This window comes from Peromyscus californicus, unplaced genomic scaffold (genome assembly GCF_007827085.1).
Source record: "Peromyscus californicus insignis strain IS unplaced genomic scaffold, ASM782708v3 Scaffold_11__1_contigs__length_118956290, whole genome shotgun sequence".
Lineage (NCBI taxonomy): Eukaryota > Metazoa > Chordata > Mammalia > Rodentia > Cricetidae > Peromyscus > Peromyscus californicus.
The window spans coordinates 15782601-15854689 of NW_026294402.1; the positions used below are offsets into that span (position 1 = coordinate 15782601).

Here is a 72089-nt window from a genome sequence, read left to right on the forward strand (position 1 = left end):
GAAACCAACCAATCACAGAGCAGGACAGTAGAATCTTGGCCATGGGGCCCAGGACCAGGGAAAGAAACACAGCCTGTGTTTGGGACCTGAGCCAGAGAAATGAACACTTTATCCCCAAACCCAGAACCAAGGAAATATGCCCTGACTTTGAAACTAGTGACAAAATAACACTCTTGGTCCCAAAATCAGAGTCAGTGAAAGAAACGTGCCCTGGCCTTAGAGGTAGTGTCAAAATGCCAAGAAAGGCCAGTGAAAGAAACACAGTTTGGCCCTGAAATCAGGGCCATCTCTGTTCCTAGCCCACAAAACTGGCCAACCCCTAAGCAGAAAAAACTAACCAATCACTGGTTGACTGCCCCCAGGACATCCTATATAAACTGCCCTGACTGGTCAGTTGTGAGCTGTTCTCTCCACCTGGTAGAGGCAGCTATTCTCCTGAACTCTTCCTTCCCAAAAAAATCTCTTTCTCAAAAGAGTTTTGGGTGTGAAGATCTTCATTCACTGGCATAGAGAAGATCCTTGCCGAGACATCCCTCAGTGAACAAAGCAAGGGAGAGCTGAAAGAGCATAGCAAAGAGGAGCTGAACAGATCTTTGCTGAGACACCCCTTGGTAGACAGAACAAGAGAGAGCTGAAAAAGTAACACTTTTCTCCAGAGCTGGAGGAGATTGCTACATTTCTGCAGGGGTTTCACCTTTTGCAAAGTGAAGCAAAAGAAGCAACTTCTTAGTCAGGATACCCTTCCCTGCTGAAGCACTTTCAGGCCTGACTTTCTCAAGAAGTCAGAAAAAAATTCCATTCCAGGGTTGGGCGCTTCTTTGCAGCTCCAGCTGTCAGAGCTGTGCTAAACAGCTCCAGGTGTCTTGTACACCTCCAGGGCAGAACTATTCTGAGCAGTTTGAGGTGTCTGGGATACCTCGCCCTCTGGGGCTGGGCTATCTCTTTGCAGCTCCAGCCACCAGAGCTGTCCTAAGCAGCTCAAGGTGTTGCCTGACTCCCAGGTAGTCAGGACACCTCTTCCCAGAGTTGCAAAACTCACACTTTGGTGCCAAAACCTGGGACCAAAGCCACAGAGTTGCAACAAATTTACTTACATTGATTAACACAGAAAAACATTCATGACACTCTTCAAGATTTCATTCATTATGTAAAAATGAACAAACACCTCCATCCTATTAGTATAAAAATTCACTTTCATCTTTAACAAGGAGTAAAATTATATGCATACCACATAATTCTTTTATAATAAATTTATTTCTGGGCTAGAAAGATGGGTCAATAGTTAGGAGCACTGCCTACTCTTCTAGAGGACTTAAGTTCAATTCCCAGACTCTACATAATAGCTAAAAACTGTCTATAACTCCAGTTGCAGGTCATTCAAAGTCCTCTTCTGGCCTCTGCAGGCACCACACACATGGTGATGAAACATAGACACACAGGCAGGCAAAACACTCATACATATATTATTAGGCTGATCTACTCATAATAGCCAGTAATTGGAAATAGTCTGGATGTCCATTAACAGATTAATGGTTGAAGAAAATTACATTTACACAATGGAATATTATTCTGCTCATAAAAAAACAAAAACATGAAATTTACAAGTAAATAGAGCTAGAAAAAAATCCCAAGTGAAGGAACCCAGACCCAAAATGACAAATATGCTATGTATTCTTTTATATGTGGATGTTAGCTTTAAAGCCTTTGGTAGGCATGCTACAATCCATATAACCAAAGAGGTAATTTATAGAGTAAGATACTGGGGGTGGGTGGAATCTCCCTGGGGAAGGGAAATAGAATGTATAGTTATGGAGAGACAGGTAGCAGACCAAAACAGAAGGTTAAATGGGGAAAGGGAGAAAAGAGGAAGTGAAGGAAGAAAATATGGGGAGGGTTGACTAACAATAAGGACCATTTGAGGGGTCATAAGGAAACACACTACAGCAGAAGCTTCTTAAAATAAACACATATATTAAGGAAATATAAGTGGGGTCACCAAAAAATGGGGGAGATAAAGCCCCAACTAGATATCTTTGGTCACTAAGTGAAACCTCCAGTGCAAGGAATGGATTATATCTAACTGAGTGGTTGGCCAAAGGGGTCCCATAGGAACCCCCAAACAACTCAAGCTATTACCAAGGCTATTGCTTACTCTTCACAAATGGATGGTAAGTCCATACTGCTGAAGATAACACATATCTCATTGAACATCAAGAAGTCAAGCTCCTGCCTAACTATATCCTTCACCTACCCATGACTAGTGTTCATGGTACTGGAAGGTACTCTGCAGGCTACCAGAGGAGAAAGGTAAACACCCACACAGCTACAAAACCTGCAATCTAAAATGGTGACCTGCTTACATGATACACTGGTGCAATAGTGGCACAAATATTGTTGAAGTAATAAACCATCATCTGGCTTTAGATTCAAGACCCAATCCACAAGATGGAATTGCCTATGCCTGACACTGCTGCCATGGGTAAGATCATAAGACTAGACAGGCCATGTACCCAGGAGAAAACCAAACAATGGAATATAGCAATGAAATGACCCATAATGATGTTCTGCTACACAAATAAATCAGTATCTCCCTCAGTCATCATCAGAGACGCTCCCTCCTGAAGTGGATGAGAACAAATACAGAAATGCACACTGGACAACGCACAGAATGATAACCTTGGAACAATCAGTCTTAGATGGGATGTCTTCATCAATCTGCCACCTCAGGGCACTGGGAGCTATGCAGAAGAGAAGGCAGACAGAATGTAAGATCCAAAGAAGATAGATGATACCACCAGACCCTGTAAACGCACAAAAGGGCTGATGCACATATGAATTCACAGAGACTATGGCAGTGTGCACTGGGCCTCAGGAAGTTTAAGTCAGACAGAGTTCCAGGGCTAAGCTGGGGACGAGAACATGACCTCGCATCCTTAAACAACAAGCAAACTCCAATTGACAACCACTTGCAAAAGAAAAATCAGTTTTCTTTAGTGGAGTCTCACTGAGTACACAAACCACACTTAAGGACAGGCCCAGCAGAGAAAACCAACAAAAAATAAACTCAAGTGTTTTGTAGATTTTTTGTCTAATAAATATTTGGGCACTTTTTTATATTACTGGTCTTTTGCTTGTATATTATGGTGTCTGATTTTGTGCTTTTAAGATGTGCATGTGTTTCTTGTGATTTTTGTGTTTGTTTTATTCTAATATGTTTGTTTTTTATTTGCCTGTTTGTTTTCTAATAAGAGAGAAAGAATGCATGTAGTTGGATGAATGGGGAGGTAGGAAGGGCCTGGGAGAAGATGTGGGAGGGGAAACTGTGATAAGAATATATTAGCCCACTAGTGCTAATTGGACTAAGAGGTAAGTCTTTGTTCTCATAGCCAAACACCTCAGCCTCTAGGCTTTGGGTCCAGGAATACAACCCTGTACCCCCACACCACCACACATTGCAGTACCAGTTTCAGGTCAGCAGGCAGGTCTCCTGGAGACAGGTCAGATTACCACCATCTTCCACCAGACCCTGTAACCCTCAAGCCCCACCCCTCCCAAACCCACCTACCCACACTCTGAGACTGCAACTGTTCCCTGAGATAGAGCCCACCAGCACTGCCTATTGGACTAACAGCTTCTCCCTGAGACACTGAGTCCATCAGCACAAACTGGACCAAGAGCTCCAATTAGACCAAGAGCTCCCATTGGAACAAGAGTATCAATTGGACCAAGAGAGGCTCCCTCAGACACAGACACTGCTTGCAACAAGTGGAGGAAGAGTTGGGTAGACGCCAGTGCAAAAATACAGTCAACAACATAAAGACCAATACAGCACCATCAGAACCCAGTAGTTCTACATCAGTAAGACCTGAACATCCCAACACAGAAGAAGCAGAAGAAAAAGACCTTAAAATGACTTTAAGAAGATGATAGAGACCTTTAAAGAGGAAATGAAAATTCCCTTAAAGAAATCGAGGAAAAAACAAACAAAAAATTGGAAGAAATCAATAAATCCCCAAAAGAAAGCCAAGAAAAAGCAATTAAACAGGTGAAGGAAACAGTTTAAGATTTGAAAACTTAAATAGAGAGAATAAAGAAGACACAAACTGAGGAAATGCTGGAAAGGGAAAATCTGAGTAAACAAACAGGAACTACAGAAGAAAGCATAGCCAACAGAATTCAAGAGATGGAAGAGAGAATCTCTGGCATTGAAGATATGATAGAGGAAATAGATTCATCAGTCAAAGAAAACACTAAAGCCAACAAAGACATAACATAAAACGTCCAGGAAATTTGGGATACCATAAAAACACCAAACCTAAGAATAATAGGGATAGAAGAAGAAGAAAAATACAAACTCAAAGGCACAAAAAATATATTAAACAAAATTAGAGAAGAAAACTTTCCCAAGCTAAAGAAGAAAATGCCTATGAAGATACAAGAAGCTTACAGAACACCAAATAGACTGGATCCAAAAGAAAAAAAAGTCCACTCACCACATAATAAACAAACTACTAAACATAGAGAAAAAAGAAAAAATATTAAGAGCTACAAAGAAAAAAGGCCAAGTAACATCTAAAGGCAGACACATCAGAACACCTGACTTATCAATGGAGACTTTGAAAGCCAGAAGGTCAAGAACAGATGTTATGCAGACCCTAAGAGACCATGTATGTGAACCCAGACTATTATACCCAGCAAAACTCTCAATCACCATACACAGAGTTAAAAAATAAAAAAGTATTCCATGATAAAATCAGATTGAAACAATACCTATCCACAAATCCAGCACTAGAGAAACACTAGAAGGAAAAATTTGCCCTAAGGAAGCTAGATACACCCATGAAAACACAAGCAATAGATAATCCCACACCAACAAACACCAGAGAAGGGAAACACACAATACTACCACCAAAAAAATAACAGGAATTAACAATCACTGGTCATTAATATCCATTAATATCAATGGCCTAAATTCACCTATAAAAAGACATAGGCTTACAGAATGGAGATGAAAACAGTATCCATCCTTCTACTGCATACAAGAAACACACCTCAACTTCAAAGACAGACACTATCTCAGAGTAAAAGGCTGGGGAAAGACTTTCCAATAAAATGAACTTAAGAAGTAAGCTGGTGTAGCTATTCTAATAGCTAATTAAATAGACTTCAAACTAAAATCAATCAAAAGAGATCAGGAAAGACATTACATATTTAACACAGGGAAAATCCATCAAGATGAAGTCTCAATTCTGAACATTTATGCCCCAAATAGAAGGGTACCCACATTTGTGAAAGAAGCATTACTAAACCTTAAATCACACATCAAACCCCACACACTAGTAGTAGGAGACTTCAACACCCAGTCTCACCAATGGACAGGTCTGTCAGACAGAAACTTAACAGAGAAATAAGGGAACTAAGAGAAGTTATGACTCAAATGGACTTAATAGATATTTACATAACATTCCACCCTAACAAAAATAATATACCTTCTTTTCAGCACCCCATGGAACCTTCTCCAAAACTGACCACATGCTTGGTCACAAAGCAAATCTCAACAGATACAAAAAAAATCGAAATAATCTCCTGTACCTTATCAGACCACCATGGCTTAAAGTTAGATCTCAACAACAACTAAAGTTACAGAAAACCTACAATCTCATTGAAACTAAATAAAAAATGCCCAACTGAATCACCAAGGAAGAAATAAAGAAAGAAATTAAAGATTTCCTAAAATTCAATGAAAATGAATGCACAACATACCCAAACTCATGGGACACCATGAGAGCAATGCTAAGAGGAAAATTCATAGCTCTAAATGCCCACATAAAGAAGTTGGAGAACTCTCACACTAATGACTTAACAGCACACCTGAAAGCTCAAGAACAAGAAGAAGCAAACTCACCCAGGAAAAACAGATGCCAGGAAATAATCAAATTGAGGGCTGAAATCAATAAAATAGAAACAAAGAGAACAATACAAAGAATCAATGAAACAAACAGTTTGTTCTTTGAGAAAATCAACAAGATAGAAAAGCCCTTATTCAAACTAACCAAAAAGCAGAGAGAGAGCATCCAAATCAACAAAATCAGAAATGAAAAGGGGGACATAACAACAGACATTGAGGAAATCCAGAGAATCATCAAGTCATACTGCAAAAACCTGTACCCCACAAAATTGGAAAATCTAAAAGAAATGGACAATTTTCTGGATAGGTACCACTTACCAAAGTTAAATCAAGACCAGATAAACTATTTAAACAGACCAGTAATGCCTAAGGAAATAGAAACAGTCATTAAAAGTCTCCCAACCAAAAAAAAAAGAAAGCCCAGGACCAGATGGTTTCTGCACAGAATTCTACCAGATTTTCAAAGAAGAGCTAATACAAACACTATTCAAATTGTTCCACACAATAGAAACAGAAGGAACATTACCAAATTCTTTTTATGAGGCTACAGTTACCCTGATACCCAAACCACACAAAGATGCAACAAAGAAAGAAAATTACAGACCAATCTCCCTCATGAATATTGTTGCAAAAATACTCAATAAAATACTGGCTAACTGAATCCAGGAACACATCAAAAAATTTATCCACCATGACCAAGTAGACTTGATCCCAGGGATGCAAGGATGGTTCAATATACAAAAGTCTGTCAAAGTAATACACCATATAAACAAACTGAAAGAAAAAAATCACATGATCATCTCATTGGATGCTGAAAAAGCCTTTGAAAAAATCCAACACCCCGTCATAATAAAGGTTCTAGAGAGATCAGAAATACAAGGAATATACATAAACATAATAAAGGCAATTTACAGCAAGCTGACAGCCAACATCAAATTAAATGGAGAGAAACTCAAAGCGATTCCACTAAAATCAGGAACAAAACAAGGCTGTCCACTCTCCCCATATTTATTCAACATAGTGCATGAAGTTCTAGCTAGAGCAATAAGACAACAAAAGGAGATCAAGGGGATACAAATTGGAAAGGAAGAGGCCAAACTTTCATTCTTTGCGGACGATATGATAGTATACATAAGTGACCCCAAAAATTCTACCAGGGAACTCTTACAGCTGATAAACTCCTTCAGTAAGGTGGCAGGATACAAGATTAACTAAAAAAAAAAGTAGCCCTCCCATATACAAATGATAAATGGGATGAGAAAGAAATCAGAGAAACATCACCCTTTACAATAGCCATAAATAATATAAAATACCTTGGGGTAAATAACTAAGCAAGTGAAAGACCTGTGTGATAAGAACTTTAAGTCTCTGAAGAAAGAAACTGAAGAAGATATCAGAAAATGGAAAGATTTCTCATGCTCATGGATAGGTAGGATTAACATTACAAAAATGGCAATCTTACCAAAAGCAATCTACAGATTCAATGCAATCCCCATCAAAATACCAACACAATTCTCTACATAGCTTCTATTCTGCTCTCACGTCTGGCTCCTTTCTTGACTTTTCCAAGTAGTAGCTTTTGTGATAGTAGCTGAATTCCATTACATTTTCCTGTGGCTTGCAGCACTAAAATATATCTCTGTTTAACCTTGAAAACATAACTAACATGACTACAAGTTTGATTGTTATAGATTACTAACTACTAGCCTGTATTTCTTAATTATCTTAAATAGTTTATAATAACTTTCAAGGACTAGAAGTTTACACTACACTATTGAATGAGCTACATAGGCATAATATCTTAAACAAGAGTAGAGACATATACAGCATAAAAAATCTTAAAATTGTATCAATTACAAAATTCCATATCAATGTAAAAATACTAAAGACTAGTAGTTGCTTTTTAGTTTAAAAGTAGATTCAATAATCTACTTTTTCCTATCATTTCTATACTATATTCCCCCTTTTTCCCCTTCAGAAACAGATTCCTGAATCCAACCTCACTCATTTAGTTTCCTCCCTTATCATGACCAGTAACAATTTGAAACCAAATCCCCTAAATGACAAACATCCATAACCCACTGAATGACCAAAATCACCCACCCTACCTTGTAGAAATGTGAATGTTGTGTCTTCTAGACTGATTCCTGTTGATGGGGAGTGATGACATCATTAGGGGACCCCGAGAAAATTGGGATAATGATCAAATCCTGGGAGAGCTAGCTGAATCATTTGTTGTTCAGTCCATGTGTGATGGGAAAGTGGTGAGTTTATCTGAAGTTTGGCTGGAATAGTCTGTGAGGTTGGACCATCTCAGCTAGCAACTTTAAAGGTGTTCTGGATATAGATTTTTGAGGAAACTGCAACTGAGGCATTCTGAGAGGCTGGATGACTTGAGCCATTTGTCTTATCCTCATTGGTGTCTGGTCCTTTTTTCTGAAAACACACAAACTTTTAAAGGTAACATATGTATCCTCATTAACACAAGTATGGGATGTGTGGTGTGCACAAGTCAACTAAAGATTTTTTGTTCTATGAGAAGGTAAAAAACATGTCAACTTTTTAAGTCTGTTTGGACTGTATAACCAAACTGTCATGAGGACTCTGTAGCCAACAAGATTTATCATGTCTTGTCCAGTCTCAGAGATGTTCCCATGTAGAGGTATCAGCATATACATCACCTGTTTTGTAGTTTTTCTTGTTTTTTTTTCTTCATGTCTGTAGCTAAGATTTTCAGGTCTCCCCTGATCAAATCTGGTCTTTATTAATTTTGAAGAACTCCATAGCTCTTTGTTTCCTGTGGAAACAAAAGCAAATCCTCTCCCCCAATACAACATGTATTTTTACTTCCACTCTGAAGCTAAGACATTCTTAAAATATATAGATTGGTTTAATTTAGCAGCTCCATAATCCAATGTCTTCAGCAGCTATTGTTTTTTGTACATTAGTATTTAAAAAAATTGAAGTCAACAAAATACCATACATGATCCAGACACCCTGTGTATTTCCCATCTTTATATGGCCTTTTTTTCTAATATTACTTTGCTCTTTCTTAAAAGATTATTAAACTTTTTTTGGTTTTTCAAGACAGGGTTTCTCTGTGTAGTTCTGGCTGTCCTGGAATTTACTTTGCAGACCAAGCTGGCCTCAAACTCACAGAGATTCACTTGCCTCTGCCTCCTAAGTGCTGGGATTAAAGGCATGTGCCACCACCACCCAGCAACTATTTATTTTTCTATGATTGTCTATATCCATTTTCTTTTCTTTCTTCAGCATTTAAGCATTTTAAAGCATATTATATCTATTCAGAGATTTTCTTAATTGGGACCTGACTTTCTGCACATCTGCAGCCTCTTCTGACTATGTGAGCCAAATCTTAAACTGCTAAACTACTGTCAAGTTTGGCTCTGCTTAACATATGATGCACTGATGGCTGCCTCTGCCCCCAGTTGGTTCCATAAGTGCCTAGCCTCATGCCTATGGGTATCAGGCCTATAGCCACATTTACCTACTCTAGCTCTGGGAATATGCTATGTCCACCTGTGGCAGACATTTGTACCCAATGCTAGCTGCTCAAGTACTCAGATGCATAGTAGGGCCTTTTAAAAGAGCCATGCCTCTGTATGTCACCAAGCAACCACAGTTATCAGGAAGCTGCTTGTTCAGAACTTTTTTTTAGTTTCTCAAGCCTTATGTGAATATACGTGACCAGATATTGGGCTCCATATGTAGCAAGATTTCTTGTCAGACTTTCTTTGGATCACCAGCCCCCAAGTATCAAAACAGAGACTTCTTATTAATTATGAAAGCTTGGCCATTAGCTTAGGCATGTCCCACTAGCTCTTATAACTTAAATTAACCTGCTTTTATTAATATGTTCTGCCATGTGGCTCAGTTACCTCTACTCTGTACTACATGTCCAATCTCTTCAATATCTCCCTGGTGTATTGCTGGTTTTATCCATAAGCCTCCTAGTTCTCTCTCTCCCTGGATATCTTGCCTATCCTCTCCTGGTTATCTTTTGGACATTCAGCTCTTTATTAAACCAACCAGAAGGCACCTTATCAAAAACACATCTTCCCAGTATACAAAACAATTATCCTACAACAGGAAAGTCTCTTTCATCTCTTGTATTCTACTGGTGATGCTTGCCTCTGAGGTATCAAGACCTGTCCAACCTGTCAAATGGTTCTGAAGGTGGGGGGAGAACTGGAGAAATAATAGCTTTGAAATATAGATGTAGATGAAGAAAAAAAAACAGAAGCAAAGGATAGCTTTGGGAGGGCTCTGGGTCAATACCACAGACAACTGAGTTTACTACTCACAAACTTTATAAACCCAAAGCAAGAGGGCAAAAAAACCTCCCCCTTTCAAGGACATCACGGTTGAAGGTACAAAGTACAGTCAAGTGTAAACACCTCCTTAGTACTCAAGGCATCTAGTTACCACACCTTATGGCAAAGCATCCTGTGATTAAGCCCTTGAAGTATAAGACACTTGGTAACCATGCCTTTGGCCAAAACATCCTATTATGCAGTCTTGTAGGGGTGGGGGAGAAAAACAAGCTCAGACTCTCTTACCTTGAGTCAAGATCAAAACAAGTCACAAGCTGAGGTATCTGTGGGTACCCACACTGAGGTTCCTGTTCAAGTTCCTAAACTCTTCATTTCCTAATTTCCTTAGTTTGGGTTTTATTGGTTCAATTTCCACTTTCAGTTCTTAAACTGTTATATTCTTATCCATCAAATATTTGTGTCTTCATAAATTCCTCTAGGTGATTCATTTCTTCTTTAAGGACCTCCATCCTAATCATAAAGACTATTTTAAGATCTTATTCTTGTGCTTCAGTTATGATGCAATACTTAGGGCCTACTGTGGTTGAGTTGCCAGGCTCTAGTGGTGACACATTATCCTAGCTGTTAGTGTGTTTCTATGATGGTATCTAGGCATGGGTTTAAGGAAGACTCCAATTCTAGGTGCCGATATCTGGCCTTGTGTTTATTGAATGGGTGTTTTGCTCCTCGGTTTCTGTTCCCTTCCCTGGTTTTTAGGAGAGTGTGGTGGTGGTCCTATGTTGCCAAGTGGGAAATTCTTCTGGTATCCTAATATGCATGGCCACAGGGGCTCCAGGTAAAATATATTTCTAGGTATTGGGAGCAGACACTTAGGAATGGGGATTGGCTAGGAAGGGGGGCTAAAAGGGTTCATAGGGGGGAGGAAAGGAGGGTGTTCCCCCAAGATCTGCTTAGTTAAGAATAAGAGGCAGTAATAGGTGGTCTGCTACAGAGCTGGGAATGAGACTGGGGGATTGGATTTGGAGAAATGGAGGGAGAGGTGAAGATCTGCAGTGAGCCTGCCTGTTTCCCTGGCTGGAACAGTGCCTCCTGGAGTTGAGGGTAGGGACAAACCAATGAGTTGCGAAAGGGAAGGTAGGAGGGAAAAAAAGTGTGATCCATTGGAGAAGGAGGTTGGAAGGAAGACAGGCCACAGAAGATGGTCTGCTGCAGAGCTGGGGATAGATTGGGGAATTGGATTTGGAGAAGCAGAGGGAAAGACCAAGATCTGCAGTTAGCCTTTCCTTGCCAGAGTAGCCTGTGGGCTCCTCATGTCTTTTATTTTCACATTTATTTGTTTTGTGGATGTGTGTGCTCATGTCATGAATGTGTCATGAATATGAAGGCCAGAGGATAACCTTCAGGAGTCAGTTCTTTCCTTCTATCATGGATGTTATGGGAATCATACTCAAGTTGTCAGGCTTGATGCCAAGTGCCTTTAACTAGTGAGCCATCTTGTCAGTCCATGTCTGTCTTTTGATAGATGAATTTAATCATGACATGTGAAGCACCTACTTTATAAAAGGATCATGCACTATGATTTTGATCCACACCTATAATGCAACGTTTATTCAACATATGCAATAACCAGGTGTCACACATCACATAACAGAATAAGTAAATCACCATAGAAAAAGTTACAAAAATAAAAGGCACTTAAAAAGTCAACACTCTTTCATGATACTCTCAACAAATATTTAATATATTTAATATAGAAATGATTGCACCTTAATTTGTTAATGACTATACATGTATGACAAGCCAGTGACTATCATCATAATCAGTAAAAACTCCAGAGCTTTTCCTTTAAGATCAAGAACAACAGCATCCCTTATATTCATCATGATACTGCAACTTTGAGCCAATTAAATAAGAAAAAGAAATAAAAGACATCTAAATAAGAAAGACAGCCGGGCGGTGGTGGCGCACGCCTTTAATCCCAGCACTCGGGAGGCAGAGCCAGGCGGATCTCTGTGAGTTCGAGGCCAGCCTGGGCTACCACGTGAGTTCCAGGAGAGGCGCAAAGCTACACAGAGAAACCCTGTCTCGAAAAACCAAAAAAAAAAAAAAAAAAAAAGAAAGACAAAAATGTTTGCATATACTGTCATTCTGAATGGAAGAAAAATTGGTAGAGCTATCTGAAAAACAGTGTCAAAGCTCCTCATAAAACTATAAATACACCAACTAAATAATCCGACAGACTGATTATGGGCATAAACTTAAGGAATGCTTACTGAGATATTTGCAATCTATGTTCAATGTAGCAGTTCAATTTATTTCCAACAATAGAGTATGGAAACAACCTAAGTGTTCATTTGTGTAAAGAAACTTCCATAGGGACTGGCAAGATGAGAAATTGACTGTTTTAAGGTAGAAGGCAAGGATGAAACCCAAGGTTCTCCTTTGACCTCTATATGCACACTGTAGAGCCCATACTCCTACAGAGATGCATGCACACTCACATCACATGTACACATACATACAAATGTTTTGAGTCTGTTCGTAAAGAGTAGAATGTCTACCCTTTTCATTTCTTAAAGGAAATTCTGTCATGCAAGACAACAGGCATGAAACTAGAAGACATTTTGTTATATCAAAATAAACCAAGACAAAAACTAAAAATACATTATAATATTTAAACATGGAGTGTAAATGGGTGAGGTTATGTGTGCATTTAATCCCAGCACTTGGGAGGCAGATCTCTGTAAGTTCAAGGCCAGGCTGGTCTACATAGTAAGTTACAAGATAGTCAGAACTACATAGTGAGACCCTGTCTTCAAAAGAGGGTGATAGAGTCAAACAGAAGAAAAAAATGTAATTGTGGTTACCAAGAGCTAAGAGTTAATGTTTATGAGTTATTGTTAAAGGTTATAAACTTTCAGTTACAAGATAACTTAAGAGTTCAGTTGATGAATATAGTTAACAATGTACTTTACCTGAATTTTCTAAGAGAGTAAAAATTGCTTCATAACACCAAAACCAAATTACTGTATCACATTTTAATTAAACTGATAATTGTTTTGTGTGTATATACTCCACAGAATCTTATACATCTTAAATAGATTTTAAAGACTGGAAAGTCATTAAGTGCAAATATTAAAAATATCTCAAATATTGAAAATGCAAAAAAATGGTTAAAACAAATTTATAAAACTATCAAGAAAGCCAAGTTTCTGTTAGTATACAAGATCTTAAGACAAAGAAACAACCTCCATATTCTATACACACATTTTCCCAAGTGTGAACCACTTCATGTTTACTGAATGTTGATGACTAATGTAAATAATTACTTTCCAACATTTCTTACTTTCACAAAATCCTCCACTATAGGTAATAAAAGCAATGAGCAGAAATACAATTTTCCACATTGTATATCAATAGTTTCTCTCACATACTTCTAAAAAGCCCATGAAACAGTGAAGGCTTTCCAATTTCTGACACTGTGCAGCTTCAAAGTGGGTTCATGTGAACTTGATTTTGAGCATTCTGATGACTTCCCATACTCTTTGAGTTCATGAGGCATCTTTGCAACATGAGTTCTTTCACATCTTTAAAGCCAACTAGTATATAATCACTTTACAAATGGCTTACACTGATAAGCTTTCTTGCCACTGTGAATTTGAATGCACTGTTAAAGCAATAGAACTTCCTAAAGCAGTCTCTTCATTCCTTCCAACCAAAGAATTTATCTCAAGGGTTTTTATGTGTCCTGAAATATGAGAACTACTGAAAGGTATTCCGTAACTTTTACATTTATAGGCTTTCTCCCCACTGTGAATTCTGACATGTTTACTTAGATGTGAGTAAACAGCAAAAGCTTTCCCACACTCCTTACATTCATAGGGTTTCTCTCCAGTGTGAGTTCGCATGTGAATGTGAAGGTAGGAGGAACATGTAAATGCCTTCCCACACACATTACACTCAAAGGGCTTCTCTCCAGTATGAATTCTCAGATGTGCAATAAGATATGAAGAAGAAGCAAAGGCCTTTCCACACTGGTCACATTCATATGGTTTCTCTCCTGTGTGACTTCTTATATGTTCAAGGAGGCCTGAAGATGTAGTAAAGGCTTTCCCACATTCTTTACAAGTATAGGGCTTCTCCCCAGTGTGAGTTCGTATATGTTTTGTGAGACCAGAACGCACAGTGAATGCTTTCCCACATTCCTCACACTTATGAGGTTTCTCCCCTGTGTGAATTCTTACATGTTTACTCAGATGTGAAGAAACAGTAAAGGCTTTTCCACATTCCTTACATATATAAGGTTTCTCTCCAGTGTGAGTCCGTATGTGATTATGAAGGTAGGAAGAACATGCAAATGCTTTTCCACACACATTGCATTCAAAGGGATTTTCTCCAGTGTGTGTTCGTAAATGTTTAGTAAGACTTGTGCGCTCAGTGAAGGCTCTGCCACATTCCTTACATACATAGGGCTTCTCTCCAGTGTGAGTCCGCATGTGAATGCGAAGGTAAGAGGAACATGTAAACGCTTTCCCACATACTTTACACTCATAGGGCTTCTCTCCAGTGTGTGTTCTCAAATGTGTAATAAGAGTTGAGGAAGAAGCAAAAGCTTTTCCACAATGATCACATTCAAAGGGTCTCTCTCCCATATGACTTTTCATATGTTTAATAAGGCCTGAGGTTGAAGTGAAGGCTTTCCCACATTCCTTACATTTATAAGGCTTCTCTCCAGTATGTGTTGGTAAATGTTTACTAAGGCCAGAGCGCCCTGTGAAGGCTTTGCCACAGTCCTTACATTTATAGGGCTTTATTCCAGTGTGAACTCGAAAGTGATCATTAAGGCATGAGGAATTTCTAAAGCATTTTCCACAAACCTTACATTCAAAGGGTTTCTCTTCAGTGTGAGTTTTTAAGTGCTGAGTTAGAGGGTAACACCTAGAAAAAGCTTTCCCACATTCCTTACATTGATAAGGTTTCTCCCCAGTGTGGGTACGCATATGAATATTAAGGTTGGCAGAATATTTAAAACTTTTCCCACATTCATTACATTCATAGGATTTTTTTCCAGTGCATGTTTGACCCACAGCTGGGTTAAAAGCATCACCACACCGTACCCATTTAAAGAGTTTGTCTTCACTGTGAGTTCTCCCAGATGCCTGAAGATATGACTGACTATCCAAGGCTTGCTGAAATTCACTAGATTCGAGGAATTTGGCTTGTACACATGTTGTCTGGTAAACATCACTTGCAGCCAGACTGATGTCTTTTTCATACTGGCTTAATTCAGGACCTTTGTCTGCAGAAGAGTTTTCCTCAGGCCAAGTAGGAATGGCTTGTCCATACTGAACACAATCATAAATGTTTCCTCTGTTTTGAATATCTTTGTGTGTCAGACTACATGAAGGTTCTTTGAAGTTGTCTTCACGTGGCTTAAAGTCACACAGCTCCTTTCCATTGTGGCTATTTGACTGTTGATTAAAAGAAAATAATAATATATTAATTTTTTTTGAAATTTATTAGTATACTTCACTCATCTAAAGACATGAACATGATGAGGATGAAAGTTTTTCCAATTTTAATTACATGTATTTCACTCAATGCGAATGAAAAAATCCTATTGCAAGAATCTTATGCCTTCTGTTCTAATTCTGAAAGGCTCCCTGTGCTTTCATGAAATTGTTTTAAAAGCCCAATATCTGTAACTATAAGTAGGAATACGAGCTTATGGGAACTCAAGTTTCAAACTAGAATTAGAACATCTTTCTAGACTCTATGGATGTAAGCTATTTCTCTCTAATACCTCTTTATTTGGAAGGATTTTAATGAAATTTACATGAAATACCTAGTCTATTTTAATGAAGAAAATATGAAATATCTCTTGTGACTCTTACCAGTTGTATCTCATTTGATATTTTTAACTGAAAAATATCCTGCTGAAACATTGTCCCTCTGGTGTTAAGTCGCATAGCCCATTCTGAAGTTAAACAACAACAAGAACCATGTAAGTGCTTCCACAGAGAAATAAACATTAATAATTACACATCTAATTTGAATTTGTATTCATATTAAACAAGTTAAAAACAAAGCTATGTTATGTTAGCAACTTGGCTAGGTCTAGGATTTTACAGGCTGGGATATAGGTCTGTGTCAAAATAAAAGAGGTCCTAAGAGCTAGAGAGATGGCTCAGAGGCTAAGACCACTTGCTGTTCTTGTTTAAAAATAAATAAATAAAACACCCAGATTCAGTCCCCAGTACCCACATCAGACAGCTCACAACTACTTCTGACTTCATTCCAGGGGACCTGGCACCCCCTTCTGACCACCACAAGCACCTGTAGGCACAAGGCACACATGAACTCACACAGGCCCATATGCATCACATAAAACTTAAAACAATAATATTTTTAAGAGGCTCTGGATCCAATAGTCAATAATAATAATGATAACAATAAAAACATAAACATAAAATATAATTACAAAGAGAATAGGCAGTCAAAATTTAGAAATGAATGATTTTCTCTGAAATTTAAATGCACTGATAAACAGAGACAGTATTATTAAGGGAGTAAAGAAAGATTTGGACTATTGAGATTGTAAAAAATTCTAAGTAAAGTAATGGAATTTGGAAACATCTCCTAAAACTTTCAAGTCCAATGGCCTCAGCCTCCTGACTCAAGTTTTCACTTCTTGGTGATATATACACCTTAATGGTAGAGCACTTACTTAGCTTGCCATGCCATCCACAGAATTGGGGTGGGGGGGGTGTCCCTACTGTATTCCAAATAGACTCAACTCCCAAACATTTACTTTGGTGAACTCCTCTCTCAACTACTCTAAACTCTTCTGCATCCAAACAAGAGCTTGAGCTGGGTTTGATGAGCTGACATCCTATACATGAAGAAAGATGCACTCATGAAAGCAGATCAAGCAAGAAAGGGTATACCTTTCCATGACTTACAAACTATGGTTTCAAAAACAGCAATGAAATACTGCTGAAGACTCCAACACGTAAATACCCCTTTTATAGTCAATAGGTACTGGTTTCTTTCCCTTAAAGCCTAAAGTGATGGTTACAAGGACAAGACAAAACACTAATACTGAGACAGCTCACCAAGTAAAAATGCTTGACACTAAGCATGACCACCTGATTTACCTGTCTGGGACATGGTGGAAGAAAAGAACTAACTCCCACAAACTGACTACTGACTTTTAGATGTGTGCTATGACAAACAAAAAAATAAATGTAAACAGAACATTTTTAAGCACTAATATTAATCAAATAGAAAAGAAAGTGAAAGAAAAAAATCTGAGATAGGTTTCTCCACTGTGTGTCTCTAGCTGGTCTAAAACTTTATAGACCCAGACTGGCTTTGAACTCACAGATATATGCCTGTCTCTACTTCCTGGAATGCTAGGATGAAAGGCATGTGTCACCACATCCACAAGATCTTTGTTATTATGGAGAAAAAAAGTTACACTAGTATTAAATATTTCAGTGCATCAGAACCATATGGAGGAACTGTTAAAACAGAGATGATCAAGGCACCAAATTAAATGTTTCTGATTCAGTTGGTCAAAGGTAGTCTGAAAATGTACTTTTAGTAGAGCAGAACAGCAACACTAGTGATTTTAGGACTGTGTCTTAAAAAGCACCACAACTGATTAAAACACAGTAGGGCAGAGTTTGAGACCTCTGTTTCTCTTCTCTGTCTCTGTCTCTGTCTCTCTGTCTGTCTGTGTCTCTGTCTCTCTCTCTCTGTCTCTCTGTCTCTGTCTCTCTTTCTCTCTGTCTCTGTCTCTCTCTGTCTCTGTCTCTGTCTCTCTCTCTTTCTGTCTTTTGAGAGAGTCTCTGTATGTAGTCCCGGCTATTATGGAGCTCACTATGTAGACCAGGCTGAACTCAAATACAGAGATCCTCTTGCCTCTGCCTCCCTAATACTGGGATTAAAGCATGTGCCACCATGCCTGGCCTTTTGTTATTGTCTAGCCCTCTGTTATTTTCTGTCCTTAGAGCTGCCATCACCAATCCTAAAACACAGAAAACTCATAGGTGTGATGGCTCAGCAGGGAAAGGTGCTTGATGCCAAGCCTGACAACCTAGGTTCCATCTTTACAACTCACGTGATAGGAGGAGATGACTCCCAAAAGTTGTCCTCTGAACTCCACTTGTGGACTATGATACACACACACAAACACACACACACACACACACACACACACACACACACACACACACACCATAAAATTAAAAAATATAATTAGAAAAATATACAAATATTTTTGTTCTGTGAGCATCTATAGGGAATGAGGGGAACCTCACCTAATGAGGCCAGGTTCTGGTAGTTCTCCAGCATCACCTCTCTGTAAAGGTTCCTTTGTTTTGTGTCCAATAAAGTCCATTCCTCCTGGGTGAAGTCTATAGCCACATCCTCAAAGGTCACTGACTCCTACAATCACACACACTTGGATTTGAGCCCACTAACATCTCCATCCAAGGTCACAGGAGATTGAGGATGGAAACTCAATGTTACAAAGAGCTGGGAGTTCTCCAGCAGTCTATGCCAGAGTTCAGTGGATAGACCTAGGCACTCTTAATATCCATCTCACTACTATTAATTTTCACTTTCACATCTTACTTTTAAAGACAGGGTTGGCCAGGTTGGCTGACCCTAAACTATTTCCTCACCTTTACCTACCCAGTGCTGGGATTAAAGACATACACCACTAATCTAGTGCCTAGACTCCATCCTTACATCTTCCTTGAAACATCCCATTATCTCACCCACAACCAGACCAGATACTCTTTCTCATTTATTTCCTTCTACTTAAACATGCTAAACACACTGCACACACTTGATAAGTGGTGATAGGTGAATAACGTCTTTCAGAAAGGAGAACATTCATCCTCTTTATCAACTATCAGAACACAATAAAATCAGAAATACACACAATCAGGGTCATGAAGGTGAAGATTAATTATGAATTACTGAAATACTGGAATGATTTCACAGTAATCCTAAACCAATAAAAAAGTTTACTTTTCTCATTGATATGATAAAATATATGACAAGAAGCAACTTCGGGGAGAAAGGATTTATTCTGGCTTACAGTTTGAGGGGATATAGTAATGAAGAAATACAACTAATCACTCAGTCCTAGAATAAGGTTTTATTTCGTTCCAGAAACTCTGGAGAAAAATGTCTGCCTACATGGAAATGTGTCAGCCTTATGGGTGTAATGGCAGGATACACTTTAGTCACACCTGGTAACTATTTGTCAGGCAGTCAGACACCATCCTGTCCATCTCTGTCCTTTCATTATAAAAGTAGCATGGGTCCCTAGAAAATGAACCTAGTGGGGGAAAAAGAAACCAGAGTTATCCATAATTCTCACATTTACAAACATGGATGTCATCCTATCCTAGTTCAAAATTCCCATATAATCCCCCCCCCTCTCTCTCTCTCTCTCTCACACACACACAAAACTCATCTCATCTTATTGCTTCTCATCTCGAATGCATACAGAACTACCACACAGTGCCAGAGCAGTCAACCTCAGAAAAAAGAACGGTGAGCCACACTGCCCATGAGGACAAGTATATCAGCCTTTTTACAGGTAAAGAACAATAAGCCCTAGAAACGGGACCTATTAACTGCACATGGTAAAGGAACTCATGAATGAAATCAAGTGGCACCCATAACCAAAGAACACATATCAGCAAGCTGGCTTATAAAACAGACAACTTCAGCAACTCTTGCCAATTTCAGCCATCTATATTAGCTATTTTTCTTGTTGCTATGATAAAAATACCCAACAAGAAACAACTTTGGAGGCTGGAGAGATGGCTCAATTATTAAGAGCACTTGTTGCTATTACAGAGGACCTATGTTCAGTTCCTAGCAACAATACAGTAATTCACAACCATCTATAACTCCAGCTCCAGAAGATCTAATACCCTTTTATGACCTCCACAGGTCATAAATGTGGTCCACAGACACACATGGAGGCAAACACATAAAAAAATAAAATGAATAAATCTTTTTAAAAAAATAAAAAAGAAGCAACTCAATGGAGAGTTTATTTTGGCTTATAGTTCAAAAGGATATAATCCTTGAAATATACCGGAACACTATCTTCCAGACTTTGAAGGACATGTCTAGGTAGTTTATACACACAAGGGGCCAGTGGTGATCTTCTCCTCTCTCTACAGGGGAGCACACGGCAACAGGAGTGGGAGGCTGACTGGTTACATTACATCAGCAGTCGACAAAGAGAGAACGAACAGGAAGTTGGGCTGGCCTACAAAACCTCAAGGCCCATTCAACACTGAGCCGCTTCCTCCAGCAAAGCTCCACCTCCTGAAAGTTCTACAACCTTTCCAAACAACACTACATGCTGGGAACCAAGGGTTCCTGTAAATCATTGGGATAATTTCATATTCAAACCACAGAAGCATCCCTGAGATGCAGCATGACTATTCCAAGCCCAGAGCAGCAACACCTATTCCATCTGTACAAGGAGCACACAACACATGAGCAAGACTTACCATGAGACAAAGTGATGGCTTCCATCCTGAAAGGATGATGGTGAAATACACTGGAACACTTTCTTCCAGAATTTGAAGGACACGTGTAGGCAGTTTACATATATAAGTGGCCCCAGTGGTGATCTTTCCTCTTTCTACATCGTTACTTGCATTCTTGAAGACATGGATCATCAGCAAATCTTATCTATCAATAATAAAGCATCATAATTAGCTCTCTCTCTTTTTGATGGTGATATGAGTGAAAGCCACTAAAAATGATAACACATCGGCTGGAGAGATGGCTGAGCAGTTAAGAGCACTTGCTGCTCTTCTAGAGGATCTGAGTACAGTTTTCAGCACCCATGTTGGGCTGATCACAAACACCTGTAACTTCAGCTCCAGGTGATCAAGCACTCTCTTCTGCCTCTGTGGATACCTTCATATACATGGAATACATTCATACAGACATTCGTAGACAAAAATAAAAATTTTAAAATTAACTATCCTAAGGTTTCAAGGGTTCCTATCATTAGCAACATTGATGTGATTGTCGTTCTGTATGATGCGAATATGTGTTGCTCTGATTGGTTGATAAATAAAGCTGTTTGGCCAATGGTGAGGCAGAATAAGGTTAGGTGGGACATTCTAACTAGAGAGAGAGGAAGGAGAAAGAGAGCTGAGGAAATGCTACTGGCTGCCACCAGGAGAAGCAAGATGTAAAGTATCAGTAAGCCACAAGCCATGTGGCAAAATATAGATTTATAGAAATGGGTTAATTTAAGATGTAAGAGCTAGTTAGCAAGAAGCCTAAACCATCAGGCCATATAGTTTAAAAATAATACAATCCTCTGTGTGTTTATTTGGGTCTGAGCAGATGCAGACCAGGTAGAACACAGGGAAACTTCCAGCTGCATTTATGTTCAAAAACGTAGATTCAGAGGGCTGGGGAGATGGTTCAGTGGTTAGAGTGCTGTTGCTCTTGCAAAGGACCTGGGTTCAGTTCCCAGCAACCACATAGTGGCATACATCCATCCATAACTCTAGTTATCCTCTTTGGACCTCCACAGGCACCACAAATGGAACACACATATACAAGCAAAACACTCATACACATAAAATAAATAAATTAAAAAGAAACAAAAACATCTAGATTTAGGACCAGTAAGATGACTCAGCAGGTAAAAGTGCTTACAGATAGACACGGCAGCCTGAGTGCAATCTCTGGGACCCATATGGTAGACAGAGAAAAATCAACTCTTGAAAGTTGTCCTCCACTGTGGGGCATTTACCCACCAACCCCACAGTTCCCCAGAGTTTTCTTGAGTGTGAGCAGCAGGAAATATTAGATAGAAGGATTTATTGCGGAGAATATTGTGGAGATAAACAGATACAAAATAAAGGATAGCCTCGAGAGGGCCTGGAACCTTTTCCAACGGCCGACTGTCTCTGCCCCAGGGTATTTATAGAGACGCCAAGGGGGTGGAGCAAAAGACCTCCCCCCAGCACAGCCAAGTGCAGACCATCTCAGACACCTGCATTCAGGCCCATGGTCCTAATCATCCTCTATACGGACATGCTGGGTAAAGTCACGAGGAACCAAAAAACGGGCTCCCACACTCCACACTCATACTGTGACATGAGTCCTTCCCCCATCCAGTAACACATACTAAATCAATAAATGTATAAATGTGTCATAAAACAAACAAGACTCAGAAAGAAAAAAAAAACACAGAATTGTTCTAATCATCTACTTAAGAGATGAAATAAAGCTTTAGGCACTTTGACCCTAAATTCTGATGTGGTAAATGGCACTCCTCAATGGGATCACAATATAGAAGACAATAAAAATTAACACCTGGCTCACTTACTTTTGCTGCAAAAGATTAAAACCAGAACATCAAATGGGGTTGTTTGTTTGTTTTGTTAGTTTGAACCAAGTCTCCTATAGTCCAGGCTGGCTTCATACTAAATATGCAGTTGAGACTGACCCTGAAGCCCTAAGCATCCTGCAGTACTTCCCAAGTACTGGAATTACATACATCTACCACCATCATGGCCAACTTCAGCATAAATTTACCAAAAAAAGTCTGACTAGGGAGCTACCAAGATGGCTCAGTGAGTAAAATGCTTGCTGCACAACCTGGCAATCTGAATTTGATTCCTACAATGCACATGAAGGTAGAAGGAGAGAAACAACTACAAAGTTTTCCTCTATCCTATCCATGCTTGCACCATCTCTCTCTCTCTCTCTCTCTCTCTCTCTCTCTCTCTCTCTCTCTCTCTCTCTCTCACACACACACACACACACACACACACACACACACACACACACACCATACAAACAATAAAAATTGATGAATACATTGTTTGGAAAAAGACACTTAAGAGCTGGAAAACTGGTTCAACAATTAAGAGACATAATTGTTCTTATAAAAGACCCAAGTTTGGTTCCCAGAACCATGTCAGGAGGACCACAACCACCTGTAACTCCAATTCCAAAGTATCCAACACTCTCTTCTCAGGACCTGCCCTCACATGCACAAACCACCATGAAGACACACATGCATACACAAAATTGAAAGCAAAAATTTAAAAGAAACATCAGACTATATCTGAAGCACTAATAAAGTCAAACACAGTCTCTATCTATAAACACTGAGATGCATGTTTTGAGCTCTATGGTTTTGCTCCTAGCAGAGGGCAGAAACCACTCAGAGGGTACGCTGGCTCGTTTTGTGTCAACTTGACAAGGAGGAAACCTCAATTAAGAAGTCCCCATAAGATAGGGTTGTAGGCAGGCCTTGTTTTAGGGTTTCTATTACTGTGAAGAGACACCATGAGCACAGCAACTCTTATAAATGAAAACATTTAATTCAGTGGCTTACAGTTTCATGGTGCTGAAGAAGCTGAGAGTTTACATCTTGATCCAAAGGCAACAGGAAGTGAACTGTCTCACTGAGTGTAGCTTGAACATAGGAGACCTCCAAGCCCATCCCTACAGTCACACACTTCCTCCAACAAGGTCATACCTACTCCAATAAGGCCAAACTTCCTAATAATGCCACTCCCTTTGGGGGCCATTTTCTTTCAAACCACCACATTTTACTCCCTGGCCTCTACAGACATGTGGCCATATCACAATGCAAAACTGCATTCAGTCCAACTTCAAACTAGTTTATCACAGTCTCAAACTTATATAAAAGACTAAAGTTCAAAGTCTCTTCTGAAATTCATGTAATCTCTTAACTGTAACCCCCTGTAAAATTCCAATCAAAAAGCAGATCACCAGAATCCATCCCTGCTGTGGGATGTTCAGTATGGCAAATGTGTTGCTGATTAGTCAATAAATAAAACACTGATTGGCCATTGGCTAGGCAGGAAGTGTAGGCGGGACAAGGAGGAGAATAAAGTTGGGAAGTGGAAGGCTGAGTCAGAGAGACACTGCCAGCCGCCACGATGAGAAACAGCATATGAAGATGCCGGTAAGCCACGAGCCATGTGGCAAGGTATAGATTAATGGAAATGGATTAATTTAAGCTGTAAGAACAGTTAGCAAGAAGCCTGCCATGGCCATACAGTTTGTAACCAATATAAGTTTCTGTGTTTACTTGGTCAGGTCTGAGCGTCTGTGGGACTGGCAGGTGAGGGAGATTTGTCCTGACTGTGGGCCAGGCAGGAAAACTCAAGCTACACATTCCTGGTGCATGAGTGGACTTTCTGGAGCCCACTACCTAGGATGGGACACCTCGTGCAGCCTTGAGGCAGGGGGAAGGGCATGGATTGGCCTCTACTGGATGTGCCTCCCCATGGGAGGCCTTACCTTCTTGTGGGAGGGAGGGGGGTGGGTTGGGAGGGGGAGGGGGGGTAGGAAGAGGGAAGAGGGGGGTAGGAAGAGGGAAGAGGGGGATCTTTGATTGGTGTGTAAAATGAATGAAAAATTTTCTTAATAAAAAAAATTTTTTTAAAGCAGATCACATATTTCCAATATATAATGGCACAGAATATACATTACTATTCCATGTGGTGATATATTGTGTACCCTAATAAATTTGCATGTGGATCAGAAGACAGCCACTAGATTAGACATAGAGGTCAGGCAGTGGTGGCACACACCCTTAATCCTATCACTCTGGATCTCTGTGAGTTCAAGGCCACACTGGAAACAGAGCCAGGCAGTGGTGACACACACCTTTAATCCCAGTACTGGGAAGCACAAATGCCTCTAATTCCAGGAAGTGATGTCTGGGCAGAGAAAGGCATATAAGGTGTGAGGAAACAGGAACTCACTCTCTTTAGACTGAGGGTTTCATAGAGGTAAGAACTAGAGGCTGGCTGTTCTACTCGGATCTTTCAGCTTTCACCCTGATATCTGGCTCTGGGTTTTTTATTATAAGACCTTTTAAGATTCGTGTTACCATTCCAAAATGGAGGAAAGTGGGCATAGTGAAGAAATACTGGACCAAAGCAAGTCTGAAACCCAGCAGGGAAAACTCTGCAGCTCTATATCTGATGTCATGTCAAAGGACTTAAATGGCTCTTCCCTTCCAGCCTCGCTGACTGCGGCACACTTCTCTCTCTCTCTTTGGCTGGCTCCACATCCTCTCTGAAGCTTTCCTTGGCAGGTATCCCAAAACTCTGGCATCTCCAACATCTTGGGGTCTCCAAGGCAATCCAGGCTTCAACTTCACAGCTCATGCAATGGCCTCTCTGGGCATTGGTTCAGGGTCACCCCTGACACATTTCTAGCCTCAGTGGCTTTCCTTAGTCTCTCCTTGAGTCTAAAGCTAGAACCACATGGCTGAAGTTGCCAAGTTCTGCTGCTTGCTAGGGCTGGAACATGGCCCTCTTGTTCAGTTACATCTTCACTAGCTTTTTGTTTTCAATAGATACCTTCACTGCCTAAGCTTGGCTGTCCTGAAACTGGATCTGTAGACCAGACTGGCCTCAAACTCAGAGATCTGCCTGCCTCTGCCTTCCAAGTGCTGAGATTTAAAGATGTGTACCACTACACCCAGCCCTAAGCTTTTCTTTTTTTTTTTTTTTTTTTTTTTTTTTTTTTTTGGTTTTTCGAGACAGGGTTTCTCTGTGTAGCTTTGCGCCTGCTTTTCTTTAATTCCTTTACACAAGTTGGAAACTTAGCTGGGTGGGATCTTGCCCTAAGGTCACCACTTCCTCTGTTCCATTTCTTAATCTGTTTATCTCCTTGAATATAAGACTTAGCTCCATTCCACTTCCTGGTGCTCCTTTTATCCTCAAATTGTACATTTTGTAATTTTCTTTGCTCAGCTTGTTCCTTTTCATTACAAATCTTTATAAGAGTGACCACTAACAACCACGCAACAGATAATAGGCTGTTTTGAGATTTCTTCTGCCAACAGAATTAATCCAAAACTCTTCACTTTAGCCTCAGGCAAACTTTTTGGACAAGGACAAAAAGCAGCCACATTCTTCACCAAAATATCACAAGAACGATCACTAGGCCACATATTAATATTCTCTCCTCTGAAACGTCTTGAGACAGACCCCCACAGTTCAAATCACTCTCAGCACCACTGTCTTCCATGCTCCTACTGGTATGGCCACTAAGCAGCACTTAAAGTGTTCCACTTCTTTCCTAACCCAAACTCCCAAAGTCCATAGTACTCCAAACAAAAATATGGTCAGGCCTATCACAACAATATCCCAGTCCCTGGTATCAACTTCTGTCTTAGTTAGGATTTCTACTGTTGTGAAGAAATACCATGATCACAGCAACTCTAATAAAGGAAAACATTTAATTGGGTGGCTTACAGTTTCAGAAGTTTAGTCCATTATCATCATGGCAAGACATTATAGCATGCAGTTGGACATGATGCTGAAGAAGGAGCTGAGAGTTTACCTCTTGATCCAAAGACAACAGGAAGAGAACTGTCTCACTGGGCGTAGCTTGAGCATAGGAGACCTTAAAGCCTACCCCCACGTGACACACTATCTCTAACCAGACCACATCCATTCCAATAAGGCCACTTCCCTTAATAATGTCAATCCCTTTGGGGGCCATTTTCTTTCAAACCACCACAGGCATGTAGGGTGTTTTTTTGTTTTCTTTTTTTAAATTAAGTGATTGATGTGATAAGGCCCAGCCTACTGTGGGTAGTGCCACTCCAGGGCTTGTAGTCTTGTGTGTTTTAAGAAACTGAGTAAGCAAAGAGCAAACCAGTAAGCTGAACTCCATGGCCTCTGCATCAGCTCCTGTCTCCAGGTTCCTGCCCTGATAGCCTTCAATGATAAACTGTGATATAGAAGTGTAAGTGAAATAAGCCCTTTCTTCTCCAAATTGCTTTTGGTAATCATAGTGTTTCATCACAGCAAGAGAAACCCTAACTATGACAGAGGATGAACACGAACTTATCTTTTGCCCAACATGTGGCTATTTGGTGCTGTTTTCAAATACATCTGTTTTTATTGGTAACTTGTCTCATACATTGAAATCACATTTTTTTTTAGGTCCTTCAAATTTAACTTTCATATTAGTGAAACAAAAAAATGAAACAGTTTCTATTCTCTAAGGACTCCACCAAACCTAGTCTAATTTTGTTCCTTCACATGGATCCTCTTAGCCCTCCCTTCTAGCCCATTCTCATCACTTTGTGTCAATAACTAATATCTAAAAAGTTCTCAACCTGCAACCCCAAGTGGCTATACCAGTCTGGTACTCAGGCAATTTTCACTCTCCTTCCTGTCCTCCCAATCTCTCCAGTTTCACCCCAAGCCCTGTAGCAGTCTGCTTGAAGGTACCTCAATGCCATTCACTGGAGACTCCAACTCTTGGTACAGAGCCAGGGTGCCCCTAGTTATCTCATCCCTGTCTCTCAAGAATGTTCTCTGTCTTACTGTAACCTCATCTCATCCCTGTCTCTCAAGACTGTTCTCTGTCTTACTGTAACCTCATCTCATCCCTGTCTCTCAAGACTGTTCTCTGTCTTACTGTAACCTCATCTCATCCCTGTCTCTCAAGACTGTTCTCTGTCTTACTGTAACCTACCTGCAGGAGCTCCTCCTCCCACATTTTCAACTCCCTACAGACTCTGGCTTTTGGTGAAGACAGAATCCCCTTAGTTCTTTCCCACAGCTCCTCTCAGCCTTTTCTCCTAGCCCATATCTATTCCTCCCTGCCACCCACAGACCTGCAGAAGCACTCTTTACCAGGCAACCCACAATTAACATACTCTCCTAAGATACAGAAAGGATTAAAAAAACAAGGAAGGAACAGAACATCCACCAAGCAAAGATAAGACCAGATATCAAAACCTAGAATCAGAACCGCCTCAATCATCCTAACTACAGGTGGCTAGATACCAACACACACATACACACACATACACACACACACACACACACACACACACACACAAAGTCAACAGCCAAGAAAATATGTCAACACCAGAACCTAGTAACTCTATTTCAGCAGACCCTGAGAAGGCTGGAGTCAAATAAGGTACCATTTATTTACCTTCAGACTTAACAACAGGCTGGAATGACCTGTCACATGGAAAAGCCATAGGAATAATCACTCAAACTTTATTTTTTGTGATTTATGTGATTTTATGTGAGATTATTAAGGGGAGGGGTCAGAAATGGAGTTTCTCTGTGTAGCCCTGGCTGTCCTGGAACTCTGCAGACCTGGCTGGCCTTGAACTCACAGAAATCCACCTGCCTCTACCTCCTAAATGCTAGGATTAAAGGTGTGAGCCATCACATCCGTTCATTTGTTTGTTGTTCATTTGTTTCTAACTTATTATTTTGTGGAGGCAGGGGCATGCCCACCACAGTGCTCATGTAGAAGTAAGAGGACAAATCAGTTATTTCCTTCCACTATGAGTCCACTGGATTGAACTGCTGAGTCATCGATCCTAGCAACAGGTGCCCTGATCTGCTGAATCATCTTTCCATCCCTATTTTTAAGTTTTATATAACCATATTTAACTTTTAGGTTGAATAGGTCCTATATAAATTTTCTTTGGCCAAATTACTTTTTTTTCCCAACAGGAGATGGTAGTCTCATTATGAAGCCCAAGATGACCTCAAACTTGCCATCCTTCTGCCTTAGTTCCCAAATACTGAAGTAACAAGCTATTATGTGCCACCAAGCCCAGCTCAAACTAACTATTGTAATTAGGTTCCACATATCAAGGTGTCTTAGTTAGGGTTACTATTGCTGTGGTGAAACACCATGACTAAAGCAACTTGGGAAGGAAAGAGTTTATTCGGCTTAGACTTACAAATCACTGTTCATCATCAAAGGAAGTCAGGACAGGAACTCAAACAAGGCAGGAATCTGGAGTCAGGAGCTGGTGCAGAGGCCATGGAGGGGAGCTGCTCACTGGCTTGCTCCTCATGGCTTGCTCAGCCTGCTTTCTTCTAGAACCAAGGGTCACCAGCCCAGAGATGAAACCACCCACCATGGGCTGGGCCCTCCCCCATCAATCACTAATTAAGAAAATTCTTTACAGGCTTGCTCACAGGCCCATCTTATAAAAGCATTTTCTTAATTGAGGTTCCCTCCCTCTCAGATGAGTTTAGTTTATGCCAAGTTGACATAAAACTATGCAGCACACAAGGCAATTTGTTTGTTGGATTTTTAAGACTTATTTTTCTATGTAGACATTTTGCCTGAATGTATGCCTGTGTGTCACATGCACGCAATGCCTGCAAAAGCCAATGAGGGCATCAGATTCCCTGGAACTAGAGTTACAGATGATCAAGTGATGTAGAACAAACTTGAAGTAATAGTACAGATGCTATAAAAGATTTACTAATAGACTTTGCTTAAAAGACATTAAGTCACACAAAATAGAATTTAGTTAAGGGAGCCTTGCCTCCAAAATATCCCAAAGCTAAGCACTATGCTAATAAGGCCTATTAGAGATAAGAAAATTTAAGATGCTGTGCTGTGGGATGTTCTGTATGGCAAATGTGTTGCTAATTAGTCAATAAATAAAATACTGATTGGCCATTGGCTAGGCAGGAAGAGTAGGCGGGACAAGGAGGAGAATAAAGCTGGGAAGTGGAAGGCTGAGTCAGAGAGACACTGCCAGCCGCCATGATGAGAAACAGCATGTGAAGGTGCCGGTAAGCCACGAGCCATGTGGCAAGGCATAGATTTATAGAAATGGATTAATTTAAGCTGTAAGAACAGTTAGCAAGAAGCCTGCCACGGCCATACAGTTTGTAACCAATACAAGTCTCTGTGTTTACTTGGTTGGGTCTGAGTGGCTGTGGGATTGGCAGGTGAGAGAGATTTGTCCTGACTGTGGGCCAGGCAGGAAAACTCAAGCAACAATGCTGGACTTAAATGTTTGTTTACCAGGACTGACTACCCATTAGGCTTTCCCATAACAAAAGGAGACAACCCTGACTTACAATGGGCCATTAGGCCCAATTCTTTACCAGAGAACATGCTATTCAAGAGGCAGTACAGGGTGATACAACCACCCTTAAATCCTGCCTGCCATAAAACCCTGTTCTTTCCTTAACAAAAGCATAATTCTGCCAGGTGGTCAAGATGAGCCTGGGTAACAATTATTTGAAAAACAACAACACTGTTGCACTTAAAATAATTCTGGCTATATGCAATATCTTTACTGTGTAAATCTCCTATCTGCCTAAATTTTAGTCTCCTGTCTCTGTTACATTGTTCAAAGTGTAACTTGGAGCTAGGATCTGAAAGAGATTTAAGGATGAATGCATATGTGAAATGCATAAGCCTAAAGTATATGTAAGTTAGAAAGATTGTCTATTCATGGCCAGCTCCTCTTCAGACATTAGCCAGAGCCAGACCCTCAGTATCATTAAAGAGCTTTCTCATTTTTTCTATGTGTAAAGTGAATTCTCGAGGTGAGATGGGGGTGGAGCAGGGGTGTTCCTGATACAAAGAGCCATCATGTGATACTAAGAATCAAACCCAGGTCCTCTGGAAGAGCACCAGTGAGTACTTAACCACTGAGTCATCTTTCTAGCACCTATCAAGCCAATTTGAAATGACAAAAACTGACTTTACAACCCTAGAAGCTGAGGAAGGAGAGGACAGTGAATGTTAGAATTCCTAGCCACTCCCCCAGTCCCAGCCTAAAAAGCGGGCATGCCCTCTGTGCGTCCCCTATTCCGCTCTCTCTCCTTCCATCTGTTCTCTCTCTCTCTTCCCCACTCCTCTCCCTCTCTCTCCCAATAAAGCTCTAAAAAGGTAACTATGGCTCGTGATTTTTCCGCCAACCAGCACTCTCCTCTGGCGGCCTTGGCAGCCACGAGCACCACCGCTTAACCAACAACAGGACTGTGTGTGCATGGGCAAGATGCTAAGTCATCACAGGGCCCTTACATCCTATGTAATTTTCAAGCATTGTAATTGATATGAATTCACAACACGCCCCCACGGTTGGTCATGGTCCTGCATGCCAGCGGGACCTAGTCAATTCCTCCTAGTCACTGTCTCACACGACCCAGGACCCCGTGGCTTTACACGGTTGCATAAAGCATGCAACACAACCATGTGATCTATGTGCATGCGTAGAATAGCCACATGGGCCTGTGTGCACAGGCTCAGCCCAACCTTTATAAGCTGGCGCCATGATTCCCAGGCCCCCTTCACACATCTGTCCCTGTGCACATCTGTCCCTCTCCCTTATCTTAATAAAACCCCTGTTAGTGGATTCTGTCATGTTTCATGACTTTTCCTCGCAGGGTAAGAGCACTGCAAAAAACAACAGTAATCCTATAATCTATGTGCATTCATGGCATAGCTACGTAAGCCCATATGCACATGTGCAGGGGAACCTATAAAAGCAGGTTCCACTTATTCCTCCCCCTCTAACTGCACAGTCATTCCATAGGCCTATGCACATCTTTCCCATTCCCTTCCCTTAATAAACTCTTATAGTGGATTTTGTTGTACCTCATGGCTTTTCTCGCACAGTAAACAGTGCCGCTTAATAAACTTCTAAGCTTATCTGCCTTTACACTAAGAAATAGCCTATAGTAGGCAGGTCTCCTGCACACAGGTCAAATTACTACCATCCCCCACCAGACCCTGTAACCCTCAAGCCCCACCTCACCCACCTTCCAAGACTGCAGCTGCTCCCTGAGACAGAGTCAGCTAATGCCGACTGGACTAAGCACTGTTCCCTGAGACAGAGTCCATCAGCACCTACTGGACCAAGAGCCCCAATTAGACCAAGAGCTCCCACTGGACCAAGAGTAATGACTGAACCAAGAGACGTTCCCTCAGACACAGACACCACTTGCATCGAGTGGAGGGAGAGTTGATAAGACGCCAGTGCTAAAATACAGTCAACAACATAAAGACCAATATGGCTCCATCAGAACCTAGTGGTTCTACATTAGTAAGGCCTGAACATCCCAATGCAGAAGAAACAGAAGAAATCAACCTTAAAAACAATTTTAAGATGATAGAAGCCTTTAAAAGGGAAAAGAAAAACTCCCTTAAAGAAATCGAGGAAAAAACAAAAAAAAATTGGAAGAAATCAATAAATCCCCGAAAGAAAGCCAAGAAAACCATGAAAAAGCAATTAAACAGGTGAAGGAAACAGTTCAAGATTTGAAAACTGAAACAGAGAGAATAAAGAAGACACAAACTGAGGGAATGCTGGAAAGGGAAAATCTGAGTAAACAAACAGGAACTACAGGTTCAAGCATAGATGACAGAATGCAAGAGATGGAAGAGAGAATCTCTGGCATTAAAGATACAATAGACGATATAGATTCATCAGTCAAAGAAAACACTAAAGCCAACAAAGACATAACACAAAACGTCCAGGATATTTGTGACACCATAAAAAGACCAAACCTAAGAATAATAGGGATAGAAGAAGGAGAGGAATACCAGCTCAAAAGCACGAAAAATATATTCAACAAAATTATAGAAGAAAAATTTCCCAACCTAAAGAAAGAAATACCTATGAAGATACAAGAAGCATACAGAACACCAAATAGGCTGGATCAAAAAAAAAAAAAAAAGTCCCCTGACCACATACTAATCAAACTACTAAACATACAAAATAAAAAAAAAAAACTATTAAGAGCTGAAAAGGAAAAAGGCCAAGTAACATATAAAGGCAGACCCATCAGAATAACACCAGACTTCTCAATGGAGACAATGAAAGATAGAAGATCCTAGACAAACATTATGCAGACACTAAGAGACCATGGTTGCCAACCCAGACTAATATACCCAGCAAAACTCTCAATCAACATACACATAGTAAACAAAATATTCCATGATAAAACCAGATTTAAGCAATACTTATCCACAAATCTAGCCCTACAGAAAGCACTAGCAGGAAAAATCCAACCTAAGGAAATTAGACACACCCATGAAAACTCAGGAAATAGAATATCCCACACCAACAAATACCAAAAAGGGAAACACAACACTACCACCAAAAAATAACAGGAATGAACATTCACTGTTCATTAATATCCATCAATATCAATGGTCTAAACTCACCTATAAAAAGACACAGGCTAAAAGAATGGATACCAAAACAGGATCCATCCTTCTGCTGCATACAAGAAACACACATCAACTTCAAAGACAGACACTACCTCAGAGCAAAAGGCTGGGAAAAGACTTTCCAATCAAATGGAAGCAAGCTGATGTAGCTATCCTAACATCTAATAAAACAGACTTCAAACTAAAATCATCTAATAAAACAGACTTCAAACTAAAATCAATCAAAAGATATCAGGAAGAACATTGCATATTTATCACAAGGAAAATCCACCAAGATGAAGTCTCAATTCTGAACATTTATGCCCCAAATACAAGGGCACCCACATTTGTAAAAGAAACATTACTAAAGCTTAAATCACACATCAAACCCTTACAAAAGTAGTGGGAGACTTCATCCAACTCTCACCAATAGACAGGTCTGCCAGACAGAAACTTAATAGAGAAATAAGGGAACTAACTGACATTAACTCAAATGGACTTACACACCCTAACACAAAAGAATATACCTTCTTTTCAGCACCCCATGGAACCTTCTCTAAAATTGACCACATGCTCGGTCACAAAGCAAATCTCAACAGATACAAAAAAATTGGAATAATCTCCTGTATTTTATCAGCCACCATGGCTTAAAGTTAGATTTCAACAACAACAAAAATTATAGAAAGCCTACAATCTCATGAAAACTGAATAATGCCCAACTGAATCACCAATGGGTCAAGGAAGAAATTAAAGATTTCTCAGAATTTAATGAAAATGAATGTACAACATACCCAAACTTAGGAAATACTATGAAAGCAGTACTAAGAGGAAAATTCATAGCACTCACACTAATGACTTAACAACACACCTGAAAGCTCTAGAACAAAAAGAAGCAAACTCACCCAAGAGGAGAAGCCAGGAAATAATCAAATTGAGGGCGGAAATCAATAAAATAGAAACAAAGAGAACAATACAAAGAATCAATGAAACAAAGAGTTGATGCTTTGAGAAAAATCAACAAGATAGACAAGCCCTTACCCAAATTAACCAAAAGGTAGAGAGAGAGCATCCAAATTAACAAAATCAGAAATGGAAAGGGAGATATAACAACAGACAATAAGAAAATTCAAAGAACATCAGGTCATACTTCAAAAACCTGTACCCCACAAAATTGGAAAATCTGAAAGAAATGGACAATTTTCTAGATAGGTACCACATACCAAAGTTAAATCAAGACCAGATAAACTATTTAAATAAACCAATAACCCCACCCCTAAGGAAATAGAAACAGCCATTAAAAGCCTCCCAACAAATAAAAGCCCAGGACCAGACAGTTTCAGCACAGAATTCTACCAGATTTTCAAAGAGGAGCTAATACCAATACTCTTCAAATTGTTCCACATAAAAGAAACAGAAGGAATATTACCAAATTCTTTTTATGATGCTACAGTTACCCTGATATCCATATCACATAAAGATTCAACAAAGAAAAAGAATTACAGACAAATTACCCTCATGAACATTGATGCAAAAATCCTCAATAAAATATTGGCAAACCAAATCCAAGAACACATCAAAACAATTATCTACCATGACCACATAGGCTTCATCCCAGGGATGCAAGGTTAGTTCAACATACAAAAATCTGTCAATGTAATAAACCATATAAACAAACTGAAAGAAAAAAAACACATGATCATCTCATTAGATGCTGAAAAGGCCTTTGACAAAATCCAACACCCCTTCATAATAAAGGTTCTAGAGAGATCAGAAATACAAAGAACATACCTAAACATTATAAAGGCAATTTACAGCAAGCTGACAGCCAGCATCAAATTAAATGGAGAGAAACTCAAAGCGATTCCACTAAAATCAGGAACAAGACAAGGCTGTCCACTCTCCCCATATTTATTCAACATAGTACTTGAAGTTCTAGCTAGAGCAGTAAGACAACAAAACAAAATCAAGGGCTTACAAATTGGAAAGGAAGAAGTCAAACTTTCACTATTTGCAGACGATATGATAGTATACATAAGTGACCTCAAAAATTCTACCAGGGAACTCTTACAGCTGATAAACTCCTTCAGTAATGTGGCAGTATACAATATTAACTAAAAAAAAATCAGTAGCCCTCCTATATACAAATGATAAATTGGCTGAGAAAGAAATCAGAGAAACATCACCCTTTACAATAGCCACAAATAATATGAAATACCGTGGGGAAACTCTAAGCAAGTGAAAGACCTGTATGACAAGAATTTTAAATCTTTGAAGAAAGAAATCGAAGAAGATACCAGAAAATGGAAAGATCTCCCATGCTCATGAATAAGTAGGATTAACATAGTAAAAATGGCAATCTACAGATTCAGTGCAATCCCCATCAAAATCCCAACACAATTCTTCACAGATTTGGAAAGAACAATACTCAACTTCATATGGAAAAACAAAAAACCCAGGATAGCTAATAGAATCCTGTTTAATAAAGCAACCTCTGGAGGCATCATCATCCCTGACCTCAAGCTCCACTATAGAGCTACAGTAATAAAAACAGCTTGCATATTGGCATAAAAACCAACATGTGGACCAACAGAATCGAACTGAAGACTCTGACATTAATCCACACACCTATGAACACCTGATTTTTGACAATGAAGCCAAAACTGTACAATGGAAAAAAGAAAGCATCTCTAACAAAATGGTGCTGGCATAACTGGATGTCAACATGTAGAAGATTGCAAATAGATCCATATCTGTCACCATGCACAAAACTCAAGTCCAAGTGGATCAAAGACCTCAACATAAATCCAGTTACACTGAACTTGATAGAAGAGAAAGTAGGAAGTAGTCTTGAATGCACTGGCACAGGAGACTACTTTCTAGATATAACACCAGTAGCACAGACACTGAGAGCAACAATTAATAAAAGGGACCTCCTGAAACTGAGATTTTATAGGACAAAGGACATGGTCAATAAGACAAAACGACAGCCTACAGAATGGGAAAAGATCTTCATCAACCCCACATCTGACAGATGACTGATCTCCTAAATAATTAAAGAAGTAAAGAAGCTATATATCAAAATATCAAACAATCCAATTAAAAATGGGCTACAGAGATAAACAGAGAATTCTCAACATAAGAATCTCAAACGGCCGAAAAACATTTAAGGAATTGGTCAACATCCTTTGTCATCAGGGAAATGCAAACTCTGACACCTTACACCTGTCAGAATGGCTATGATCAAAACACTAATGACAGTCTATGTTGGTGAGGATGCAGAGCAAGGGGAACACTCCTCCACTGTTGGTGAGAGTGCAAACTTGTACAGCCGCTTTGGAAATCAGTATGGCAGTTTCTCAGAAAATTGGGAGTCAATCTACTTCAAGACCCAGCTATACCATTCTTGGGCATATAACCAAGGAATGCTCAATCTTACCACAACAACACATACTCAACTATATTCATAGCAGCATTATTCATAATAGTCAGAACATGGAAACAACCTAGATGTCCCTCAACCAAAGAATGGATAAAGAAAATGTGGCACATATACACAATGGAGTACTACTCAGCAGTAAAAAAACAAAAACATCATGAAATTTGCAGGCAAATGGATGGGACTAGAAAATATCATCCTGAGTGAGGTAACCCAGACTCAGAAGGACAAACATGGTATGTACTCACTCATAAGTGGATACTAGATGTAAATCAAAGGATAACCAGACTACAACCCAAAAGTCCAGAGAAGCTAGCTAACAAGGAGGACCCTAAGAGGAACACATAGATAGCCCAGCAAAGGAGAAATAGATGAGATCTACATGAGCAAACTGGGGGTGGGGGGCGTGAATGGAGGGCAAGGAATGGAGGATGAGAACATAAGGAAATGGGAGGTCTGAGCTGAAACAGGGACAGAGTGGGAAAGCAAGGAAAGAGATACCATAATAATGAAAACATCACGGGAATAGGAAGAAACAGGGTGCTAGGGAAATTCCCAAGAATCCCCAAGGATTACCACACCTTAGACTACTAGCAACACTCAAGAGGGTGCCTGACCTGGTCTACTCCAGTAACCAGATTAGTGAATACCCTGTCATCATAGAGCCTTCATCCAGTAACTGATGGAAGCAGATGCAAAGATCCACAGCCAAGCGCCAGGTTGAGCTCCAGGAGTCCAATAGATGAGAGAGAGGAGAGATTCTATAAGCAAGGGACGTCAAGATCATGATGGGAAAATGTACAGAGATGGTCAGCCAAAACAGTGGAAACCCACGAACTGTGGACCAATAGCTGTGGAGCCCCCATGGGACTGGACCAGGCCCTCTGGATACACGAGACAGTTGTTTAGCTTGAATTGTTTGGGGAGCTCCCAGGTAGGGTGATCTGTCCCTGGTGCATGAGCGGGCTTTTTGGAGCCTAGTGCCTAAGATGTGACACCTTGCGTAGCCTTGGTGCAGGGGGGAGGGACTTGGATCTGCCTCAACTGCTGACTCCCCATGAGAGACCTTGACTTGGAGGAGGTGGGAACGGGGGGAGGGTTGAGGAGGGAGGTTGGGGTCAGAGGAGGGGGGATCTGTAGTTGGTATGTAAAATGAATAGAAAATTTCTTAATGATTTTTTTTTAATTTTTTTTTTTTTTTTTTTTTTTTTTTTTTTGAGACAGGGTTTCTCTGTGTAGCTTTGCGCCTTTCCTGGATCTTTCCCTGCAGACCAGGCTGGCCTCAAACTCACAAAGATCCACCTGCCTCTGCCTCCCAAGTGCTGGGATTAAAGGCGTGCGCCACCACCGCGCGGCTTTCTTAATGATTTTTAAAAAAGGAAAGAAATGGCCTAAAAATCCCTTAGGTAACAATAAAAAATGGCCAATTAATGGCTCCTTGGACCCCGAATTTTATGGGAATTATGTAACTTCTGCCAGTGAACAAATGAAAAGAGTTACATTATATCCAGGCTTTTTTTTTTAACCTAAGTTCCAAACCCTGCCTTCTTGATTCTTTTTCTCCTGCCCATATGCTCCTAGCCATGCAACCTGAACCGAAGGAACCTCTAACTTCCGCTCTGAACCCCCACCTATTCGACCTCCTGCTCCCGCTTCTCGCTCCTCGGGTGTCTGCCCCTTCAGCTCCTCCTCTAGCCTCCTCTACCTCTCCAATATCAGGCTGCTCCAACCGCCCCGACTCTGGCTCCTACTTTCACTCCTCCTGACACTTGTTCTCGAACTGCCCTGAGGAGCACAGATAAGTTTGGGATCAGGCCAGGATTCATGCAGACGAGGTTCATCAGACTAATGCTGCCCATCCACCAGGGGCCGAGGCAGTTCCCTATCAGGACCCACATTGGGATTACAATACCCCAGGTGGCTCTCTAGCTAGGGATCGATTTATAACCTGCCTCCTGGCAGGTCTTCATAGGGCTGCCCTCAAACCAGTAAACTATGAAAAGCTAAAGAATGTAATTCAAGATAAGGAAGAAAATCAGTCCCGTTTTTCAGAACAGCTTACAAAGGTTCTCTTACAGTATACTAGCCTAGATTCTGAGGGCCCAAAGGGCAGACAGCTCCTTATGACCCACTTTGTCTCACAGAGCTTCCCTGACATCAGGGCTAAACTTAAGCATCTGGAGAGAGGGTCTCTGGCTCCATAGGCAGAAGTCTTAGCTGTGGCATTTAAGGTATACCATGGGAGAGATGAGAAAGCCCATAAACAGAACTGCCAAATGCTGGCACATGCTATCCGACCGGCCGCCCGAAGGCCTTCAGGCCCTGTTTTAAGTGTGGTAGAGAAGGCCACTGGGCTCGTGCCTGCCCTGCCCCATGTGGGCCACCATCTGGGCCTTGTCCAAAGTGCCACCAAGAGGGACACTGGTCAGCTGACTGCCCCCATGCACCTCATGGCATGGGGACATCAAACTAAGACCACCCTCCAGAGGATCTCCTCGGCTTGGTGGTGGACAATTGAAGGTGCCATCTCTCATAGGGAACCCAGGGTAGCCATTGCAGTATCAGAGCAATCCATTTCCTTCCTTTTGGACAGTGGAGCCACTTACTCAGTCCTGAGGGAATTTTGAGGTCCCACCTCACCTTCTCATCTCCCTATTGTTGGGATTGGGGGACAGCCTTACCTACCTCACCAGACCCCACCACTTAACTGTATTTTCAGGGGTATCCCTCTCATCCACATATTTTCAGTTGTGCCAACCTGCCCTGTGCCCCTAATGGGACGAGATTTTCTAGCTAAGGCAGGAGCTTTTATTTCATTTGCTCCCCCCATTCGCCTCACTCCAGAGTCATCAGCAGCTCCTCTCCTCCTCCTCCTAGCCACCCAGCCTACTAGCTCTAATATTTCATTTCCCTTGCCAGTCTCTCAGGTGGACCCCAGGGTCTGGGATACCCAGAAGCCTTCTATCGCTAGGCACCATCTCCCTATTATTATCCAGTTGCAGGACTCTACCAAGTACATTACCCAAGCTCAGTACCCTCTCTCACTCCAGAGCCTTAGAGGACTTACGCCTATCATTTCTGACTTCTCAGAAAAAAAAGCATGCTCCAGATTTTTCTCTCTCTGTTGCCAACACTAACCAATAAAATTCTGATAGCAGAGTACTAAACATTATAATATCCTGGTTACCAGCTCAAGATTTTAAATTCCCTGTGGCTGCTTCTTAATATGTTTAAAAATTCTTCTGAGCTCCAGAGCCAGCTTGAATCCACCTGGACAGGTAAGATCCACTTCAGATAAGTATAATTCAAACTTTTGTGGTCTGGGACCCCTTCCCTTACCCTGGGACCCCTCAGGGACCTCCCCCAAGGTAAAATGTTTTTCTAAACTTCTTCTGTCTCACCAGCACCTTGTCAGACTCAAAACAGTCACAGAGCCCAAAGCAGCAGAAGACGATGGACGATTCCCAAAGCAGAGGAGGACAATTCACTACCTCAGGACGTCTGGCTACCCCCAGAGGCCCCTTCCTTACCCCCAAAAGTTAACCCACAGCCACCGAGTCAGCTAGAAGCAGGTTGGGGAGTCACAGCGCCCCCATTCCCATTCATCCGCCATTTTTTATAAAAGAAAAAACAAAGAGTCTGGAATGTTAGAATTCCTAACCACTCCCCCATGACCGAGCGTGCGCTGGCAAGATGCTTAGTCCTCCCAGGGCCTTACGTCCTACTAATCTAGCACTGCATGATCACATAATTTGTGCGTGATCAGGTAATCTATGCGCATTTGTGGTGTAGCTACGTAAGCCCATATGCACATGTGCAGGGGGAACTTATAAAAGCGGGTTCCACTTACTCATCCCCCCTCTTCCTGCACAGTCGTTCCATAGGCCTATGCACATCTTTCCTAGTCCCTTCCCTTAACAAACTCTTATAGTGGGTTTTGTTGTACCTTGTGACTTTTCTCTCACAGTGAACAGCACCACTTAATAAATAACATTGGTGTAATAAATAACAGTGAGTTCAAGGCCAGCAGGGGCAAAACAAAAAAAAACTCTATCTTCCATATATTCAAAAAAAAGGGACTAATTTTATTCTTAACATTTTTTATTCTGTTGTGTATGTATTTGGAGCATTTTAGGGCAATGGGTACTGTGACTATTATAAAATGCAAGCAAGTCCACAGTTAAGAGTGAAGCATATCAATTGCTCCATTTTAACTCTTTAAGGCTATAGAGACACGTTTTAATCTGACAGGATGAGCCAGGCATGGTGGCATATACCATTTCCCAGCTCTTGGGAGGCAGAGGCAGGGGGATCTCTGTGACTTTGAAGTCAGCTTGGTCTATAAAGTGAGCCAGTGCTATATAGAGAGACCATGTCTCAAAAAAGAAAATAATAATAATAATTATTATTATAATTATAATAATATCCTATGGTATAAATATAATTTGAGTCCTAGAATTAATGAATTTCATGAATTTTGTCAGTTGGCTACTTTTAGCACATGTCAGTAAAGGCCCTAAACCCAATTAGTGCCCTTTTGATCTTTTTTTTTGCCTTCTGATGAGGGAGAGGGGTTTCAGTATTATGTTGCCCAAGCTGAAAGAGGTGATCCCTTGCCTCAGCCTTCTGAATTTCTTTTATTACACACAAATTTAATATGTAAGTTTTCTATTTAGAATGAGATTAAGTTATGGAACTTTTATTTTTCATATGTATAATTAATCATATATATGTTTTATATTATTTATAATAAAATATTCTTATATACAATATATTTGATTATCCTGTATTTTCAACTCTAGTGTCTCAGGATCTGATATTACAGTCACTAAGAACAGCTTGGAGTACAGCTCAGAGGTGGGGCACTTGCCCAGCGTGCTCAAGGACCTAGGTTTCATCCCCAGCACTGAAAAAAAAGGAAGGATGGACGGATGGACGGACGGATGGACGGACGGATAAATGGATCTATGGCTCTCGTTATCTTCACTCAATCTGTCATGTGCACTGTATTTAAAGTTCCTTTGTCTTCTCAGTCAGCAGGAGTCTGGTCTCTTCTCTCACCTTTTGTTTTGTTCTGTTCTGTTCTAGGCTTTTAGCCACCATCTAAGTGTCCAGTTTCTTTCTCTGGCTGATAAAGCAAAATAAGGAAGGAGACAGTCCTGATGCCCCTGAGCAGTCTCTCCCTGGGATGGCCCTAATCTCAAAATAAAAAGACTCCTACCCTATTCCTTTTCTTATTCTCACAGGAAAACCTTTCTACAATGAACTGCTACAAGGGTATAGTTGACCAGGAAAAATACATCCTAATGTTCTGTAACACTGCAGGAAAACTGTTTGAGAACCATTAACTGAAGATCCCAAAACAACTAACAGGGGCTGGAGAAATGACTCAGCTGTTAAAAGTGCTTGCTATTCTTGCAGAGGACTGAGGTATGGGTCTCAGCATTCACACGCTGGCACTGACTTGGGCACCTGTATATACATGGTTCACATACTTATATGCTGGCAAAACATTCACATACAAAAATAAAAATAAATAAAATCCTTAAAAATAAAGACAGATAATATAGACAAGATTTTTCAATGTTCCTAACACAAAGAAACATGATTGAGGTTGTAGACAAGACAATTACCTTCTTCTGGTCATTACACATTATACAAATGGTAGTAAAAATACTACACCATACACCAAAATACAGAATTCCTATGTATCAAGAAAAAAACTAGCAAATAAAATCAGTTAATAAGTATTATAAATAAGTAATAAAATAAATAAAATGAGTTGTATTAAAGAGCCCAGGAATATGAAAAATCATATGCCTATTTATATAGCCTATACACATATTCTAGAGGTACTGGAGCTGATAGCTGCTTTAAATTACATGACCCTTTGCCCTACATTCTCTCCAGATATGGGGGTGGGGGTGGAGGGAGCAGTCAGTTAAGAATTAAAACAGACCCACAGCTATGTAAACATCTTGAACTAACAACCTGTAATCAGAGGCTGTAAATCCCGATCCCAGGATGCATTCCCCAAAGGTTGTAAATCCCAATCCAGGAATGCACTCCCCATCCTGCATATGGTCATTGCTATAAAAAGATGCTTATGGTCTCATTTCAGGGTCACAGAGCCAGATCCTGATCTAGTTAGAAGTTTTTGTACCCCGAAGTAAAGGAATAAAGTTTGCTTCCAGTTAATTGACTTCGGTGGTCTGACCCCCATTATTTGCACAACCCCAGAACCTAACAGTCTCTCTTAGGTACCAACAATTCTTTCCTTTCTCTATTAGTATTTAACTAACAAGACAAGCCCCCACTCTACACAGACACAATCAACACCAAGGAGATCAACAGTGTTCTCAATTTCAAGTTCTTCATTTGATAATAATTTAAAGCTAGGGAATCTTAGCACGGTCCTTTTATGTGCCAGGTCTTATACATTGCCACTTGACTCAGATTACTTTCTGCTTTTAAACTAAGGGGACAGGGATGCATTTAGACTTTAACTCTTGCTAAAATACACCACTTAACAAAAATGGATGAGTTCAGTCAATCTTGCTTTCAGATTATAGCTATGCCTGAGGAATCCCACTAAATTTAAATATGGCCCTAAAGTCTCAAGCAAATGAATACATACAGAAGAAAACAATAGGCAAGCTTTACTTGAACTCTATTCTTGCTTAGATTTCCCATAGTCATAGTCTTCATTACAGAAAAACATCCCATATTGACCATAAACCTTCTAACACAGGAGACAGTAAAATAAAATCAAAGACATTCCCAACTTCCTGGTTTGATAAAATGGTAGCACAGATCCCCAGTTCAAACACCTAACAGAGAAAATATGTTAAAATAAGAACTCCAGGGCTAAACTTTATATTAGAAACCATTTTAGGAGAGTGATAATCTCTACTGTTTCTCCATCTGTGTCCAGCTTTGCTTGCTAAAACCAAACATACAGGGCATCTATTAATGGCTTCCTACAATCTTAATTTGGTGGTGGTACCACCCAGCCCCCAAGAAGCAATATTCTTGAAATTACTGATTCTATCCATTCAACATCTAGCAATTACTGGGCTCCAATCAATTTTGTAGTGTTCCAACATGTTCTGTGCCTATTTGAACAGCCTCTTAGCTGGAGACTGCTTCCATCTCCAAAGGGAAATAATACATGTTTTCCAGGCTACCTAATAGAGCTGTCTTCAAGCACTACTGCTGCAAGCAAGAGCTCAATGAAACCCACCTTCTTCAGGAACACAAGCATAACATTGCACTGGAGAGTGAGTGACCTAAAATAAAGGGTCTCAGAGGACTTGAGAAACTGGACTCTACATACTGATGAGAAAACCTGTCATAAAAGGAAGCCAACAGTGATGAGAACATCTGCAGTCAGGAGCCAAGAGAAACCTGACAAGGTCAACACATGATAAAAAAAAAAAAAACATCTGCAGGCATGTCTTGGCCCTGAGACTACAAAGAACAACATACAGATAAAATTTCCATCTTTTTTCTGCCTTCTAAAACCCCACCTTGGCACACAGTCTCCACTTCTGCAGTAAAGGGCAGTGTGCTTCTGTTGAGATAGGTCTCCTTCCTTTTATTTACACATTGCCTGTCAATCCTGACATAACAATACCAGTCTTCTCCAAGGAAACTCAGGTGACACTCTGAAAAAGATAGCCCCAATACCTACCAATATTTTGGGAGGAAGGAAGGGGTCACTGCCTCCTACTTCCTTCCCTCTCAGCATGACTAACTCTAACATCTAGTATTTTGGATTAAACTATCATTCTTTTCTTCACTTGACATACAAAGACAGGAAAAATATTGCCCCTTACTTTGAGTCCTCATCAATTTTCAGTTACATATTTATTTCCTTGGTTAATATTAGGCTTCTCCAATTGTTACAAGCTCCCTAAGAACAGCTATAGGCTGAATTTTGCTGCTTTGCCATACCAACTATTTATGTATATAAGAAGTGAACAAAACATTTAAATGTGTCAAGAAAAGGCTAGGAATGTACCTCAGTGGTACCATATATGCAAAGCTAAGAATTCAATCCCTTGCACTACAAAATAAATGAACATAGTTATCACAATACATAACCTTCTGAAGAATGAGTGACTGCTTCAAAACAATACAACAGAATAACTATAACCATTGCTCTAAGCACCAAGAAACTTAAGGACATAATCACTTTCAATGCTATAAACCTTCAAAGGGAGCTGGAGAGATCGCTCTTTCAAAGGAGCAGGTTTACAACCAACTCTAGCTCCCTCTTCTGGGGAATCCCTCTTCTGGCCTCTTCGGGTACCCACACACACTTGCACATACAAGCACACAGACAAAAACATAAATAATAAATCTTGGGGGGGAAAAAAACCACCTTTGATGAGGTATTAGAACCAAGAACAACCAAAAGCATATTTTTGAACATGTGGAGAATTTTTTTTCCACAAAGGCCATATGTTAATGACATTTTATTATCTCTATTTTTTTAGATTTATGTGTTTTATGTGTGTTTTGGTTGCATGTATGTCTGTGTACCACGTGTGTGTCCAGTGCTCAAAGAGGTCAGAAGAGGGGGTTAGATCACCTAGGACTGGATTATTGATGGTTGTGAGCTACCATATGGTTACTAGGAATAGAACCTGAGTCCTCTGTAAGAGCGGCAAGGGCTCCTAAGCACTGAGCCATCTCCCCAGCCCCTAATCTTCTGATTTTATGATGCATTACCAGACACTTAAAGCTCTATTACCAAGCCTGCAACCGTCAAACTATTTCCTTTGAAACAGCTGAAAACTGGAATTTAAAAAAAAGGCCATACTTACATCAACGATTCTATAAGGCTAATTAGAACTTAATGATTGTTGTATATCCATAGCAAAAAATTATCTGAGATTATGTTTAGTCTCCCAGACTAATATGGTTTAATAACCATCTAATGCCCACCTCTGGATCTGACCTAACATCATTTCAACTGTCAGGTAAAAACTTTGTTCAGTATTCTTAGCAGGACACTCACCTCCACCAGCCCAATGGGTAACAACCTGTTATGGCCTGGCTATAGCCCAACTTTGCCTGGTGTTTCCACCAAGGTTTTGAAATTGCCTTGATATATGACTTTTGGTCTAGAATTATAAAACGTTCACATTGCCAGGTGTAATCACCTATGCCTTTAATCCTACCACTCCAAAGACAGAGCCAGGCCAAATTCTGTTCCAGGCCAGCCTGGTCTACTTTGGGAGTTCCAGGCCAGCCAGGGCTACACAGTGTCACTCTCGCTGTGTAGCCTGGCTGGCAGAAAAATAAAGAAAAAGAAAAAGAAATCATGTAACCACTTCCACACTGGTACATGTTACTTGGGGCAACAAATGTTCTCGGGTCATGGTCATTATTTGGTTCAGAATAAACTCTTATTATCTTTGAGGTGAGAGCTTTTTTTTTTTTTTTTTTTTTTTTTTTGGCATCAACACACCTCACCCAAACACTTTTTTTTTTTTTTTTTTTTTGCAAAAACAAACCAGTTCCAATACTTGAATGGTCTCCACCGTTTCATCCTGCAGGCCCTGCTCTGAACCCCTGTGGGCAGGACCTAGGAAGTTCAGATGGACAGAATGACTGAATAGTTTTTCATTCAGTACACACGCGTTTACATGCACACTGACAACTAAGAAAGCGGCTTCCTACCCAAATGTTACTGAGTTTTGGAAACAAGGGGCGAAGAGGACGCCGTATTTCTGATGATACATTTGTCTGTAAATACAGGGTGGCAACGCTCTCTCCGCGGCTTTCAGCTCGCACTCACTCACCTGAGGACGCCGGATCCGCCAGCTCCTGAGGACGCCAGACAGAGACCTAACCGCGCAGCGGAGATCCTGGGGGCGCTCGCGGGTCGGCAAGGCCGAGGACCAAGCCCGCCTCCCCCAGGCCGCCCACCGGGCGCCGCCTCTGCCGAGCAACCGAACTCCAAATCTCGGAACCCCCGCCGGAAGAGACGGAAGGCAACGCCGACAGCGCTTCCGCTTCCGCCTTGAGGCTGCAGGACGGCTTCCGGCTCCCGCTCAGGCGGTTTGGAAGGCCTTCAGGGACAGACATTCGTTGCTTGGCATCACCGAGTCTCACCCAGGTTGACGGGCGAAGAGACCGCGGAGGGCGGCTAATGTCACTTCCGCGTTCCGCTCCAATCTCCTCCGGCTTCCGGTGCTCCCGTTGACCCGGAGACCCTTGGGGCAGGGAAATGAGTGGATTAAGAAGAGTTTCGGGTCTGGGCGGACCTGACCGCAGAGCCAGGCTCACTAGCCTCGTTAGGCGACAGGCAGACCAACAGGACACAGGGCAGGCCTGTCGGCGCATGTCACACGCCCTTGCTCTTCTTACCGCTTTGAGTCCCGGTCCCAGTGCTCCCACTTAAGTATTCAGGTGCTTGTGTCTGAAGCCACAGAATTAGACGAGGAACACGTGGTTAGAAGTAAAGACGGTTTATTAAACGGAAAGCAGTGCGGATGAGGTGGCTCAGAGGGTAAAGGCGCTTGCCTTCAAGTCTGACGACCTGAGTTCAACCGATGGAGAACTGACTCCCGCAAGTAGTCCTCGGCCCTTCACACGTGCACCCACACTCTCACACACATCATACAAAATAATAGTAACTAAAACAAAGGGGGCGTAGAGCCCCACGCCTTTAATTCCAGCGCTTGGGGGAGGCAGAAGCCGCCTGAGTTGAGTCCAGTCTGGTCGAAAAGAAAAGAAAAGAAAAACTAATTTAAAGGAGGGGGGAGCACTCCCGAGGAACCTGTTCCAAGTGCACTGGGCCAAGAGCCTTATGACCTTTAATATGACATTTATATAGTACCTGCCTCTCCTAAGTATGTGAGGGCTTCTCTTGAGCGTGCTCCATTTGTTATATAAAGCCCAGTGAAGAAGTCTTTTTCTGCCAACTGGCTTCTTTGATAAGTTTAATATTGGTGTGTCTCGATACACGAAACAGTAGTTTAGCTTGAACTGTTTGGGGGGGGGGGGGGGCAGGGCAATCAGGATCCGTCCCTAGAGCATGAGCGGGCTTTTTGGAGCCCAGTGTCTAAGGTGTGACACCTTGCAGCCTTGGTGCAGAGGGGGAGGGGCTTGGACCTGCCTCAACTGAGTGTGACTCCGCATGGGAGACCTTGCCTTGGAGGAGGTGGGAATGGAAGGTGGGTTGTGGGGGAAAGGCTGGGGGTCGGGAAGGAGGGGAGATCTGTGGCTGGCATGTAAAATGAGTAGAAAATTTCTTAATAATAATATTCACAAAAAAATATTGGTGTAGTATTGGTAACTTGGGGGGCCAGCCCCCAGCTACCACCAGTGTAATACAAGAAAACCCACGTCGGCAGCAAGGGCTTAGAAAAACTTCTCCTGTATCTGAGGGCTAGACTTCTTCTATCTGAGAGGTAAATAATAAGGAAACATGCTTTCTGATAACTTTCTCTTTTACTTCAACTTAAGAAATCCTCTCTCAGAGATGTGGAGATCCACAGCCAAGCACCAGGCCAAGCTCCAAGAGTCCAGTTGAAGAGAGGGAAGAGGGATTCTATGAGCAAGGGGCATCAAGATCATGATGGGGAAATCTACAGAGACAAGTGAACCAAGCTAGTGGGAACTCATGAACTTTAGACCAACAGCTGTGGAGCCTGTATGGAACTGGACTAGGCCCACTGCATAGGCGAGACAGTTGTGTTGCTTGATCTGCTTAATGGGCCCCACTAGCAGTAGGATCAGGATCTCTCCTTGGTGCCTGAGCTGGCTTTTTAGAGCCTATTACCTATGGTGGGACACCTTACACAGCCTTGACACAGGGGGAGGGGCTTGGACCTGCCTCAACTGAATGTACCAGGCTCTGCTGACTCCCCATGGGAGACTTTACCTTTTTGGAGGAGGGATGAGAGGGGGATCTGTGGTTGGGATGTAAAATAAGTTTTTAAAAATTCCTAATAAAGAAAAAAATCCTCTCTCTTAAAATATCTCTGAAAATATGTCTCCACACAGTTACATCTCTCTACATACAGCTACATTTTCCACACACACTTACACAGCCCTTTCTTCTCTCTGAAAATCTCTCTTGCTCTCTCTCCTGCCTGTTCATGTTCTCCCCTCAGCTCCTTCTTCACACACACACTCGCACTCTAACACACACGCACTCACACACGCACTCACTCACTGCCCAGCTCTTTCCACAGTTCCTTCGCATAGCTCTTCCTTCATGGCAGCTGCTCTACACAGCTGTCTCTCTCCACACCACAGCTGCTGCCCCACAGCCAAACTCTGGACAATTATAAGTTACAATTTCAGGGCCATACCCATTCTCAAAACACAAGATAAGTTAAATAGTTCCTCTTAGGCTAGTAATGTCACATTGGCCCATGCACGTAGCTCTAAGTTGGTGAGGGGTCCCCGACAGTGAACAATTGGCTGAACCTTGAGCAGTCAGAGTACGTGCAGAAAGAGAGCTGCTGCAGTGAGCTCTGTCTCAATGTAAACAGCCTGGCCTCGATTGAGCAATAACAACACCTGGGAATTAGTGTCGGTGTATATTCTGTAGGGACAGCTTTGTCTGTTTTGAATTTGTTCTGAAGCTGTCTGTGTAAAAGGTTATCTTTATGCCTGAGAATCCTATGTCAGTCTGAGTAATGTAAAATATTCTAGTATTGTTTCTATACATCAAAATTATACACCTTAAACAGAAATCATCTTCCTGAACATCCACAGCTGTAAGTGTGCCCAAAGATGGAATATATTCTTGAGATAAACATACAAGCAGTGGGAAACACCCATAGCAGTTCTTAGGGAAGAAATGTGTTGGCACATGAGAGAAATTACAGACAGAAAACAACTGGTTTCCACAGCCAGTGACCCCATGGCCTTGCCAGGTGGGGCTCCCCATCAAGTGGGCCTGGTGGGTGGACCTGTTAAACACTAGTTGTCACTGCTGTACATTCCCATGGTCCCCTACAGTGTAGCATCTTGCAGTCTGTCCTGTCATAACACTCTTCTAGTGACTGCCTGTGTTCCTAGAACCCTATTAAGGCAGAATAGTGAGGAACCTGCGTGACTCCATTTTAAATGCAGAAGCCATATGCTGTATTTTTAAAAATAAGTTTCTATTTGCTATGAGAGTTGAGTAGTTCTGTTTCCCAGAACCTGACATTCCCAACCCATGACCTTGATGTGTCTTTGAGAATATCCTGACCCTGACCCTCCCTGACTCTCCCTGACACCTCCTAATCGCATGGTGGGTGATCACATGATGTTTCTAAAGGGATTTTTGTCTCCCTTCGGTAAAACTACTAGTGATTTTTCTCCTTAAAATGGGCCCAAGAGGTGGATTTGGGGCTGATCTCTTTAATTCGACTTAGGCAGTTGCTGGCCAGCTCTTGGTCGCACCCTGATAAAAATGAAGCTTGCTTCAAATTGTGGTAGTGTCTTATTCTCACCCTTGGGATTAACAATAGGAAGCTGAAATGAGAGCTACAAATAACATAAAGTATCTTGGGGTAACTCTAATCAAACAAGTGAGGGACCTGCATGACAAGAACTTTAAATCTTTGAAGAAAGAAATTGAAAAAGATCAGAAAATGGAAAGATCTCCCATGTTCATGGATAGGTAGGATTAACATAGTAAAAATGGCAATCTTACCAAAAGCAATCCACAGAGTCAATGCAATCCCCATCAAAATCCCAATGCAATTCTTCACAGACCTTGAAAGAACAATACTCAACTTCATATGGAAAGACAAAAAACCCAGGATAGCCAAAACAATCCTGCACAATAAAGGAACTTCCAGAGGCATCACCATCCCTGACTTCAAGGTCTACTATAGAGATATAATAATAAAAACAGCTTGATATTGGCATAAAAACAGACACATTGATCAATGGGATTGAATTGAAGACCCTGACATTGATCCACATACCTATGAACAACTGATTTTTGACAAAGAAACCAAAATTATGCAATGGAAAAAAGAAAGCATCTTCAACAAATGGTGCTGGCATAACTGGATATCTACATGTAGAAGAAAGCAAATAGATTCATATCTATCGCCATGAACAGAACTCCAGACCAAATGGATCAAACACCTCAACATAAATCCAGTTATACTGAATCTCATAGAAGAGAAAGTGAGAAATAGCCTTGACTGTATTGGCACAGGAGACCACTTCCTAAATATAACACCAGTAGCACAGACACTGAGAGCAACAATTAATAAATGGGACCTCTTGAAACTGAGAAGTTTCTGTAAGGCAAAGGACACTGTCAATAAGACAAAAAGGTAGCCTACAGAATGGGAAAAGAACTTTACCAATCCCACATCAGATAGAGGGCTGATCTCTAAAATATATAAAGAACTCAAGAAACTAGACAGCAAAATATCAAATAATTCAATTAAAAAATGAGCTACAGAGCTAAACAGAATTCTCAAGAGAAGAAGCTCAACTGGCCAAAAGACATTTAAGGAAATGTTCAACATCCTTAGCCATCAGGGAAATGTAAATCAAAATGACTCTGAGATACCATCTTACACCTACCAGAATGGCTAAGATAAAAAATACAGATGGCGGGGGCTGGAGAGATGGCTCAAAGGTTAAGAGCACTGACTACACTTCCAGAGGTTCTGAGTTCAATTCCCAGCAACCACATGGTGGCTCATAACCATCTGTAATGAGATCTGGTGCCCTCTTCTGTATACATAATAAATAAATAAATTAAAAAAAAAAAAGAATGGCAAAGATCAGACCTGCAAAAAAAAAAATACAGATGGCAGCTTATGTTGGATAGGATGTAAAGAAAGGGGAACACTCCTCCACTGCTGGTGGGAATGCAATCTTTTATAGCCACTCTGGAAATCAGTATGGCAGTATTTCAGAAAATTAGGAATCCACCTACCTTAAGACCCAGGAATACCACTCCTGGGCATATACCCGAAAGTTACTCAACCATACCACTAGGACTTGCTCAACCAGGTTCATAGCAGCATTATTTGTAATAGCCAGAACCTGGAAACAACCTAGATGCCCTTCAACAGAAGAATGGGTAAAGAAAATGTGGTACATATACACAATAGAGTATTATGCAGCAGTAAAAAAAAAACAATGTCATCATGAAATTTGTAGGCAAATGGATAGAACTAGAAAAATCACCCTGAGTGAGGTAACCCAGACCCAGAAAGACAAACATGGTATGTACTCACTCATAAGTGAATGTTAGAAGCAAATCAAAGGATAACTGGGCTATAATCCACAACCCCAGAGAAGCTAGGTAAAGAGAAGGACACTAAAAGAGACACACATGGATCACTCCAAGGGAAGAAGGGAAAGGGGTTAAGATCTCCTGGGCAAGCTGAGAGAGGGGAATAGAGGGAATGAGATGGGAGGTAGGAACATGGGGGAGAGTCAGGGAGGGAGAGCAATGAAAGAGAGATCTTGACAGAGTGTACCATTAAGGGGATGGGGAGAAATCTGCAGCTAGGGAAATCCCCAGGAACTCACAAGCTTGTCCCCAGCTAAGACTCATAGCAATGGTGGGAGGGTTCTTGAACTAGCCTTCCCCTGCACTCAGATTGGTGTCTACCCTAATTGTCATCATAGAACCTACATCCAGGGACTTAGGGAAGCAGATGCAGAGACCCACAGTCAAGCACTTGGCCAAGATCCTGAGAGCAAGGGGGGTCAGATGGGTAAAAACACAGAAATAGCTAAACCAAGCTAATGGGAGCTCATGGACTCTGGACTGACAGCTGAAGAGCCTGCTTGGGACCAAACTAGACCCTCTGAATATGGGTGAAAGTTGTGTGGCTTGATGTTGCAATGGGACCAGGACTTACCCTGGGTACACAAACTGGGTTTTTAGACCCCATTCCCTATGGTACAGTGCCTTACTCAGCCTTGATGCAGGAGGGAGGGCTAGGTCTAGCCTCAACATGGTATAAGAGCCTGTGTTGACCACCCAAGGGAGGTCTTACTCTCTATGAGAAGGGGATGAGAGTATGGATGGGGGTAGGTGGGGGAGCAGGAGAAGAGGAGGGAGAGGGAACAGGTTGGTATGTAAAAGGAAAGAAAACCTTTTTTAATAAAAAAAAAAAGAAAACAAAAGCAAATTATATTCTTCAACATACAATGGCAAAGAATATACACTACCATTTCAAAATGGAGAAAAGGAGGCATAGTGAGAAAATACTGGACCAAAGCAAGACCAAAACCCAGAAGTGCAAACTCCAAATTCTGTATCTGTATGTCTGACATCAAAGCATTTAGATGGATAGATCTCTGGGTCTCCTGTTCCTTCCAGCTTTGTTGACTGCAACACACCCTGCCTGCAGCTCTCCTTAGTATACATACCATGGCTCTGGTATCTCTAGCATCTTTGGATTTCTAATGTGGTCCAGGCTTCACTTTCTTTTTTTTTTAAATAGAATAGATTCTTCTCTCATACAATACATTTCTACCAGTTTCCCCTCCCTCCACTTCTCCCTGGCCCCATTCCCCCTTCCCCCATCCATTCCCCCTTTGTCTCCTTTTGGAAAAGAGCAAGCCTCAAAGAGACAATAACCAGACATGACAAAACAAAATATAATAAGACAAGGCAAAAGCCCTCATACTGAGGCTGGACAAGGCAACCCAACAAGAGGAAAAGAGTCCAAAGGGCAGGCAAAAGACTCAGACACACTGGTTGCCGCAGTTAGGAGTCCCACACAAACACCAAGCTAACAGCCACTACATATAGACAGAGGACCTGATGCAGACCCCTGCAGGCCCTGAGCTTGACTCTTCAGTCTCTATGAGCCCACATGTGCACTGCTTGGTTGATTCACTGGGCCATGTCCCCCTGTTGTCCTCCATCCCCTCTGACTCCAACAATCTTTCTGCCCCTTCTTCTGAGGATTTTCCCAAGCTCCAAGGAGAAGGACCAGATGGAGAACAATTTAGACACTCTCTCTGTGTAATGTCTGGCTGTGGTCTCTGCATCCATTCTCATCTGCTGCTGGAGGAAGCTTCTCTGATCATGTCATTAATTTTTTCAAGACCAGTCATGTTTAGTTCTACCCTAGGTTTCTGGGCTTTCTAATCTCCAGTTTGTAGCCATTCAAGCTGTATCAGGCATGGGCTCCCTCTTATGAACTGGGCCTCAAGTTAAATCAGACATTGGTTGGCCACTCCCACAAGTTCTGTACCACTATTGTCCTAGTATATTTTGCAAGCAGGACAGATTGTAGGTCAAAGATTTTGTGGCTGAGTTGGTGTCTACCTTTCTCAGAGTACCTTTCCACACCAAAGAGACTACATCGTAGGGTTCACAAGGCTCCATGCAGGCACCAATTCGATCTTTCCATATTCAGTGAGCTGTGTGGATATTGTCCTCAGCAATGGGGACTCCACTGTCAGTTTGTGGAGAGCTATCCTCTGTACTGGCATCATCCTGGGTTGTTTGTGGATCTCCACAGGACCCATTTGGCCAACAACTCAACTAAATGCAACCAAGCCCCCACTGGGAAACTAATTTTGGGAGTTAATCTTGTATCCAGCCACCTCACTGTGTTTATCAACTGTAGGAGCCCTCCCCTGTGGACTTTTTAGGGTTACTTATGTATACTATCATATCATCTACAAATAGACACTTGGACTTATTCCTTTCCAATTTGTATCCCCTTGATCTCCTTCAGTTGTCTTATTGCTCTACCTAAAACTTCAAGTACTATATTTAATAGATATGGAGTGGACAACCTTGTCTTGTGTAGTTGGAATTTTCTTTGGGCTACCAACTAGCTCCCAAATAAAGACACAGAGACATTAATTATGAATGCTCAGCCTTAGCTTAGGCTTGTCTCACCAGCTCTTTTAACTTCATTTAATCTGTTTCTATTCATCTATGTTTTAGCCTTGGGGCTTTTTACCTTTCTTTCATTCTGTATGTCCTACTTTCCTGCTTTCTCCATGTCTAGATGGCTAGACCCTGGCATCTCCCTGCAGTCTCTTTTTCCTTCTTCCTTGGGCCTAAATCCTAAAATGATAAAAAATTAGAACTTTTTTTTTTATCATGAAGAGGTGTTGGATTCTGTCAAAGGCCTATTCTGCATCTGCAATGAGCATGTGTATGGTGATATTTTATTTGTACTGAAATGTGATTTTATTTGTATGTTAACAAATAAAGTGCCATAGTGGAGCTGGGTGTTCGTGGTGCACGCCTTTAATCCCAGCACTTGTTAGGCAGAGCTAGGTAGATCTCTGTGTGGTCAAGGATACAGCCAGCATTGGAGACACACGCCTTTAATCTCAATACCAACCATAGAAGACCTGGAGGTCTGTACAGACAGGCAACGATGAGGCAGTCATGTGGTTGGGTTTACAACTGATGAGAAGGCAAAACAGAAAGTCTATATAAAGACAAACACACAGGAAGTAGGTCTCTCTTGGCTGAAGAGGATCACTGAAGCAGGAAGGGTAAGGCTCTTAGCTCTGACCTCTTGAGCTTTTATCTTTACATTGGCTCTGTGTTTCTTATTTAATAAGATAGTTACTTCTACACATGTGGGGTTTTTTTTCTTTCAGTTTGTTTAAATGGTGGGTTAAATTTATTGTTTTTTTTTTATATTGACTCATCCCTGCATCTCTGGAATGAAGCCTACCTGATTATGGTAGATGATCTTTTCGGTGTGTTCATTAATTTGTTTTGTAGTAGTCTATTGAATATTTTTGGATCTATGTTCATAAGGAAAATTGGTAATTCTCTTTCTTTGCTGAGTATTTATGTGGTTTAGCAATGAGGGTAACTGTGGCCTCATAAAAAGAATTGGGTAATATTTCTTCTATTTCTATTTTATGGGGTAATTTGAGTAGTATTGGCATTAATTCTTCTTTATAAGTCTGTTAGAATTCTATGCTAAAACCATCTTGCCCTGGGCTTTTTTTTTTTTTGAGACTTAATGATGGCTTCTATTTCACTAGGGGTTATGAGTCTGTTTAAATTAGTTATCTGATCCTGATTTAACTTTGATAAGTAATGCCTATTGTCTTGTTGGGGTTTCTATTGCTGTGAAGAGACACCATGACCATGGTAATTCTTATAAAGGTAAACATTTAATTGGAGGTGCCTTACAACTTCAGAGATTTAATCCATTATTCTCATGGTAAGAAGCATGGGTGGATACAGGCCAACATGGTACTGGAGAAGGAGCTAAGAATTCCACATCTTAGTCAGCAGGCAGCAGAATTGGGACTGTGTACCACACTGGCCATAGCTGGAGCATTTAAGACATCAAAGCCTACTCCCACAGTGACACACTTCCTGCAACAAGACCACAACTACTCCAACAAGGCCACATCTCCTAATAGTGCCACTCCCTATGGGCCAAGCATTCAAACACATGAGTCTATGGGGGCCATATCTATTCAAACCACCACATTCCATTCCCTGGCCTCAATAGGCTTGTAGACATAACAATGCAAAATGCACTTAGTCCAACTTCAAAAGTTCCCATAGTCTATCACAGTCTCCTTCTGCTACCTGCAGATCAAGATATAGAACTCTTAGCTCCTTCTCCAGCACCATGTCTGGAGACATGCACACTGTCATACTTCTCACCATGATGATAATTAACTAAACCTCTGAAACTGTCAGCCAGCCCCAATTAATTGTTTTCCTTTATAAGAGCTGCCACGGTCATGGTGTCTCTTTGTAGCAACAGAAACCCTAACTAAGTTACCTACTGAGAAAGTTATCCATTTCTTTTATATTTTCTAATTTTGTAGAGTACAAGTTTTTAAAGTATGTTCTTATGATTACCTGGATTTCCTCAGTGTCTGCTGTTATGTCCCCCTTTCATTTTTTATTTTGTTAATTTGAATATTCTCTTTTAGTTAGTTTAGATAAGAGTTTATCCACCTTGTTGATTTTCTCAAAGAACTAACTTTGTTTTATTGATTCTTTGTTTTTTTCTCTGTTTCTGTTTTATTGATATCAGCCCTTAGTTTGATTTGGGGGTGGGGGGATTGAGGCAGGGTTTCTCTGTGTAACTTTGGAGCTGGCCCTGGATCTCCCTCTGTAGACCAGGCTGGACTCAAACTCACAGAGATCCTCCTGCCTTTGCCTCTCAAGTGGGATTAAAGGCATGTGCCACCACTGTCCAGCTTCAGTTTGATTATTTATTGCCATCTACTCCTCTTCAGTGTGCTTACCTTTTGTTCTAGAGCTTTCAGGCATCCTGTTAAGTTGCTAGTATGACATTTCTCAAATTTTTTATGTAAGTACTCTTAGTGCTATGAACTTTCCTCTTAGCACCACTTTCATTGTGTCTCATAAGTTTGGGTATGTTGTGTACACACTTTCACTCAATGATAGAAGTCTTTAATTTTTTTATTTCTATCTTGACCCATTTCTCATTAAGTAAATAGTTGTTCAGTTTCCATGAGTTTTTAAGCTTTCTGTTGTTTCTGTTGTTAATATCCAGCTTTAATCTGTGGTGGTCTGATAAGATTCAGGGAATTATTTTAGTTTTATAGTATCTGTTGAGTCTTGCTTTGTGACTGATTATGTGGTCAGTTTTGGAATTCCATGAGGCACTGAGGAGATATATTCTTTTGTGTGTGAGTAAAATATTCTGTAAATATGTTAGATCTACTTTGTTTATTTTGTCTGTTAGCTCCAGTATTTCTGTTTACTATCTCTGTGTGAGGGTCAGTTGTGTTTCTTTTTATAAAAGTGGGTACCCTTATGTTTGGAGCATAGATGTTAAGAATTGAGATGTCAAGTCGATGGATTTTTCCTTTGATGAGTATGAATTCCTTCCCATCTCTTTTGGTTAGTTTTGGTTTGAAGTCTACTTTGTTAGATATTATAATGGCAATACCAACTTGGTTCTTAGGTCCATTTGCATGGAATATGAACTGAGATAGTGTCTATCCTTGATGCTGAGACATGTTTCTTAGATGCAGCAGAAGGATGGAACCTAGTTTCACATCCATTCTGTAAGTTTGTGTCTTTTTTTTCTTTTTTTTTTTATTTAATGCAGAATGCCATGTATTGAAGGAGGGAGGAGGTCTTAAATACAGGCTTACAGCACAATGGGAGAACCCCGGAGGGCAGAAGTTTGCTACCAATGTTTTACAATCTTGCATCTAAGCTGTTAACGCCCATTATTCAGGATACACAGACAAGGATCTTCCCTTAAGCACTCAGGAGGGTGGAACCCAGCAGGGAATTAGCATAGGGAGGATATCAAGGTCAAGGTCAGCAAGCAAGGCAACAGTTACCCAAAATGGGGACCAGGGTCCTACAGGTCCCCCTTTTACTAAAAAATGAGCTTCTGACTTAGGTTGCATGGGATGTCAGCAGGTCACCTTACCGGTCATGGAGACACCTGCCCAGGCCAAACAAGCTCTCTGTCTTAGGTTGGTGAGCACCCCCCAGGAATTACCTGTCTCTGAATACTCATCATACAGGCTCAATCATATGAGCTGCCTGTTTTTTCTTTATGGTTCTTAGTTGTTCTTTTACAGAGCTGCCAGCTTAAGTCATGCTGGGATCAAGAAAAATGGGCCTTGGCAGTTCGTGTTCCTGGAGTTGTATCCAAGCCAGTGGATGCCCACACGCTCCAGAAGAGAATTTGACATTGCTGCTGCCATTGTTGTTGTTATAGCAATGGCGGCCACCACTGCTACTGTTTCTGAGATTACCATTTCATAATTGCTTACTACAGCTAGCACAGTGGAGACCCTGACAGCAAAAGTAGCTATCACAGTTAGTTAATCTTTCATTCTATTGGGCAGGATAAATTTAATTCAATAGTTATATACATTTCGATTGGCTTTGAAATTTATAAATTTATAAACTCAAGTTCCATTTGCTTTTGGGATACCATCTTACAAGGACTCCAGTTTGCAGTAAGGCTTGTTAAGGAAGGGAATGGCTCAGTTGCCTTTAGCCTACTGGCTATGGGTGGGTTAGGACTTCTGTTGGTCTTTTCTGTGTTGAACACACAGATTGCAAGCCCAGCACCACTTTGAGATCTTTGGAAGAAGTTAATTCTGAAGTTCACACATGATTGAGCCTGTATGATAATGAGTATTTAGTTTGTGTCTTTATATTGGGGAAATAAGTCCATTAATATTGAGATTTCAATGATCAATGTTTGTTGATTCCTGTTATTTTGTTGTTGTTGTTGGTGGTGGTGGTGGTGGTGGTGGTGAGTGTGGTGTGTGGGTGTATGTGTGCATACATGGTTCCCTTCTTTTTTGGTTGGTTTGAGATTATTAATTTCCTATGTTTTCATGGGTGTAGTCAACCTCTTTAGGTTGAAGTTTTCCTTCTAGCACCTTCTGTAGGGCTGAATTTGTAGATAGATATTATTTAAATTTGACTTTATCATGGAATGTCTTCTTTTCTTCAATCATGGTGACTGAAAGTTTTGCTGGGTAGAGCAATCTAGGCTGTCATCTGTAGTCTTGTAGTCAGAAGTTTTTCTGTGTCCTGCCCAGTCCACAGCCACTCAGAACCAAATAAACACACAGAGGCTTATATTATTTACAAACTGTATGGTCATGGCTCAAGCATTTTGCTAGCTAGCTCTTATACTTAAATTAGCCCATAACTATTGATCTATGTATTGCCACATGTTATGTGGCTTTACCTGAATCCCATTACATGTTGCTCCTTGGGCAGCTCACTGGCATCTCCTCTCATTCTTCCGGTCTCTCTCTTTAAATTTCTCATCTGCCTCTAAGCTGTCTTGTCATAGGCCAAACAGCTTTATTTATCCACCAATCAGAGCAACACATATTCACAGCATACAAAAGACATCCATAGCACTTCCTCTTTTCTTTTTTTCACAAAGGAAGGTTTTAACTTTAACATAGTAAAATTACATATAATAGAACAATTATCAAGCAAGTATTACAGTTACAATATCTAGTCTATTTGCATTTGGCAAATTCAGAGAAAATATTCCATTATCTATCCTATTTTGGTGGGTCCAAAATGCACCTGATTCACTTTCTATCCTAACTTATATTACTAACAGAGAACTATCATATAATGTCTTTCAAATCTATACACTTTACACTTCCTTAGTGAGTTTCTTTTCTGAAATTTCTTAACAAGGAAAATTGTAACTACAACTATCTAATCTTCAACTCCCTCAGAGACCCAAGAGGGAAATAATATTACCTAGTAAAACAGGAAGTGCAAACAAGCGACTTTCAAAAAAAAATGTGAGTTGACAGAAACAGCCACCTGCCTGGACAGTCACCCAAGGTTTCTCTGCACATTGGGGCATCATCTTCAGCTTATAGGCTTAGCATATCTGATAGACTCATTTGTGAAGTAGAGTGTACACAAGGCCTACAGCTCAACCTCACATTCAGTGTGAGTATTCCATGTACCAGATAAACTTGAATTCTGCCAGTGTCCTGTCATGATTCAGGATTTTAAACACTGGAAATTGCTGGTATTTTTGGAATTCGGCTGCCTATTCTTCTCAGCTTGTGGGTGACTTCATCTCCTTTAATAAATGCCAGTCTACCATTGAGAGGTCAGACTCTGTCAGCCTACATACTCCTTCAAGAATAACTATTTCAGCTACTATTCCACTGCACACCAGAAGCCATTGGTCCATTGCCTGTTCAGCTGCCTTCAAAGAAAGGGGCACTGTACCTCTTCTGGATTGCAAAGCCACTTCAGCAATGGTGCCATGTTGTCCTGGCCTCAGAGGACACCTGTTGCTAAAGCTGCAACCACACTTGTCTTGGTAAGGATTGGTAGTTCTTTGTTTTGTGTCCCATTTGTCCATTTTGGATAGCATACTGTCAGCAGTTGATAGGAGGGCACTTTGTTGCCCAGTCCCTAACTTTTGCCACAATGGAAATAAAACTCCATATGTGGTTTTCTTCAATACCCATAAATTCTCTGAAGTAGATTGGTGCTGCCAGGAGCTGACATATCTCATAGTAATAAAAAAAGAAAAAAATTCTAAGCTATTAAAACATTTTAAATGTCATATTCTATAGATCTCTGAAGGGTTTGAAGATGACCTGTCTATCTAAAATATATCTCTGCTTGACTTTGAAAACATATCTAATATGACTACGAGTTCAATTGTAATGTCTAACTATTGACTTTTATTTCTCTATATCCTAATAGTTGATAATAATAACTTTCAAGGATTAGCAAATTACATTACATTGTTAAATGAACTGTATAAGTACAATGTCCTGAACAAGATTAGAAATATATATACAGCATTTTCTACCAATATCAATCTCAATATATATATAAGTTGTATATAATATATAAAAATCCAATCCAATGTAAAATATTTAAAACTAGTAATTGTCTTTTAAAAGTAGATTCAGTAATCTACCTTTTTATCTATGTCATACCTATATCCTCTCTTTTCTCTTTTCAGAGTAGATTCAATAATCTACCCTTTATTCTATCATTTCTATATATCTTTTTTTAGTAGACTTAACAATCTATCTCATATATATCCTCTTTCTTTTTTTTTCAAACAAGAACCTTAAATCTAATCTCCTTTGTTTAGCCCTTTTCCTGACCATTAACAACAACTTGTAACCAACCTTCCTAAAGAATGACAACTATCCCAAACCTGAAACCCATTGAAAGACCAAAAACCACCCACCCAACCTGACCTCTTGGGAATGTGGGCATTGTGTTCTTAAAATTGCTTCCTGCTGTTTGTGGGCAAAGGCATCTTTAGGGAATCCTGAAAAGAAAATTTTGGGGTTAATTGTCAAGTTATGGGAGAGGTGGCTATATCATTTGTTGTCCAGTCTCTGCATAATGTCAAAGTGCAGGGATTATCTCAAGTCCTTGTTTGAGTAGTCTGTAAAGTTGGATCACCCTAGCTAGCCATCTTGAAATTGTTCTGAGCAGTTTGTAGTTCAAAGCTGATTTTTTGGTGATGTTTGTCAGCTTAGTTAACACAGAAAAACTTCTGACTACAAATGGCACCAAAACATGAGACCTAAAACCTAAGAAAGCTTAAAAAAAATTCTAAAATGGAGCTAAAAACAGCTCCCTAGTTGTTTCTCTCAGGTCAGCCATGAGCTACAGTATGGCAGGTTTGCAGTGGCATGTGGCCTTGAGTGCAGCATGGCAGGTTCCCACCACAGTACACAGTGGGTGTCTCCAAGCCACACAGTGCACTGCATCATGACAGATTTAGCTTTTGCTAGTACAGAAAGTTAAAAAAAAAAAAAGGTTTCTGGGCTACATGCTGCTGGATGGAAGCATAGACCCACTGCTTCCCACAGTCAGTGATGAGCCTGGTTCCCAGAGCTGGTGGTAAATGTAGTTCTGCTATGTTGGAAAGATGAGATGGGTGGAGCCAGGAGCCAAAGCTGCCATTTCAGTCCTAGTAATGCTGCAGTTTAAAGCAACAGATTCACGATAAGGCAGATTCAGATGGAATAAGACTTTAAATGGTTTACAGTGTGTGTAAAAATGTACATAGCCTTGGAAGAGAGAGGAAAAGGATAATAGACAGTTATATAAAGAAATCGTTTTAAAAAACAAAGTCTTTAAAGAGACAGTAAAGGTAATATAAAAAATAAGCCACATAAAGATGGATATTACAGAGAATCTGGATTGTGTTGTCCTTGATATTTTTAACTGCAGAAAGACATTTGATTGTAAAAGCTGCTAAATTAAGCAATATATATATATATATATATATATATATATATATATATATAAAAGGTATATATAAAAATTATATATATATATATATATATTAAAGGTATCTTGACTTCAAAATTTGGATCTAAGGATATGTTGCTTTGGAAAGGAGGCTCTGCATTTGTTCCCACAGGAAGCAAGATGCTATAGATTTATTCCAGATTGAGATACATCGGGTTTGACCAGCCAAGACCCCCTGTAAGGTCTCCATGGCCCAGATGATCCAACATCTAGAGTGGTTTCAAGGCAACCGGCTCAGACAATGCAGCCTCACAGACTACTCCAGTCAGGACACGACCATAATTCTTCATTTTCTCAGGATCCCCATAAGAATACAGCGCCCACTATCAGCAGGAAGTAGCCTAGAAAATTACACCCACATTCCCAAAAACTGGATTATGGATGTTTGTTTTTGTTTAGGTTGTTGGTTACAAATTGTTATTGGTCATAGTCAATATCTTTCTAAAAGAAAAAGGGGGATAGGATAAAAGGGTGGAATATTGAACCTACTTTTTTTTTTTTTTTTTTTTTTTTTGGTTTTTCGAGACAGAGTTTCTCTGTGTAGCTTTGCGCCTTTCCTGGAACTCACTCTGTAGACCAGGCTGGCCTCGAACTCACAGAGATCCGCCTGGTTCTGCCTCCCGAGTGCTGGGATTAAAGGTGTGTGCCACCACCACCCGGCTCAAACCTACTTTTAAAGAGCAACTTGTTTAAAATGTTTTACATTGGTATAGATTTTAGTTTATTGATACAAATTTAGAGTTGATTTTGTTATACTATCTGTATATTTCTACTCTTGTTTAAGGTATTATGTTAATGTAACTCATTTAAATTGTAATGGATAATTTAAAAATACAGATTAATAGTCTTCTATGATAGTCAAGCTTATAGTCATGTTAAGTTCTAGGTATACATAGATATAATTCAGTTAGGTAGGTAATCTTCAAATACTTCAAAGGCCTACAGAATATGGCATTTAAAATGTTTTAAAAACTTAGACTTTCTAGACAGTGAGATACACCTGCTCCTGGCAGCACCAATTTACTTCAAAGAGAGAGATGGGCATTGAAGATACTTTATCTTCTTCTTGGAGTTTATCTTCTTCTTGGCAAAAATAGCCATTTGGGCAAGAAACTGTTCTTGCCTGGACTGCTTGACAAAATGTTGCATCAATTGGACATGAAGGACCCATAGGAAGGTGACCACTGAATTTTGCAAGGCAAAATGGTCCTTCAGGTTCCTGCTTCACAGAAGAAACTGCCAGACATTCTACAGGACACAGAGAAAAATGACTGAAAGACTAGGCCTATGGGCTGAAGATAGATGCCCCAACACTGCAGAGGAACTTTGGATGACTGTCCAGGCAGGCAGCTGTCTCTGTCATTCTAGAATTTTGGAAGTTGCTTACAATGCACTTCCTGTTTACTTAGGTAATATTATATCCTTCTGGGGTATGATGTAGTTGAAGACTAGATAGTTATAATTTTCTTTGGTTATGATAAAAGATAAATTAGATATGAAACTTTAGATTCACAGATATAGAATATTTTCTTTAATTTTGCTAAATACAAATAGACTAGATATTGTAACTGTAATTCTTGCTTGATAATTGTTCTATTATATGTAATTTTACTATGTTAAAGTTTAAAACCTTCCTTTTTGAAAAAAAGAAAGAAAAAGAGACATGCTGAGGATGTCTTTTGCATGCTGTGAATATGTGTTGCTCTGATTGGTTGATAAATAAAGCCATTTGGCCTATGGCAAGACAGTTTAGAGGCAGGTGGGAAATTCAAAGAGAGAGACAGGAAGGAGAAAGAGATGCCAGCGAGCTGCCCAAGGAGCAACATGTAATGGGACACATGTGGCAATACATAGATCAATAGTTATGGGCTAATTTAAGATATAAGAGCTAGCTAGCAAAAGGCTTGAGCCATGGCCATGCAGTTATAATTAATATAAGCCTCTGTGTGTTTACTTGAGGATGCGTGTGGGAGAGATTTGTCCCAACCACCAGCAGGCCAGGACACAGGAAATCTTCCAACTACATAGTCTTGTAGAGTCTGAAGCACACCTGTCAAGGCCCTTCTGCCTTATACAGTCTCCATTGAGAGGTCAGCTGTAATTCTAATAGCTCTGCTTTATATGTTACTTAGTCTTTTCCCCTTTTAATATTCTTTCTTTGTTCCTTTCACGGTGAACAATGATAAGAAGTCTAAACCAAATAAACCCTTTCCTCCCCAAGGTACCTTAGTCACAGTGATTATCATAGTAACTCTAAGACAATAATCCTCAAAAAACTCATTGTTTCACCCAGTTAGACTTGGTAGAATTATTTTTTTAGTCTTTCATTGGTACCCCACCTAAAGTGAATAGACATTTATTTCTGTCTACCCAAGAAAAGTTAAACATAATTAGCATGCAAACATGTACCTATAAAACCTAGTATGATTTGGAGAGGGGTAGCTACATGGCTGTGATGGGTGATAAGACATGCAATTGAGGCTGGTGCATATAAAAGTGGAGTTTTCATGAGGTCAAAACTGATAATGGCTATATTTTCTCATGTGCTATAGAATGGTATACCTTGCTGTAGAGTATGAAATAAGTGGTTGTATGCTCCCTGTGATGGGTGATAAAATATGCAACCAAGGCTAAGCCATCTGAGAGTCAAGTATTCTTAGGGGGAATCCTAGGGTAACCACTTTCTTCTATATGACATAGGAGGGCATGCCCTCTTGAAAAGAGTACAGGATGCCCTCTCCCCAAATGGCTAATCTATAAGAAAATATAATACTATCTCTGAATGTAACACATATGGGACAGAACTGTAAGCAGGATGTGGTGGCAGCTGCATGATCTTTGCAGTGGACAACAGAGCTGTTTTGCAGAAAGAATTTGCCCTTCTAAAGTAGGAATTATAATGAGAAAAAAACATGGGTGCTATCATCTGTATTGGGCTGTGATCTGGCAGGAAGAGTAGAAAACATACAGATGGAAGCATTGGCTTACTGATTTTTACAGCTAGAAAAAAATGGAAAAGAAACAATATCCAAGTTTGAGCTATGTTAAAGCATCATTCTCAGAATCCTAAAACTTGAAACACATTGAGAAAAAAATCAACCCGTGAGCAGGGAATGAAACACAAGTGGCAGAAGATATACCTCAAAAATCCATGATTCAGCATGCAGACAGCACCCAGCACAGGGAACTGTTATCACAAAATATTCGGCATCTGAACTGCTTGAAGTGGAGAAAGATTTATTTAAATAAGAAATGAAAGAGCTGCTCATATCCTGGCCATTAAGGCTACAAGATATGGGAGCCAAGGAGGATCAGTCTGAATGACACAAGAAACTGAGTTACATAACTAAGCATCATCTTTGAGACAAAGGCTGCATAACCTAGAGGCAATGAGAGGGAAATCAGAAGATAGATTGGTCAATACAGGCCTTCAGGGGCATTTGGTTATTGTCTGTTGAAGTTCCCACAAATATCTAGGACTGCAAGACAGTAGGATTGGCATTGCTGGGGAGATTCGAATGTCAAAGATAGTGTGTGATACCTATTCACCAAGTTAGATAGGACCATGTTCATGGGAGAATAAAGGAAAACTTGATTCAGAAGGGACCTGGGATTGAAGCTTTAAAGACTTTACTAGTCCCAAGTGAAATGTAATCTTTACAGGGTCTTGTGAGGAGGCTCTGGCAGAGCTAGATAGTCACACCAGCATGTAGTTTATCAAGTGCTAACAAAACCAAAAGGGGAGGAGAGAAGGGCAAAACAGACAAAGAGGTCTGTCCAGGTTATTCAAAGGCAAAGGTAGTAAGATTTGTGTCAAGGAGTTCCTAGAGAGAAAAGGCAAATGCTGTGCCACTGAGTTACAGTTATGACTGGCCCAACATGGGTGCTGGGAACCAAACTCAGTTTCTGGAGTATTTTACAAACCAAGAGTTTACCACAGTTATAACTGATAAAGCAATGCTGGGGGAAAAAATTAAGCATGTTCTAGGGGTGGGCAGTTATTCCCAGTGTATTGAGTACATTTTTCTCTGTAAGAATATATACTAGAGTTATAGATTGTTCACTCATCCAAGGCTCCCTTCAGGAAGCAGATACAACCAAGGAAAGGCAAGGGCCATGAGGCTGGCCTAGGACCTGCAAGCACAGGAAGCTGACTCCAGTGGCAAGCCCAGCAGGCTAGAGCATGGCCCTGCTGCCTCTTGGTTCTGGGCCTGACTTAACAGTTCATGCTTGTTCCACTAAGACTATCATATTCTAAAGCAATCCCAGTGAACCTAACATATTGCTCTCTCAAGTAAACATGATAGAAGTGATGAGATCTTTCACGGTGCACTGGACATTGCGAATGTATTTGGTATTTCCTTAACCATCCAAGCTCAACTGGCACTTGTTTAGAGTACACAGTAGTAGGCCTTCAGAGATCTTGCCCCCTATCTTAAAAAAAAAAAGTTTCCTTACACATTGCCAAACCTTTTGGAAAAGCATCAAAAAGTACAGTAAAATTAGGTTAAGACTTTCAACAAAACACCATGTACAAATGAAAAGAGCCACTCCAATAAAGCACAAGAGTGCTGAGTGAATAATCCCAGTGCCAAGGATGAGCTACTTTAGGAGTTGTTGGCCAGTGAATCATTTGAATCCACACAAGCCATTAAGATCTATGGCTGTTGGTTGTGTGCCAAAATTAGATAATTTCCTACTGCTGAACACAACACATGCTCTGACTGCAGAACATGGAGAAATCAGGCTACAATGGAGCTGGGATATCTTTTCCTGGTGTCTGGCTTTCATAGTATCAGCGATAGTATAGGCTGCTGGAAAACTTTCACAACAGTCCTACAGATATGAACTCTGAGTATTTTACTACTAGCACATCAGGGAATGTGTGCACAAGGGAATAAATAGTGGCGTGACTATTTTGAGCATTATCAACTGCTTCATAATTGGATGTAAGGCTACTGCACACCGATGAGGGAAGCTTCATTTTTGCAGAGGGCAATGGTTACTATGGAGAATCCTAACTAGTCAAGCTGCTGAGAGTGACTGTGGCCTAGTGGACCAGTGCTCAGCTGTAAATAGACAAAAATAATCCAGAATCTATACATCACCCCCAAGTTCAGACAACACTGTATAAGGGCAGATGCAAAGAATGTAAGAGCTAGATGAAAGGTTGTACAGCTATTTTCTCCTTTTCCTTTTAGAGGGAGAAGAGATACATAAAACTCAAGAAGCTAGTGAAACAAGTTTCAGGAAGTTCAGAAAGCTACAAGATTCCCAAGGACACTTTATAAAGATTATAATAACAAACTACTAGTACGTACAGGCTCTCCAATGGATACTGCCTGAAGAATGAGCAGGGAGGTTCAAGAATGCAGCTTTCATGAATCATCACCAATTCCAGGGTGGGCTCCACAGTGGCACAACTGCCTTTGAATCACCCATGCTCCTGAAAGTAACCCCGTCTAAGTCACTATTCTATTGCTATGAAGAGACATCATAACCAAGACAAGTCTTATAAAAAGCATTTAATTGGGGGCTGGCTTACATTTTCAGAGGTTAGTCCATTATCATCATGGCAGGCAGTATGGCAGTATGATGACAGACATGGTGTTGGAGAAGTAGCTGAGACTTCTATATCTTGATCCATAGGCAGAGTGAAACTGGGTCTGGCACAGGCTTTTGAAATCTCGAAGCCTACCCCAACACATCCTCCAACAAGGCCACACCTTCAAATCCTTCTCAAATGAGGCCACTCGCTGGTGACTAAGCATTCAAATATATGCACCTATGGGGCCATTCTTATTCAAACCACCAGAAACCCCTAACCCTTGTTCCTGTAAGTAACCCCCAAAAGTTCAGTGGCTCATCAAGTTCTATTTGGATGGAATAATTTCTTTGATCTGTGATCAGTGCCCTACCTGGGGTGAATAGCTGTTTATTTCAATTGCCCCCAAAAACTAACACAACACAAATGTTTAGTACACATACATTGAGGTATTCAAAACATTAAAAGTACACCTATAAGGACACCTAAAATCCATGGCTGTGTGAGCACACAAGATTTGAGAACATATGGAAGCATTTGCCATAATCCATACACATAATTTGTCTTCTGTGTGAATCACATTTAGCAAAGGTAGTGGAATACATTTTTTTAGTTCTAGTATTTCTTAAAGTTATTCTCTACTGTGAGATCACAGGTGAACATTAAATTACTTAGCAGGCACATAACTGCTACACATATCACATATCAATAGTGCTTTGCTCTATTGCAGTTGTTCACATACTTAGCAAAGCCTGAGATAATAATCAAGTTTCCATGTTACACTGTATGGTCTCCTACTTGACAGACTGTGAGTAGACTCCAGTTACTTTTCCAAATTCACTACATTCATGGGTCTTTTTGAGTGTGAGGCCCCCGTGTATTTTAGGATTCATTTTTAATTATGTGTATATCTGTGTATGAGGCACATGCAAATGCAAGTGCCCACAGAGGCCAGAGCCAGATCTCCCTAGAGCTGGAGCTACAGATGGTTATGAGTGGCCCAACGTGGGTGATGGGAACCAAACTCAAGAAGAGCAGTACATCTGTTAAGCCATTTCTAGGACAACTGACTACCTGTACTGAGCTTAATAATGTGAATACAAAAATGTGCACACTTACTAATGCACTTTCCTCATTCTTTACATGAGTTTCACTCTGTGATTATTTATGTTCCATATGATCAGAAGAATAAGTGAAGCCTTTTCCATATTCTTTCCATTTAGAGTGTATATCCACTGAAGTATGAACAGTAGAAGCTTTCTCAATTCCTAATAATCATGGGGTTTCTCTACAGTATGTGTTCTTAAGTGTTTACTAATGGCCAAGTGCTCAGTAAAGGCTTTCCCACAGTTCTTATATACATAGTACAGGTCACAGTCAAAGGGTTTCTCTCCTGTGTGACTTCTTAGATGTTAAAGATGTGAGGAAAGAAGTGAAGGCATTCTGACATTCTCTGAATTCATATGGCTTTTCCCCAATGTGAGTTAGTACAAGTGTAGTAAAGCCAGTGTTGCCACCAAAGGCTTTTCCACACTCTTTACACTGATATAATTTTAGTCCAGTGTTAATTCAGAAGTGCATCTTAAGGCTGCAAATTTCTAAAAAAGCTTGTACATATCTGATATTCAAAAGGCTTCTCACCAGTATGAGTTTTCATATGTTAAGTGAGTTAAGAAAAGCTGGTGAATGCTCTCCCACATTGCTAACACAGATAGGGTTTCTCTCCAGCGTATGTTCTTATATGTCTGTGAAGGTATGAGCACTCACTGAAGGCTTTCCCACAATCCTTACATTCATAGGGTTTCTCTCCAATGTGAGTTTTCATGTGTCTACAAAGGTAGGAAGAACGTGTAAATGCTTTACCACACACTGTACACTCAAATGGCTTCTCTCCAGTGTGAGTTCTCAAATGTGCAGTAAGATATGAGGAAGATGCAAAGGCCTTTCCACATTGATAGCATTCAAAGGGCTTCTCTCCTGTGTGACTTCTTATGTGTTCAATAAGGCCTGCGGATGTACTGAAGGCTTTCCCACACTCCTTACACTCATATGGCTTCTCCCCAGTGTGAGTCAATACATGTGTGGTAAAGCTAGTCCGTCCACTGAAGGCTTTCCCACAGTCCTTACACTGAAATGGTTTTATTCCAGTGTGAATTTGGAAGTGCTTCTTAAGGCATGAGGAATTCCTAAACGATTTTGTACACACCTGACATTCAAAGGGTTTCTCATCAGTGTGAATTTTCATATGCTCAGTTAGTTGATAAAAGCTAGTAAATGCCTTCTCACATTCCTTACAATCATAAGGCTTCTCCCCAGTGTGTGTTAGGGAATGTTTATTAAGGCACGAGCGCACAGCAAAGGTTTTTCCACACTCCTTACAGTTATAGGGTTTCTCTCCAGTGTGAGTTCGCATGTGAATTCGAAGGTAGGAGGAACGTGTAAACGCTTTCTCACAGACTGTACACTCAAAGGGCTTTTCTCCAGTATGAGTTCTCAAATGCGCAGTAAGATAGGATGAAGAAGCAAAAGACTTTCCACATTGGTTACATTTAAAAGGTTTCTCTCCTGTGTGACTTCTCATGTGCTCAGTAAGTCCTGAGCATTTACCAAACACTTTCCCACACTCTGTGCACTCATAAGACTTCTGCCTTTTATGACTTTGTACATGTGAAGTAAGGCCTGAGTGTGCCGTAGAGGCTTTTTCACATTCCTTATCTTCATAGCATTTCTCTAAAACAGAACAATTTGTGGACTGAGTAAAAGCTTTCTTACTTTGCTCCCATTCACGGAGATTTTCTTTACTGTGAGCTTTGCTGTGTGCCTTAAGTTGCAACTGATTAACAAAGGATTTGCCAAAATCACTGGATTCAAAGGAATTGTCCTGAATGCATGTCCTCTGGTAAGCAATGCTTGGCGTCTGAGCAAAGGCTTCTTCACATCGAATCAACACAGAAAGTTTCTCTTCAGTAGAGGTTTTCTTGACTAAAGGAAGTAAGTCTTTTCTATGCCAATTATATTCAGAAATCTTTTCTGTATTACAAATATTCATATATGTCTGAAGGCATGGGTGTTCACTGAAGAATTTTCCAACCCTCTTAGAGTCAAAGAGCTTCCTTCCATTGTGGCTTCCTGCCTGTTGAAAAAGAGATGAATGAGTACTAAAAATTTTTTCAGACTTATGTAGGACATTCTTGGGGTAACCCTAAAGCACAAAGCTTCATGCTAGGAAACAGGTCCCTGTGGGCAAAGGCTACTTCTCTCAAACATATTTTGTTCATGCATAGAAATATCACAGAATTCCAAATATTCTCTGACTTTGGAAACAAAGAAATACCTTTGTTAATCTTGCCAGTTGTGTCTCATTTGATATATCTGACCAAAAACTGTCCAGCTGAAGTTCTGTCTCAAGTTCCATTTTCCTTTCTGAAATAAAACATTAAAAAAATACACATACAAACATTTATACAACAAAATGGGATGTTAAGTATTTATTCTGATATTAAACATGCTAAATTAACAAAGCAAAGATAGAATTAAACATATTGATTATATAATCAAATTCAACTATATAATGCTATAATTTGACAATCATAAGGATCTAGGGTCAAAATAAAATTAACAATTTTTTTCCTTTTTACATTTATTTACTTAATGTGTGCACATGCATGTGTGCATACATGCATACATGGCATGGCACAAGGTTGGAGGTTAGAAAAAAAATTACTAGAGATGCTGAAAATATCTCAAAACCTGAAGTCCAAGGACTTCAGTGTTCAGATTTAAGTTGGCCTTTTGGTTTTTACATTTATTTGTTTATTTTGTATGCATTTGTGTGTGTACATGTGTACACATGAATATAGGCTTGCACCATGTGGGTTCAGGGAATCAAACTCAGGTAGTCAAATTTGGTAGCAAGTTTCCTTACCTGCTAAGGCATCTCATCAACTCTCTTTCAAAGTTTTTTCATTAGTGGCATTGAGAATGGATTTGCTCAAAATAAAATGTATCATAAATGAAAAAAAAAATTTCCTATGGCTAGAGAGAAGGCTTAGCAGTTAAGAGCACAAAACCTAGGTTCAATTCCCAGCACGTACATGGCTGCTCAAAACTGTCTGTAACTCCAGTCCCAGGGCTCCACAGGCACTGCA

The 72089-nt window shown here is 40.5% G+C and overlaps 2 protein-coding genes across 6 annotated transcripts in view; both read right to left on the reverse strand.

Annotated features, from left to right (window-relative positions):
- Nucleotides 1-11915: 11915 nt before the first annotated feature.
- LOC128119735 (zinc finger protein 883-like) lies at nt 11916-46582 on the reverse strand. 5 transcript variants are annotated; one of them, XM_052753227.1, is made up of 5 exons: nt 20754-20899; nt 19470-19558; nt 18528-18654; nt 16098-16180; nt 11916-15674 (listed from the first exon to the last, which is right to left on the reverse strand). In XM_052753227.1, the coding sequence occupies exons 1-5, from the start codon at nt 20776-20778 to the stop codon at nt 13830-13832; spliced, it is 2169 nt and encodes a 722-aa protein (XP_052609187.1). In that variant the 5' UTR covers nt 20779-20899; the 3' UTR covers nt 11916-13829. The 5 variants fall into 5 exon arrangements, with proteins under 5 accessions (XP_052609187.1, XP_052609214.1, XP_052609222.1 ...); XM_052753254.1 differs by lacking the exon at nt 18528-18654 and having other exon boundaries at nt 20754-20779; XM_052753262.1 differs by lacking the exons at nt 18528-18654; nt 20754-20899 and adding an exon at nt 16468-16539 and having other exon boundaries at nt 19470-19529.
- Nucleotides 46583-67906: 21324 nt separating this feature from the next.
- Nucleotides 67907-72089, reverse strand: part of LOC128102434 (zinc finger protein 26-like) — a 6826-nt gene continuing 2643 nt past the window's right edge. The window contains exons 3-4 of the mRNA XM_052726203.1: nt 71276-71364; nt 67907-71074 (exon numbers count right to left, since the gene is read on the reverse strand). Coding sequence (XP_052582163.1) covers nt 69644-71074; nt 71276-71364 — 1520 coding nt within the window. The 3' untranslated portion in view covers nt 67907-69643. The remainder of the gene's footprint in view (nt 71075-71275; nt 71365-72089) is intronic.

Coding starts and splice junctions, on each gene's coding strand:
- LOC128119735 (XM_052753227.1), bottom strand. CDS start 20,778: ATGGAAGCCATCACTTTGTCTCATG. Junction 19,559..20,753: donor AGCCATCACTTTGTCTCATG/GTAAGTCTTGCT, acceptor TTCCCCCACTAG/GTTCATTTTCTAGGGACCCA. Junction 16,181..18,527: donor CCAGAACCTGGCCTCATTAG/GTGAGGTTCCCC, acceptor GTTTAACTTCAG/AATGGGCTATGCGACTTAAC.